General features: G+C 41.2%; 1 protein-coding gene across 12 annotated transcripts; it reads right to left on the reverse strand.

Annotated features, from left to right (window-relative positions):
• Positions 1 to 18,156: 18,156 nt before the first annotated feature.
• On the reverse strand, positions 18,157 to 40,324 carry TMEM196 (transmembrane protein 196). Of its 12 annotated transcripts, none has more exons than XM_078377181.1 (6): positions 40,043 to 40,324; positions 25,297 to 25,353; positions 23,027 to 23,281; positions 21,943 to 22,016; positions 20,591 to 20,669; positions 18,157 to 18,892 (listed from the first exon to the last, which is right to left on the reverse strand). In XM_078377181.1, the coding sequence occupies exons 1-6, from the start codon at positions 40,193 to 40,195 to the stop codon at positions 18,830 to 18,832; spliced, it is 681 nt and encodes a 226-aa protein (XP_078233307.1). In that variant the 5' UTR covers positions 40,196 to 40,324; the 3' UTR covers positions 18,157 to 18,829. The 12 variants fall into 12 exon arrangements, with proteins under 12 accessions (XP_078233307.1, XP_020636998.1, XP_020636988.1 ...); XM_020781339.3 differs by having other exon boundaries at positions 20,591 to 20,672; XM_020781329.3 differs by having other exon boundaries at positions 20,591 to 20,672; positions 40,031 to 40,324.
• Between the last annotated feature and the right edge of the window lie 19,360 nt (positions 40,325 to 59,684).

The raw sequence follows: 59,684 nt of genomic DNA on the forward strand, positions 1-59,684 counted from the left end.
CTGGCTCTATGGCTTGGAAATGGGGATGAGCACCACCCCCTAGAGTCGAACACAACTGGACAAAAATTGTCAAGGAGAACCTTTACCTTTACCTTACTGTACATGGTTGGTGCTGGTGTTCATTTTCTGTAAATGATGGATTATGCTTTGATGGTGGCTATCTGTGTGGAAATTGATCACTGCTTTGAGTCTACAAGAACAGGGATTGGTTTATATTTTGATTTATTTATTTAGGCAATAAAATCCTCAAATAATTTCATTTATGCCTATTGCTTTTCTTGTGCAGAATAATGAACCTAGATTAGATTAGGCATTTTTCATTCTCGAGAGACTGAATGGATAGGGTTGCCCGACCCCTATTTCCTTGGCTTTGAACCACCACACCCCAAATCCCAGAACAGCCTCCCCTCCAGCAGGCAAGCAAGTGCACTCACTTCACTCCTGTCCAGGTTTCCATCCATCCATCCATCGCTCTCGCACCTTCCTCTCTTATTCAGCTCCCAGGCAGAAGCAGCCATCCACAAGCCGGGGATTGATTACCTAGGGCTGTCAGCCCTAAACAATCAAGCCACCTTATCTCCGATCTCTCCGGAGCATTTACAACTGCTGCAACCAAGGAAGTAACAGGGAGAGGTTTGGCTGCAGTGGGTGGGGTGGGGTGGGGTGGGGTGGGGTGGGGTGGGGTGGGGTGGGGTGCGGGTGGAGATACAAAGCCCCACATTTTGAAGTTTTTTAGTTTTGCCTGCCAGATGGAGGACATGCTAGTGGAACAGCGTCTAGTGTGGCTGAGAAGGCCAATTCAAGAGTGACAATCCCTTCCACACTGAAGACAATCTGTCCCCTGTCCAGCTCCCTGATTTTGCTGGTTTCAGGACTGCCTCTTTGCCTCGGCCTGCTGGACAAGGGTCTCTTCAAATTGGGAGAGGCCATGATGTACCGCCTGCTTGCAGGCTGAACGCTCAGATGTCAGGGCTTCCCATCTGTTGAGGTCCACTCCTCAGGCCTTCAGATCCCACTTGCAGATGTCCTTGTATCGTAGTGTAGTCTCCCTCTGGGGCGATTTCCCTGCACTAATTCTCCATACAGGAGATATTTTGGAATCCAACCATCTTCTCACAACATGCCCAAGCCAACATAGACGTCGCTGATTCAGTAATGTATACATGCTAAAAATTCCAGCTCGTTCTAGGACTACTCTATTTGGAACTTTGTCCTGCCAGGTGATACCAAAAAATGTGTCGGAGACAATGATTTGCTTCCTCTCCTGCCATGCACAAAGGGTCCAGGACTCACTGCAGTACAGGAGTGCGCTCAGGACACAGGCTCTATAGACCTGGATCTTGGTATATGCCGTCAGCTTCCTATTGAGCCATACTCTCTTTGTGAATCTTGAGAACATGGTAGCTGCTTTGCCAGTGTGTTTATCCAGCTCAACATCTAGGGAGAGAGTGTCAGAGATAATTGAGGCAAGGTACCAATGTCATGACCAACCTCCAATTCTTGCACGGAGATAGTAATAGAGGGTGGTGAGTCCACGCCCTGGCCCATGACTTGTGTTTTCTTCATGCTGATAGTCCAAAGTCTTGGCAGGTCTTGCTAAAACGATTCATGTGTTGTTGAAGGTCTTCAGCAGAGTGGGCAACAATGGCTGCATCATCGGCGAAGAGGAAGTCCTACATGCATTTCAGCTGGACTTTGGTCTTCGCTCTCAATCTAGAGAGATTAAAGAGCTTCCCATCTGATCTAGTCCAGAGATAGACACCTTCTGTTGCAGCTCCAAAGGCGTGCTTCAGCATGACAGCAAAAAAGATCCCAAACAGGGTTGGCATGAGGACACAGCCTTGTTTCACTCCGCTTCGGATGTCAAAGGGATTAAATTTTTGCACATTTGCTCTTCATTCTTTTTCTCCTGTTTTCTGGAAAACCAGGAATGGATCACTGATGCATGGGGTTGCTAGGCTTTTATTTTAGATAGGGAAGGCACCTGGGAAGCAAGCCTGTCTTAACTCACACCAAGCCTCCCACCATCTTGCATCTGTTCCCTTTATGTCCCCGGCATCTTCTGGGTGGGAGTAGGGGGAAGAGGTCAAGGGACACACCTTTGCTTCCTTTTCTCCTTTTCCCATCTGTTGCACTTCAAAACACCACCTTCCTCCTCCCATTCACCTTATATCCCCTCCAAACAAACATACACTGCCGGTCGATCACAGCCAGATGGCCACTGCATTCAGTGGGGCTGCCATTCTCCAGCTGTTCCAGGTTGTCCTCAGCAGGAGTGAGAATTTTTTCATCCATCAGCAGCTCTTTGCTGTCCTCCGCCATGCTCAGCCTGGCATGAGCATCCTCAACCCGGAACCACACATAAAGAGGGAGACAAAAGGAAGGAGCAAGATTTGATATTATGGGAGGAGATTATAAAAGGGGAGGAAGAAGTGTGGGAACTTAGAATCAAAGTGGGAAAGAAAGAAGGGAACAGGAGAGACAGCGCGGTGCAAACAGACAGAGTGAACGAACAAGCTAACAAGGTCTGTGACCTGCTGAGAGAGTTTCCAAACCTCAAAATGGGAGGAAGATTGCTACCAGAGCCCTCTTCCCTCAGGGGTGAAGGGAGGGTTGGGAAACTATTAGAATGGACAGTTGTGGTTTACCCCTGCAACCAAAGTGGAAGGAGGAAGGTAATCCGTCCCAATCCCACATGCAACACCCCACCCTTGGAGGGGGATTGGGGGAGGCATCTGTGCTGTGGGATGGTGTGTGCAGTGAGGAGTACCCCGATGTGGCAGATGACCGACCGCCCCGATGTGAGGGAAGGAGTATTTTCGACAGAACCAAAGATATTGAGTTTTGGACTGATTCCAGAGTTAAGCAGCTTTGATCCATTTAATATTGTTAATCAAGAAGCAGATGAGAATAAAGCTAAGTTTGTTGAACAGTTCAAATCTCCTCCATCTCTCATTCCCGCCAAAATGAAGGAACCGTCACCAATTTTAGAAGAACCCAATCACAGGGTCTATAAGGTAAGTCAAACTAAGGAACTGATTGGGGTAAGTTAGTTTCATGGCACAGTGAAGATTTTGATCTGCATCTTCTATGCTGTAATACAGTGGTTCTTAACCTTGGGTTACTCTGGTGTTTTTGAACTGCAACTCCCAGAAACCTCAGCCAGCACAGCTGGTGGTGAAGGCTTCTGGGAGTTGCAGTCCCAAAACACCCGAGTAACCCAAGGTTAAGAACCACTGCTCTAATATACCACTGCAGTTTGACATTTTCTCAAAGCCTTGAAAAGGCAAACATCTTGAGTGTGAAGAGCTTTAAGGCTGAGCCATGTGGCAAAGTGGTTAAACTTCAGTACTGCAGCCTAAATTGTGTTCACGGCCTGGGTTCAATCCCAGGTGGCTGGCTCAAGGTTCCCTCAGCCTTTCATCCTTCCGAGGCCAGTAAATTGAGTTCCCAGCTTGCCGGGGGGGGGGAGGAGGAGGCAATGTGTCACCTGCATAATTAAATTGCAAACTGCCCAGAAAGTGCTTTAAGCAATATGGGGCAGTGTGTATAAGCAGCATACTTTGCTTTCAAAATGTTCTAATTTAGTTCTCTAGATTTAGGAAACATCTGGATATTCTGGCTAATGAAAGAGACCACTGTGGGAATGGTGAGAAGTGCCTCAGTAATACTGCTTGGGTTTGGCTCCCTATTAAAGTGCTGGAAATACTGTACATGGATTTTACCAATACAGGGTTTGTTAAAAGTATCAAATAGGTATCGCTTGGTTTGCAGGTCTAGCCGATGCTATTTGGTAGCTTGGTGGAGAATAGCAACATCAGGGTGCAGGAACAAAGAGGCTGGCCAGCTTATTTCAGGACTTGAGGCTGGGAAAAAAACAAAGTGTGTTTGCTTTTTATTATTATTATTCTAAATATATGCTCCTCATATTGCTACCCCTTAGTAGCAAAAATTCTTATCTCCCCTTCCAACCTTCAGTTGGTCTTCCATTCAGATATTCAGTAGGGATTTCCATCTACTGAACTGCTTGTTCTCATCCCAGACCATTTATAAGTCATTTGCCTGTGGGAAGGGGATGGCCTGCTAATCAAAATATTAGAGCTGAAGGTATGAATGCCTTAGACCTCAAGCTACAGGGCTTATGAGAGCAAGAGTAATTGACAATAACATGAAATAACTTAAGGAGGTAATATTTATGACATCTGTTTAAAGTGAAGGAGCACTTTTATGCTGCAATCGTTTGCACTGATGGGACTTATACAAAAATGGTGTAGTTCAGGAAGGAAGCAGCAGGTGGCACAGTTGAGCCTTGAATGTACCTAACTAATGCTCAAAGCAAGATTACTCCAAATTTGGTCAGGTAAGGAAGACGAATATCCCCCATTTAAAATAAAGGGAAACATGCTCCATTTTCTAGCAGAGTTCACTGTTATAGTCTGTTTAGGAAGCAAAGGGTATTGTGGCACCTTAAAATTTGTTATGTCCTATCAAGTCAGAATTGACTTATAGAGACCCTAATAGGGTTTTCAAGGTAAGTGAGGTATTTTAAAGAGTGGCTTTTTTATCACTTCTGTTCCCCCAGTGAGGTTCCGTGCCCGAGCTGGATAATCGGACCTAAGTCTCATGAGTCCTTCTTTGTTATTCGGTCAACTACACCACACTGGGTACCCAACACCACAAAGATGAGCAGGGTTTAATTGGCTTAAGCTTTTGTGGACACATATCATTTCCTTGGATGTAAAGGAAGTATCCTTCATTTGCATGTGTGCTCATAATTGTTTGTTCATGCATGTGGGATGAGAGGCACGAGCAATTTCAGGAATGGCTCTGTCATTGTCCTTCATGCTCTTCCTCCTCTTCCACAGCAGTTTGGGAATATTCAGCCTTCCAGATGTTTTGGGTCATGGCATCCACAACATCTTATCATTGTGAGGTCTGTGGGAGTTGTGGGCCAAATCTTCCGTAAGGTTAAAAGTTGCCCATCTCTATTTTTATTTAGTTAGGTGCTGTCAAGTGGGAACCAACACATAGTGACCCTAATAGGGATTTAAAAATAAGTGAAATATTTAAGGAGTGGTTTTACCAGTGCTACTCCCCCCCCCAGTAAGATTTCAGAGGAGAAGGGGACAACAGAGAATGAGATGGTTGGACAGTGTCATTGAAGCAACCAACATGAATTTGACCCAACTCCAGGAGGCAATGGAAGACAAGAGGGCCTGGCGTGCTCTGGTCCATGGGGTCACAAAGAGTCGGACATGACTAAACTATGACCCCCCCCCCCCGGTAAGGTTTCATGGCCAAGTGGGATTTCCAACCCTGGTCTCCACAGCCCTAGCCAACCAGCTACCTCACACTGGGAATATATCTCCTAGAAGACCATTAAATACTGCACTCTTGAAGAAAGAAAGATCATGTCACTGCATGTCCAGAATGAAATAATCTAATCCATTGGATTTACACGTGGATCATTCATGAGTCACTTTCTTGATGTTAGAATGTTTAATTAGTTTCTTGTTTCTTTTGGCCAAGTCAGCTATTCATGTTTTTGCTTTGAGCCAAAAACAAAGTTTCAGGAGATACAGTGAGTGAGATTATTCCCTTGCATATCTGAGATGAATCATCAGATTTCTGTCTGCTTTACCAGGGTGAGCAATTTTGGATACATTTTTCAAGAAAAGAAAAGTTTCTTCCAAATGAAATCTTGGAACATTCTATATCAATTTTTTTTCTTTTCTCACACATTCAAAAGAAGAGCCTATTGGGAATGTGAGGCAAAAAATGCAGTGTTCCAGGAGACCCTGGAACAGTGGCTCTGGTTTTCTGTAGGATTTTGGCCTGGGAGTCTGGGGTGGATTCATCAAATAAATGTTTACTCAAGTCTTTTGCCATTCATTTTTTCAAATGGCTTGCTCCCGGTTATTTGCCTTCCATTCTTCTGAATAAATCAGGGCACCAGACTTAACCGAACTCTAAAGAATGGTAAATAAGCAAGATTGCACTGAAGGAAGATCAAACATTGGCACAATAATGGCAATATGTGTGGAGAAGTTTGAGTCAAGCAGTCTTACCTCTTAAATGAGCATATTTGCACTTAGCTTAGTCCTCTTCAATTAGCTGAAGTTAATTCGCAATTAAGCTACCTACAGTGTCTCATAAATCATTCAAATCGCAGGATTTGAATCCACAGTAGTTTGAAATAGGTTTGGAATTGTAGAAACTAATATATTGTGAGGAAAGTGGATGCTTTTTTCTGGCTCAAACAACATTTAATCCTTTGATGTTACCTCACCAAATAATAATAATCTTAGAACTGCAGAGCTAGATGGAAGGGACCCTATAGATCATCAAGTCCAGCCCTTGTCAAGGAGGCACAGTGGGGAATCAAACTGCCAATCTCTGGCTCTGCAGCCAGATAACTAAACCACTGAGCTAAATAAAATGCTTGTGGTGTCCACTTAAAAGCTGAGTTTGTGACTAGGCCGAATTTCATAGCTGCTTGTGTTGCAATGGTTCTCTGGGCTGTGATGAAAAAACATGAGGCATGCCAGAGCCAATATTTTGTGAGCTGCCTCCAGACTCCATTTATCTACTACTTCTCTTTTTTTGCTTACAGAGAAATTGAAGTCTCCTAGCTCCCAAAGGAATAGAAGGTCCTGCTGAGAATTCACTTGTGTGCACTTCGATGTTAGATTAATCTCAATGTTGTTGCTCTTCCTTTGCTTCCCACTCAGACTAAGATTTAACTTGGCAGCTCTCTGGATTCTCAGTGAAACAAGTTCGACTGTTTACCATCCCATTCATCCACCCACATATGAAAAATAAAGCAAAATCCAAAGATGTCAAAAGTCAATGTTGTTTTTTTTATTTTTTTTTTCATTTTGCAAAAACAAAACATGAGAAACATGGAATATCTGAGAACTAGGGCAGAAATATAGCCTTAGCCCGAGCCCACAGATTTGCAAAAATGTTAAAGTAAATTCCCTGAAAGCCAAGAGTGGTTGGCCAAGCTAATATTCAGTTGTTTGAGAGGGTGCTCAGATCACATTGTAACTATGGTCTGTTGCTGTAAATGTGGTCTCCATCACAATCTTATGTGTCTCTCCGGATGACAAATAAATTATATTAATTCATTTATTCAAAAATAATGGTCCAGCTGTAATTTCACACTTTTTGGTCCAGTTCTTTTCAGTAGGATGGGCAAATAGGGAGGTCTGAATTGCTCATGTTATGTCTCACTAGTTTCCATGTGGTATCTGGGACAAATGAGTGCCTCAGAGTGCCATCTTGTCTTATCATCTGCTCAAAATCTGCACAAGATTTCTGGGGAAAGTCATCTGTGGACCTAGATTCAGGTGTCACCACTAGAGATGGGCACAAATCAGAAAAATTGTGATTTGTTTTGATTTGTGATTCATCAAGGTTGACAAATCATGAAAACTGAATCTATGAAATTTTCTCTCTTCATTTTTGCCTTTAAACCCCTATACAATGCCCCCCCAGCACCTAGAGACACCAAAATTGCAAAGAAGCTTCCCCTGACTTTCCTCTACAAGCCCTACAAGTTTAGCTAAGTTTGGATTTCACACATCTGAGTTATGCACCCACAAAGAGGGTGATTTTTGATGGATTTTGCAGTTTGTTTTTTTTTTAATTCATGCCAGTCTCTAGTCACCACTAAGCTACCTTTTGCTTCTATTTCTTAATCCTACATCTTAGAAACCTGACTTTGTTTTTGGATTACAGCTCCTGGACTTCCTTGGGCAGCATGGCAACTAACCATGGTGTCTAAAGGAGGGTTGTGAGATTTGTAGTCCAGACTAATATTGGGTCTGTTCTCTGGTAAATCCCATAAATCTGCTTTAACTGGGGCTCACAGCAAAGAACCTGAAGCTTGATCTAGAAAAAATGGAGGTGTCATTTGACACTTTGGGTAGAGATATGCAACCTACATTGGTTAGAGTTTGCAGTTGGCAGGGGGGGCATGCAATCATAGACCCAGCATTGTCTCTGGTATTCAGGTGACAATGTGACTATGAGTGTCTTTTACAACCTGAGCTTGTTCAGCTGTTATAATCTATCTGGAGCAAGTAGAACTAGCCTCAGTTACCCACAAATGAATTATATCCAACATATTGAAAATACTGTAATCATCGCCACATATTGCCATCTTTAAAGACAGTTCAGAAACTGCAGTTACTTCAAATGGTGGCCTCCAAGCTGATTCTAGTAGCAAGATGGTCAGTAAATATATCAGTTTAATTATTAATTAGGGTTGTTCAAATTGGACAGAGCAGGGATATTTGTCCATTTTTCGATCAGCTACAGGGAGGTTCAAGAAGACCCGTTGGGTTGGTTTGCGTACCCTTACAATTGACTAGAGTTTGCTTCAGCTTTTATTTGAAGGGGGAGTAGAAGTACTGAAATTTGGGGGCAGGGGGGATGACTCTTGGTTCCAGTTGCTGAAGCAAAAGTAGGAAACATCCAATACAGTGAGTGTGACAGCTAAAGCCTCAATGAAAGCCATGACCTCCCCCAGAAACGCCAATCACTGAGTTCCTAGGGAGATGGACTTTACATATTCTTGCCCACTTGACCAAACTGTCATTTTGCATCCAGGCATGGCAGAGGGAAGGTACTACATTGCCTACTAGTCTGGCTGTGTTCCTGAATTTTCTTTCTTTTAGCATTGAGTCTGCATTGTGCTTACAGTTGGCTATATCCATTTGTGTGAATAGGGGATGGAATACTGACTTGCTCATGCTAGCTTTGATTGTACTGCTATGGTTTATCTTTCTCTCCCATCCTCTTATCACTTTCTACTTTCTTTTATTTTTCTAATGTCTGATGCTGGCTGATGCAGGGTGTATTCAAGAGAGGGCATGGAGTAGAGCACACAGCTTGCCGGGTTTGGGGAATAGAGTGGAACAAATGAAGCTGGTAGGAGTTTTGCCTTCACAATGAAGGTCCACCACATTCCCAAAATCGATGCTGCTGTCACATCCTTTTTTTAAAAAACCCATTTGCTGTTCTTTTTCAGACACTGAGCCAGAAACATAAATACCTGCCCAAACCTGAGAACAAATTGCTTCAGGCTATCTCCAAACTGGCTCAGGACAGGCTGTTCCTGTTCTGTACAGAAAACATTTGGCTACATATTGGATTGATGGTGCCTGTATACCTCTACCTATAATATCACCTGAAAAACATCTACTTGCAAAGTCTAAAGAGCTGATTTGAAACTTTAAAGCCTTTAGCAATATAAGACCAAGTTACATAGAGAACAGCATAAGTCCATATAAACTTGGTGTAGTGGTTAAACTGCAGTACTGCCATCAAGCCCCTTCATATGACCTGAGTTCAATCCCAATGGGTTCAGGTAGCCAGCTCAAGGTTAAGTAAGCCTTCCATCTTTCAGCGGTTGGTAAAATGAGTACCCAGCTCACTGGGGGGCAAGTTGCTGTTTGTATAATTTTGTTGTAAACATCCTAGAGAATGCTCCAAGTACTATTGGACAGGAGGCTGGACTGGATGAAACCCAAGCCGGAACTAAGATTGCCGGAAGAAATATCAACAACCTCCGATATGCAGATGATACCACTCTGATGGCAGAAAGTGAGGAGGACTTAAAGAACCTTGTAATGAGAGTGAAAGAGGAGAGTGCAAAAAACGGTCTGAAGCTCAACATCATTCTGGTCCCATCACCTCCTGGGAAATAGAAGGGGAGGACATGGAGGCAGTGACAGATTTTATTTTCCTGGGCTCCATGATCACTGCTGATGGAGACAGCAGCCCTGAAATTAAAATACGCCTTCTTCTTGGGAGGAAAGCGATGACAAATCTTGACAGCATCTTAAAAAGCAGAGACATCACCTTGCCAACAAAAGTCCGAATAGTCAAAGCTATGGTTTTTCCTGTAGTGTTGTATGGAAGTGAGAGCTGGACCATAAAGAAAGCAGACCGCCAAAGAATTGATGCCTTTGAATTGTGGTGCTGGAGGAGGCTCTTGAGAATCCCCTGGACTGCAAGGAGAACAAACCCATCAGTTCTAAAGGAAATCAACCCTGAGTGCTCGCTGGAAGGACAGATCCTGAAGCTGAGGCTCCAATACTTTGGCCATCTCATGAGAAGAGAAGAATCCCTGGAAAAGACCTTGATGTTAGGAAAGTGTGACGGCAAGAGGAGAAGGGGACGACCGAGGATGAGATGGCTGGACAGTGTCTGCGAAGCAACCAACATGAATTTGACACAACTCCGGGAGGCAGTGGAAGATAGGAGGGCCTGGCGTGCTCTGGTCCATGGGGTCACGAAGAGTCGGACATGACTAAATGACTAAACACACACACTATTGGACAGTATATAGTTCGAAGCAACAACAACTTGACTGAGCATATAGGCCAACATTTAAGGCATTCCTTTCCAGCCCATTATTAGAAAAGACCTGATTGATGAGTGCCAATTGTTGAATACAGGATTTCTTTGTGGTCCCTTCACAGGTAAGGAATTAGTTCCCTGGGGAATTCCACTGAGCCACCTTTGTTACTAGGTACAGGCGGCTTTGTGTACATTTTTGTTTTCCAGGCTTTTTATGAATAACTCTCCTGTGTCTCTTGTGCAGGTTGCTCCCCTGATGTGTTTCTAATCTTTCTTTTTCATTGTACAAGAGAACCAGGGTGTTGTTGCAGTTTGAATGGACTACAGCTCTGGAGAGTGAACTTCAAATCCTCATTTGGCTGCTCATTGGGTGACCTTGGGCCAGTCACTCTTTCTGAACCTGACCCACTTCACACGGTTATTGTGTGGATAACATAAGGAGGGAAAGCACCATCTATGCTACTTTGAGCTTACTGGAGGAAAGGTGGAATACAAATGCATCAATATAAGTCTCAACAGTCTTTCTTTTACTTCTAATGCATCCATCTTTTTCTTGTTTGCACTGTCGGCAGGGTGTGTTTTTGTGTATGAGGGGGAAAGGCTTCAAATGTATTGAAATAATATCCTATTTCCTGAAATACGTTGCCAAAACACACAGTTGAACCGCACAAACATTCTGCATGTGAAATCTACAAAGCAGATCTCCCAGAGGGCTGCAGTTACTCAGAGTAAGCAAGATTAATAATGAACTAATGTGGTGAGGATGTCTGAGGTCATTATTAACCTATAAATATTGCATTAATAGCTGTTTAAACAATTCTATGACTATTGGAAACAAACTGAAGTGTAGTCTCAGGAGCATTTAAGGTCTCTTTCCCTGAAACAAACCCCACTCTCAAAGAGATTTAGCCACTGGAATTATCTGGTTAAATAAATTATTTTAATGTATTTGAAGAAAGAAATTGAGGGATATTTATAATTCAGTATTGTTTTGCCAGGATATCTTAGAAGTTGCTTAATGGTTTTTCTGTATACGTGCCTGGGCCAACCAATATGTTTTGCTGCTCAGAGGCAGGACAAGATAGCTCCCTGCTCGCACCCCCTTTCTGTCAACAGTGGCTGACTGGACTGACATGGCTGTTCGACAAACTTTTGGCTTTCAGGATACTCTGTCTTCCAACCAATCTAAAGTTGGTTCTTCTGGGAAGATAGGATGAGCCAAAATGGCAGACTGACAAGGAGCCATCTTTTCTTTGAGGACAGTGGTCCATAGTTGAATCATAGGCCTATGCTGAACCCAGGCTTTTTGGATGTAATCAGTAAATTGTGGCCATTATATTTCAACACATTTGTTCTGTATTTTCAATTCTATTCCTGTTCCATTCGTCACCATTTGCTTCTGCTAGGGCTGCAAACATCGCTCTCATCTCTGTCTTTGCCTCCGATCCCCTCTTCCAGGTACCAGTGATGATGATGATGAATACTGACTTACCCTTTCCATGGCTGTCATAATATCAAGTATCAAAAGGTAAGTATGAAACATTTTTAGCCCTTTTAAAACACCATACAAATGTTAAGCAACAGTGGTGTTAAATGTATGTGTTTTAGAAATATCTGAAGGGGTGAGCATCCTAATAAGCAAAATTGCTGACCTAATCTGCTCAATTGGTGCAATTACATGCTGTTACAGAGTTCTGTGAAAGTTTTGTGGTAGACCAACAAAGTCCAATCTGTGAAAACCTCGTGGTGGTGGGTGGAATTGTTGCTCTCTTACATCTCTTGCTGTTAGTTGTTTTGTAATTATCTCTGTTGGTCTCAGTGGAAGTGCAAAATTAATGATCACATATCCTCACACTTGACATACATTTTTGATCTATCTGAAGAGCATGGAAGCTTTGGATGCACCTCTTAATGTCCTTATAGTCAATGAGACAGCAATGTTAAGGTCCCCCCCCCATCTAGGAAAGGCCTCTAATGGTGGATCTTCCCCTCCACATTCTTATTGTCTTATGAGTTGTGAGACAGCCACTTCAAGATGGTTTCACAGGCACAGTCAAATAAAGAGAAAACTGTTTCATAGTTATTTTTATAGGATTTTTTGTAAATATTTTGGATATGACAATTCAGGCAGGGGTCTCAAACATGCGGCCCAGGGGCCATTTGTGGCCCACCGGATGATAGTTTGTGGCCCCCACATTGCCTGCTCCCTGAAGCATCCACACGTCCTCTGCTGTCAAGAGTCAAAAAAAGTCTTGCCTTGCTCACCGGCTCTCCCCCAAGACAGTGCCTGCACCCTCCATCCGGAACTGCAGCCTGCCAGCCAGCCCACCTGTTTGCCACCTGCAGTTCCGGATGGAGGGTGCAAGAGGCGCTGTCTTGGGGGAGAGCCGGTGAGCAAGGCGCGCTGCTGGCCTGTTTCCCCGAGCACCTGAGCCACTGCCGAGCGATGCCTGAGAGTGGAGCTCGCTCCCAGCCCGTCCTCAAAGAGTGCCTCCAACAGCGCCGCCAACAGCATCTGCCGCCGCCGCCACCTCTTCCAGGGAAGTGGCTCTCTGGCTCTCTTTCTCTCTCGGCACCCCCAGCACCAGCCTGGCCAGTGGCCGCCTCAGCGCCTGGTGGTCCTTCCTCCTCCTCTTCATTCTGCTTCAACCGCCTCGGCTCTGGAGGCTGCCTGGGCTCGCCTCACAAAGTTTGCTCCCCTGTCATGGTGGGGGTAGCTGCTGCTGCTGAGCGCATCTTTTTTTGAGGGGGGCCTTCAGAGGAAGGTTGCCAGACCTCCATATGTGTGTGTTTGTGTGCGTGCACACACGCACATCTGTGGGGGGTGCGCCCCATTCTATTTAATTTCACAGGTACTGATGGGGGCCTTTCTCCTTTGGCAAGGCGATTCTGTGAGGGTTTTTTTTTAAAATCTGACACGGCCCAGCCTCACCCAGACTCTGCCTCCAGCGGCCCCCAGGTAATTTGAGTTTGAGACGCCTGGTTCAGAGCATCTGGTTCCTTTAGATAGATTTTAAAAGCAGGAAATTAAAGCTAATATAAATTCATATTTGTGAAGAAATTCACATGTCAATATAATTATGCTTTCAGCAGATAATAACTTGAACCAAAGTTAACACAACCTTTGAATTGAGATTTGGCCGGAATTGTATCTATTCCACTTGCTTAGCTTGACTTTTATTGTGTTCATGCACCATGTTACTAATGTTACTATTTTAAGAAACAGTGTGTTTTTTATCTGCTCTGTGAGCATATAGAAGCTCTACTCTCCCACCCACCCCAAATTTTTCTCCACCCACATGCCTGGCTATCTGTTCTTTGTCTCTTAATACACATAAACTCTGTGTGCATAAACCTCTGGTAACTGTGCTGGATTTTAATGTGAATTAATATACTATAATTACACACTTCGAATTATTCTCATGTTCTTAATTACTATAAGGGTTTGATAACATTGGAAATTCAAATTTAGAATGACTCCGATTTTGGCCGTTGTAACCTTCTTGTAAGAAATATTATACATGTTTCCATGGAATAACATCAAGAGTTTGTGCGTTTACAAAAGGAGTGTATATCTGCCAACTTATGAAATGGCATTTGGAAGTAAAATGCAATCTGTTCTTACAATCCTGTTATAAACATTACAAATAAAATGCTAAAACATGTTATCATGGAAGAAAGAGGCTAAAGAAGTGGGATGATATTTTTCAATAAATGTCTTCTATTTGGCAGGCATACATTTGCCTTGAAACAGGAGAGGCACTCCAATAATCACTACTCATTGATTAGTAAACTGTTATTTCAGATTTGGTAAATCCATGTAAAAACAAGCACCACATTCAATTAAAAGCTCTGTGACATAAAATTACCTCAACTTGCCTTCTAAGAACCGATAGGATAGCAGATATATTTCGCTATCCATAGGTGATGCTCTTTGATGGAGGACCTTCCCCAGTTACCTCCAGGAGTAGCAATACCAACTTAGAAAAGAAAGGGCCTTTTCTCTGGTGACACTCCAACTTTAGGATGTGTACCAGTGAGATATATGGATATATCAACTCTTCTTTTCAGCACCAAATTTAAAAAATCTTAATTTTTTAAGTTTACGCTTCAAATGTTTCTAACTGATACATTCATGTTTGTGGTGAATAGATCCTTTTACAGCCTCTTGCTGTACTGCATTTGATTACTTCTTACTTTACACTGTTGTGGTTGGGGTTTTTCAAATGATGTTATCCACACAGTAAAGGAAAGAGAGAAGAGCACATAAAAAAGGCTTTCAAAACAGCCAAGAACATGTCCCTGTCTATACTGTGTGCACTGGAGAGCTTGGAAAAGTCCATTTCCCCCCGTCTCTTGGCTCCCAAGCCTCAATCAGTGTGGGGTATTCTGGAAGATATAGTCCAAAACGAGAGAAGACCTGTATCAAGCTCTAGTACTGTGTAAGTTCACTGGAAGCAAACCTATAGATTTTTTTTCCAGCTATATATCCTGATTACCTGTGCCTAGTTTGCAGATGGGGGACGTGGTGGCGCTGTGGGCTAAACCGCAGAAGCCTGTGCTGCAGGGTCAGAAGACCAAGCAGTCGTAAGATCGAAGCCACGCAATGGAGTGAGCACCTGTCGCTTGTCCCAGCTCCCGCCAACCTAGCGGTTCGAAAGCATGCAAATGCAAGTAGATAAATAGGGACCACCTCGGTGGGAAGGTAAACAGTGTTCCATGTCTAAAAATCACACTGGCCATGTGACCGCGGAAAGATTGTCTTCGGACAAAACGCTGGCTCTATGGCTTGGAAACGGGGATGAGCGCCGCCCCCTAGAGTCGGACACGACTGGACAAAAATTGTCAAGGGGAACCTTTACCTTTACCTTTACCTATATATCCTGATTACCTGTACCTAGTTTGCAGATAGCATCAGAAGAAGGTATCTTGACAGCTAAGACAGCCGTCTCACATTTTCCTTCTCACTCTCTCGCAACCCAAGCATGCGACCTTTGTGCATTTTCCTGTGATACAGGTGCACCATCTCTCCAGTATTCTGTGTGTCATGCCCTTACACAGTTGTCCGGGGAAGCTATTGTTAAACTCGTATCTCATGCTCTAAAAATAGAAAACTCACCCGGCTGTGATTTTAAAAGCTGTATTACTCAGAACCCAATTATATCTCAACTCTCAATGACCCAACAGTCTAGAGATAGCTTTACTTGGAAAAATCCTGGCCTTAAGGAAGGCTCCTGGTGTGAGCATTAGTCTGTACATGAAGTAATGTGTTGCTTTGTGTCAGCCTTGTCCTGAACTTGACTTCACTACTGTCCAAGGAGTGATGAATATGTATTCAAGGCAGGTCATTGTAAAGCTTTTAGCCATTTCTCTCACACACCAGTTAGTTGCTCATAATCCAAAGGGTTTCCCCCTGCAAAAACATCTGCCCTCATGAAAATACATATCTCACTTCCCATAAATTAGTGGGCATATATATTCTACAGGTTGCTTGAATGTTAATATTGACCAGATGGAGGTTTTCCCCCCAAAACATTTCTGGCACAATTTAGCTTATTTAATTAACTCCTTTGCATGATACATCCAGAACCCAAAAAATGTATAGAGCAATTTCGTTGACTGAGCCACACAATCCTTCAGGTGGATCAAATAGACCCCAGTTCAGCCTCTCCCCAGATTGAGATGCCTTGCAAAACCAAACTACATCAAAGAAATATTACTAAAAATGTACAAAGATGACTCCTTGATCAGACCAAACACTCATCTAGTCTAGCATCCTATTTTTAATAGAGGCCAAGCAGGTGCCTATGGGAAATTTGCAACAAGAACATGAAAACTCCTAGGAATTTCATCCAGTATTCCAAGTGTTAATGAACCATTTTCAATTTCTTTCTTGAAGAGATCAAGCATGACATTCACCTTTTTTCACATCTGTTTCCTACTGAGTCAGTGTTTTGATACACAGCCTAATTGGATGATACAGTTGAAGCAGAGCTCCTTTAACAAGTAAGAAAATGTTTGTTTATCCCAGTATAAGGCATTTTCATTTCCTCATGTTGCAAATTAGCCTGCTTCATTCTGAGTGGCCATCAGTAAGTTTAAATGCAGTCTTCATTTGCAAGGCTGACCACTCAGACATGGAACTTTGATGGAATTGCGTCTTTTGGAGGGAAATATGTTGTCAGCTTCTAACAGCAAACTTTGTGTCTCATACACATTGACTCTAAGCTAACCATGACATCCCCAGATCTTTTCCATGATCAGTCCCTAGAAGCTCTGATTCCAACTGTGTATCCATGGAGAGCACTTTTTGTTCTTTTGAATACCACTTTATATTTACCAACACTGAACTATACTTGAAATTTTAATAACATTGCCACATTTTGGAGAGATTAAGGTCTTCTTGCTATTACCATCCTGAACCGTTTGCTATTATCTATAAACTTATGCATCTTATTTGTTACCCCAATTCTGTATTTTTAAAAAGTTTTAAACCTGTAGCCCCAATAAAGATTGTTGAAGCAAATCTCCCTTTGTGAGAGGTGTCACACTCAAAACACCCACTCCATAATATCATCATCATCTCATCATGACACCCAACCCAGTGGTTTCCTAAATTGATAGCCATCAAAAGCCATTGTAAATATCATGCTCTAACTCCTGAAGGCCACAAAGTAAGTGACACTCTTGGATGGCCCATTCACTTACAAACTACTCAGCCACTTAAATTTGCATTTAGACAGAATGTTACTGTGCAGAAGTCTATGCACTGTTTTTATTTTGAAAATCTAATGCTTTTTAAAGTGGCAGTGGGTTTTTATTTGGTAAGTAAACAAATAACATCAAGAAATGAGAGTAAGAGAGTGTCCAGATTGACAAACAAAATGGGGAATGTTCAGGGTTTGGAATGGTCTGATTTGTACTATAGTGTATTTTGTTGACTGCACAATGTATGAGCCAATGTGAGTCAGCCCGGAGTCCCCCACCACCACCACCAATCCACACTTTTTTCCTTCTGCCGCTGGGATTTCTGCTTGTTTTGGAAACTGAATGAATGTGCATCTATTCAGGCAGTGAGTTCACTTGAGATGATATTGAATGGGCAACAGGAAACTGGCAACAGGAAGCTGGCTCTCCCAGCTTCCTAGTTCAAGGTGAGAAAAGGGGAAGCAAAGGGGCACTTGCAGGTAGATCAGTTTCCGTCAAATGAACATACCTTACCTCCAGGTTATTTTTCAAAATGCTTGGTGCAAGTGCTAGTGCAGAAGGGCACCAGGAGACCAAAGGGGGGAAAAAGAGTAAAGAGATGGTATAGAGCAAGGAAGAAATTGCTGATCAGCTGTTTGTTAAAATAGCTCTTTGCAGCTTGTTAAGGTAGCTCTGATGTAACCATGCCTCTTGCAAATCTGGAGGGCCACAGCAGAGCTACCTTAACAAGCTGGAAACAAGATGAATTGTCAGTTTCCTCCTCTCTCTGCTGAATCCTGTGCATTTGGCTAAAGTGAATTCACTTGGGGAAACCTGATTTCCCAAATACAAACTTACAATAGATTTATTCTCTCTCTCTCTCTCTCTCTCTCTCTCTTTCTTTCTTTCCACATCCTGTCTTTTGATTGAATGAAGAAGTCCTTGGCACTTTCTGAGTCCTATCATGAAATGGTACCAAAGAGGTACAAGCTAACCAGACTGATAAGACTCCTGGATGTATAATCTCTCACAGGGGTTTATGGAACATATCACAAGTTGTTCAAGAATGATAAAATAATAATAATATAAATTATCACATTTTTAGGCTTCATTTTATTTGACATCTTTTATGAACAAATTATGAAATATACTTCACAAATTGATTGTATTTACAGTTTCTTTACAGCAAGGCATTATTCAGGTTTTGACTTATGACATCCTTAAAGCATTCTGTCTTTCAAAACAAAGACATCATTGTTGTTTTTCGGCATGCTCGTAATTCATTCATTCGACTCTGCATACAGCAAAGGCAAGCTTTTCAAGTTTACTTTCTGTTCATGCCATTGAGCAATCCATTATTGAAATCATTTTGATTTTTACATCTGCGGGCTGCTACGTTGTTTTGTGTTGTGTTTTTTCCTTTCCCCAAAAATAATCATAAGGAAAGTCTGAGTGGAGCCTGAAAAGTCAATTTCAAATGTCATCACAGCCATGACTAAATTATTAGACAGAAAAAAGAGAAGATATCAAAGACATGATGATTATTCTGCATTTTCAAAATATGCAATTCAGTATCTTCAAATAATGAGCGAGGGAGACCAAAGCAAACTTCTGGAAGGAGTTAGAGCTGTGCCAGAATTTGTTTTTAGCTGTGAAATTATTGCAGATAAAAGTCATCATGTTTTCAGTGCCTTCGGTTAAAGTTGTTGGCATCAACATTTCACCCCCAAAGCACATCCTGAAGCCAGCTGCATCTGAGATCACAAATTTTTCAATATGCTCTTCCATTATAAATCAAATGCGGTCCTCCATTGCACATGTTGTCTGTCATTTCCTGTAAGATTGAAAACAGTTGTTATCATTTGAAGCAACTTCTTGTCAGTTTCACATGTGGCTATTTTTTGGGTATAGAGAGATGGGCACGAACCTTGGTTTGGTGGGTTGTGCTGGTTCATATGCACAGCACCACAGGTATCACGTGTTCCTTTCCCCTGCCTCCCTGGCTGGATCCCCCACTCACCAGTAGGTGTACACTCCTCTTCTCCTCCCCTTGGGCTGTTCAAGGTTTCATTCCCTGCCCTGCCTCTCTGCCTGATCGCCCACTCAGACAAGGAAACCTCATGCTCCTGCTGGAGACTGATTGAACAGCCAAAGAGGAGGAGGAGGACAGGAGTGCCCTTTGACTGGTCATTGGGCAGGGAGGAGGGCAAAGGGAACATGCAGCACCACACCAGCATGAACCTCAGAACTGAGGATTGTGCCTATCTCTACTAGTACGCATTCAAACAGTGCAGTGTCTATCGTTCCTTCCTGGCCTGGATTAATGTTCCTCTCAAGGGACAATTTCCACCAAAAAAAGTTGGTTCATGGATGAGTGGAGCTCATGCATGGGAGGAGAATGTGGAAATATTCTAACTACAGATCATGGATGACTTAGCTTGATCAACATGTAGATGGACCAACTGCATATACACACATATTATGATGCAATGTAATGAAAGGGGGTTGCTTGAGAGCCCCAGAGGAAGATGTTGTTAAGCAACAGAATGGAAGCCTATTGTGCACAAAACAGCAGAAGCATCTTCTCAAGTGCTGATCTTAGCCATACCCGCATACAAGCCAATTAATTAAATAAATAAATCAGTCTCCTGTGCCCCAAAAACTAATCATGAAGCTTAATTGTCTCAGATGCTTTTCTTGTTTGTTTCCTTACATTTCCAGTGTCAAACAGCTGCCTTGAACTGAACCATTTATATTCTCCTCTTTTGAGATGATGCAAGTTTCCTTGAGATTCCCACGTCCTTCATTGGAATCCCTTAAAATTCTATGGTTCCGATTACTGTCTACTTAGGGCATAGACATGAATCTACTAGTTCTTTAGTACCTTGGTTTTGATGCTGTTTGGATTTTCTTACGAGATTTCACATCTCCTTACAATAGCTATGCTTCTTTCACCTGTTGATGTTTCTGAATAGCAGATAATATGTGAGGAGAAACATATGTGATGAAGTAGGAAGCGGTACCATGCTAAATTTAGAGAGCTTTGTGGTTCCACATGTTTTGAACATCAGCTTCCAAAAACACCATCCAAAGTGATTAATTAAAAAAAATGCTGTGAGCTGTATTTCAGAACCTCTAGAGGCCCAGCAGATTCCTACCCCTGCCCTAAGCAATCTTCTCCTGCAAGTCTCCCCTATCAGTATCTTTCTAATGCCCTAAGGTATGAGCTGGCTGGATAGTTCAGTGACTTAGCCATTTGGCTGCAGAGCCAGAATTTGGGAGTACAGTTCCTCATTGTGCCTCCCAGGAGAACCAGCCTGTGTGGCCTTGGGCAAGCTGCACAATCCCAGGGCTCCCCCAAGAAGAAGGGAATGGTAAATCACTTCTGAGTACTATCTACCTAGAAAATGATCACCATAAGTCAGAATTGACTTGACAGCACACAATTATTATTCAGAAAGATATGGAAGATATATTTTGATTATGAAAGAGATGGCCGTTGACATTCCTCCACCACAATCACTTTTAATACCTTGGTCTCTGCTGGGATTTCCAGATAGGGTGCCAGATAGTGTCGATTGAGGTGGGGGTGGGGTGATGTAGACACCTGTCTGCTGGGAAACAGAGTGAGATGAGTAAACCCACATCCTATTAGCCATTGCTCGTCCAGTGGATGTTGCTATGAAATACAATGTCATCCAGTAAATTAAACCAGAAGATCAGGGATTACCTAAATGGCTATCTTGGTTTATTTTCCCCCTTTTATTACATGAGAATCATGGAGCTTTTCTACACAAGCAAAGAACATGGAAGGTAAGTCCATAGCTAAAAATGTAGAGCTAGTGGTTTCTTCAGTCATTTGTAAGATACAGTGACCAGAATCCTCTTGGGGATATATACCAGCATGAACTGTAACTACAAAAATCACTGTGGGAAATTGCTGCTAATTAACATTAGCATTCCTGGTCACATGCCAGTCATACAACTTGGTTTATGATTAGGAATGTGAGTGATGACTCATGGATTGGGGACAATTCTCTGCCACAGTTTGTGCAAGAATACTTATACTGGCACAAATAAGATTCTAGCTCTACAGCCTACTAGGATTCCGGCTACTATTTTTGCCATGGCTTATAAACACTGTCATCATAACAAGAATCCACAGTAATGTGGAAGTCCTGATTATTCATGTATGCATTTCCTGATTATACTTTGTATCAGTCTCAGATATACTGTTATATTACATGATCAAATTTAAGTTCTGCTGAGATTAGTGAAACAGGAAGGTTGCTATTGCACTCATACTTTACTAGCTGGCTTCTCATGGTCAAACTGGTGGGCCTCTGGGAACAAAATGCTGGACTAGATGGGACTTGTTTATATAAACAAGCACCTAAGAAGCCACCTCATAGCATAGCTGTCAGGGTGTTTATGAATTAAAGATGGCAATGCATTTTTCAATTAGAAAGTGCAATACAGAATTGGATAAGAAATGTGCAACATTTGACTGCTAGTGAATAAATGTTGCAGTTCTTTCCCATTAACAACTCAGATAAATTTATTTGAATTCACACCTAATTAATTATAAACATCCAAAGCCGATTCTTTAACTAAACATTGTTTCTCGTTAAACCATGATGAAGGTGACAAAAGACATTTAAGGGTTGATTAAAAGAGGTGTAAGTCATCCAAAAACATGTTGGATATAAGCAAAGAGGGATAATATGTTAAGTGAAGGGTTTTGAACACAAGGTGGAGTTTTATATTATGGCCAAATACTTCTGGGATGTATTTCAAACCATCCCTCAAGATCAGTATGCATCTCATTTAGAAGCAAGAACTTTCCACAATGTATAAATTGTAGCTCCCTAAAACGAAGCATACCTTGGAGGTAACTCTGGTGTTGGGGGAACCACTGGGCAGCTGGGAAGGTCGGTTATTTCAATACCCCTCATTCTCTAATATAAAAAGCAAAAAGATATGCACATAGATTACTGTACATCCGTATCAAATATACAATGCTCTACCTGCTGTACAAATGTAGATAGTTCTGTTGGTGAACTGTTCTTGAACAGAGTGCAAATGGGGAACTAGATGCTTCAATGTGCTCACTTGATATGAACACCTTGGGCTTTCCAAAATCACACAAGGCTTGGCTAGAAATTGCTCCCTGAGATACATGTTTTGTATGCTCCAGGAGTGCATCTGAGGATAGAGCTGTGCATGAATTCCCTGATTCAGCTCAAAAAAGCTGATTGAGGTTTCCTAGAAGATCTCATTTCAGTCCAGAATGATTTGTGGCCTGCCTGACTGAATCAAGCTGATTGGTTAGCAATCCAGGGTTTGGTTGCAGCAACCCTACAGAGTCCTAGTGAGGACATGCATCTGTACAGTCCCCTGCTTAACATCAGAGTGGTACAATCCAGCAACACATACCTCGGATGAAGCTGCTATATACTTTCTGTCTTTACAAAATACTTAGAATGGGAAATCACTTATACCTCTTAGCACGTGTTAGCAGCTTAATAATATGTGTTTTTATTTATTATTGTTGTAAACCACCCAGAATAATGCATTGCACTAATGAGGCAGTGAGTAAGTAAGTAAGTAAGTAAACAAACAAACAAATATTTTCATGAAGTGATCTGAAGAGAGACAGAGAGAGAGATCTATTAATTAAGCAGCCATTCACCAATGTAGGGAGTGCTAGATTTAGTGGTAAAGCATTTTGAGAGGTTATATAATGGAGCAATGTAGATAATGGAGGCATTTTCTTTAGATGGGTGCACACTGCAAAGTGCATTGCATCTCAAAATAGCTTTGTATGACAGATTGAAGTTTGAATCACACTGAAATATTTCATTTCCTCCTGGTGACTTCATAAAGATGAAAACTGAACTCTGTTTCCTATTGAATATTTTGTTTGGAAGCCATCATGACAAATGGAAGTAAAACATGCCCAACTTACTTTTTCTGCCATTTCATGGGAGTGATGCAGCGAATGTTCTCTTTCTGAAAACATTCTCCTTTGCTCGTAGCTGGCTAGCCGGCAAGTGAGCCATGAAGACAGAGTGCAGCCCCCAATGCCGATGCACGCAAGAGACATGGAGGTAAGGTGCAACGGGTACAGAGTTGAGGTTTTCTTTGTCAGAGCGCGAAGGAACTGAAAATTTAATATTCCTCCAATTAGTCCACCGATACAGCAGGCTGAGAAAAGTATCATCTGGTGGGAGACAAGGGGAAAAATCACATCATCATGGGATTATCTGGTGGAAGAGAAAGATATGATGGTGTATGTGCATTTAAACTGAGAATAAATACGACTCTGCCTTGCACTCATTTTAAACATGTTGACAGAACTCCTTGGAACAGTGTAAGACTTCACAGCCACTACTTAGATGAACTTTTCATATGTGCTGTGCTTTTTCACTATATGTAGAATACTATATTTATATTTTTTTCAATTAAATAAATGAAAGTGATGAACAATGACTTGCCCAAGGCCACACAAAATGGCTGATTCAAACACTAAGGTCCAACAATAATGTAGTCTTTTCCTATGATCGCATGTTAAAGTTGAAGTTTCATGGTTGGAAAAGGATTGCTCATCCGGAAACATGCTTGTGTGAAAAAGCAAGCCTTTCGCATGAGCCCCAAAGGTGATATGGCAGTCCTTTTTAAACTCCCTTCATCTTAGCCAAAAGGCTAAGAAGTGATAAGGAATTTTGACATATCAAAGGGAATTGCATAGTTGAAGGGCCTATGAGCCCAGGGAGCAGCATAGAAAAATTACTTTCTGCAGGGCAATTCCCCAAGGATTGTGGGAAATGTAGTCCAAAAAGGGATATTTTCAAGCTGTTTCCCCAGAAAAAAAAAATCATGGAATGGATTGCCCATCCACCATGAACATTCATCTCCAACTTTGATTGGCTCATATCACACCAGAACACCAGTCTAAGAAACCAATCCAGAACCATTCTCCTCTCAATAGAGAAGAGGAGGGGAACAATAAGAACAGATCAGAAAGGACATATTTCTTCCTTCTCTCCTGCCACTTCTGCCCATGGTGATTTCTTGTTTTGCCATTGTCACCTATGGTTGATCATGTGAATAAATGAAGAAGTTTGTCAGGGAAGCATCAGAGATGTGTTTGTGTTTGTGTTACATGCCACCAAGTTGATAACAACCTATGGTGAACCTAATAGGACTTTTGAGGTAGGTCAAATGTTCAAGGGATGGTTTACCATTGACCCTCTCCCCCAACCCTCAGTGATGTCCTTTAACCAAGCAGATATCTAAACCTACGTCTCCTAAATCATAATCTAGCACTTTATCCACAACACCACACTAGCTCTCTGAGACTTATCAAAATACCTTAAATTTGGGTTGTTTTAACAGTGGATGCAACCAGGGATGGTCTTTCTTACTGCCCGATTTGCTGCTTGATGATCTACCTGTGCGATGATGGATGGATAGAAGATAAAGGGACAAGGGAGGGAAGAAATTCTCCTCCCTGTTTTCTGTCCTAGCTATGTCTCCATTCACTTGTTACTACAACTGCTTTCTCCATCCACATACTTTCTTCTATCCTATATTATAACTACTGTGTGGAAGATGGGTACAGTCCAAGCAATTTCCACCTTTCCACAGAAATGTGTAGCTTTAGCACGCTCACTTTCTGTGTTCAATATGTCCATTTTTTCAATCAAATTCATTAGAATTTGGAAATTACAGAAAATATATATCTAGCAGCACTTTTGAGGTCCACAGTCAGACAACAGTATGCTTTAGACCAGCCATTTTCAGGGGGAGGGCATATCCCTGGGAGGCCTAGGCATATTTGAAGTGGGGCACAGACTGGAAACACTTCTACATAAACCACCTTATAGGATTTGTTATGTGACTTTTAGAACCCTGATTTGGCCTATATTTCTTTCATACTGTGTTTATGGCTGTGGCCAAAAACGTCTGAGAATGGCTGGCTGCTGATTCTCCATGGCTAGTGATCATACTAACTAAGAAATTCTGGGAAATGTACTCCAAGAAAAGCAAAACTCTGTGATGACAATCCTTAAATGAAAACTGTGCAATCAGCCTGATCTGTTTCCTACACTCACCTGCCTTTTGCATCTCCACCTTGGAATGGAGAAACACCTGGCAGTAAAAATTTCAACATATAAGACACATTGGTTTCTATTTCACCTACCAATATATGTAACAAGTATGAAAAAAACTTACGATAAGTCCTGATTTCTTTTTGGCACACAATATTCCGCATACCCCACAAAGCAGAAACTGTAATGAAAAGAAGAGTGTGTTTCATGGTTGATGGCCTAAAACAGTAGTTCAAATCCTACTGTGGAATTAGCAATGTAAACTGTAACACAACAATCATTATTACAATTGTGGCTATATCTGGACTATAAGGTTATTGTTTCAAGAAGCATTTCAGCCAAACCTCTGTATCCTTATAAAAGCATGGAAAGTCTGTTTCTAATTTTGTTCCCAAGGTTAACTGTAGCCTGTTCCTAATTCAAGTTGTATCTATCCCTGACCACATGCAATATTATAAATATTGTTAATACAAAGCACTTTATAGTGTTTCTCTTATTTCTTGTCGAAATAACAGAATAATGCAGTATGTGTTGCCTTCCAAGTTCAGAATTAGAAGAGGCATTCAGTAGCCATAACAATCATGAGTACAGACATAATAATATCAGGAGCTAATCTAAATGTCAATAGATAAACAAACAAACATGCATTTCAAAACCCCAGATATCCTGAACATTTTATTTCAGAAACTTAAGTTCAAAGCCTAAAACTAGAAATTCAGATGTTAATGTGAGAAGATTACAGTCCTAAATAAAATTTTCCTAAGAACAAGTAGCATGAAACAGAAAGAACTTTATTCTAAGCAAACTTGTATAGATTTTGTTGCCAGCCTGGCTTTCTTTCATGTTTTTTTAGAAGCTGAATCAAACAAACCCAAATTTATCTTCTTTCCTCACCAATTTATCATCATAAAGTACTTGCACTGAAAGATTCATGTTGAAAGTGCATTATTTAGAACCAGAAAAATCTAATAGGGTCTCTTTCCACCCTAAATTTAAGGCTTTAGAAGTTTAAGTCAAAATTTTATTACACAGCAACTTCAAAGCAGGGTGGCCTTTCAGAATTTTATTTTCTGCTTTTTGATAATTAGTAAGCCACAAAAGACAGCCCTTTGTTCTTTCTAAGTTTTTAATTTCTCTAGTCTTGATGAAACGGGCTAAATGATTCAACTCCATTCTCTGAGGACTAATTAAGAGTGAGTAGATAATTAAGTCCAGAAACCAGCCCATCTATTAAATCTATAGACTCAATCTAGAATATACATGATCATAGCTATACAACCATTCTCCATAATAAGTTAGCTTATGTTCAAAGCAATGTGCCAGATACAAAATGCATCTAATGTAATAGTTCCTGGCCTCCTCTTTTTCTTCTGTAATTATTCTCATTATCCTTCATCTCCACAGTCTATAATGTAAGCTAGTACTACTGAGCAAGCAAACAGTGAAGAAGGGGCAGAAGGTGTTCCACTCTTTCCTAGTGTATTCAAAATATTTCTTTGTTATCTCACCTGCTCACTTTTTTTGAGGTTAAGGAAGCCAAAGAGGAAAGCCAGGGTATTTTCAGGCCATGGCCGGAAAGACAGATGTGATTGTCTGGTAGCTTGTGTATGATTGCAAAATACAGAAAACTAGACATTATTATTTTTTTCCCAGCAGCCTTTGGTGCATGTTGAAATCTGTTCTCCATGATGATAATTCAGAGTGAGACCCTCCTCTCAGGCACCAACTTAAGAGGGCAGCACTTGCCTTGGGAAAGGCCTTCCTTCCTTCCTTCCTTTACATTTTGGAAAGGGTAAAGACCATCTGCGGTGAGAGAAGGTGCTCTGGTACCCTCTTCCAGCATAGAGAGAGGCCAAAGCTGTGTCTGAAAGTTGATGGAACTGTGGTATGAGTGTCCACAGTGACTACCTGTCAGGGATGAAGTGAGATGGCCACTTGTCTGGTGTGCTTTAATTGTAGATTTCCTGCTTTGGTGGTGGGCTGGACTTTGAGGAAACCAGAAATCCCTTCCAACTCTATAGTTCTGTGATTCATGATGACAATATATCACTGCCACTACTGTAGCCTTGGTGAGTTGAGGGGTTCTACTGAAAACCTCTGTCACAGTAGGTTGGCCATCCTTGTAACAATGGATCTGATGGAGGTTACTGAACTGAAGCACGGTGAGGACAGGGCAGAAGTACTGTTGGGTAATGGTTTATCTGTTTGTCTAAGTGGTGTTCATATTGATTTTGGTAGGGTTGCATTCTCCCTTAAGGATCAAGATCAGAGCCCAGAAAATGAGTTTAGACCCTGTATTAAATAATACTGGATGTGCAGCCAGCCTACAATTTGCATTGCCTTCATTACATTTTGGCTGATATGCCAGCTCCATCATTTCTTGGATACTGATGGACTGGCCACAGTTAAATTAGCATTTGTTAACTGGATCCTCAGAGTTGGCCAGATGACACCTTATTTCAGTCTTTGAAATAAGAATTTGCCAGAATGGAGAAATTCTTTCATATATGAAATTCAGTGATGTAGCTAGATAAGGGAGTATGGACTGTGGGGTTTGGAGGTGGACTAATTTATTCCCATCCCTGCGATTGTTGCCTCTTTGTGAAAAAGAGCCTTTCTCCAAATGATCATTTTTAAATCATGTTCTGTGCCAGTCTCCATCTTCATTGGCTCCCTAACCCCATAACCCATGTAGTATATAAACCAGTGATTAAATGTTTCATACTGTGTGTCTGAGGAAATGGATTGTGATCCACCAAAGCTCACACTGGCTTAAAATAAAATTGTCTATCTTTAAGGTGCCTGTTTTATTTGTATTAATCTTGCTGAAACAGCTTAACCTCTTTGAAATCAAACAGAGGACTTTCCGCTGTAAAGTAGGACATGTGTGTCCCCCCCCCCCGGTCCCACAACTGAAACCTGGCAAATGATAAAAAGAGTCTGAAGAGACCCAGAACCATTCTCTTCCAAGGTATGTGGGACAGTTCCCATCATCTCCAACATGGCCAATGGGTTAGAGGAGGCACTGTTTCCTCTACTCATCCTCCTGTTGTATGTCTAACCAATGTATCTGCAGGACAGCAGATTCGGGAAAGCCGAGAGTAGTAGTAGTAGTAGTAGTAGTAGTAGTAGTAGTAGTAGTAGTAGTAGTAGTAATTAATAATTAATAATTAATAAATAATAAATAATAAATAATAAATAATAAATAATATTTACTACTATTACTATTACTATTACTATTACTATTACTATTACTATTACTACTATTACTACTACTAATACTACTAATACTACTAATACTACTAATACTACTAATACTACTACTACTACTACTACTACTACTACTACTACTAATAATAATAATAATAATAATAATAATAATAATAATAATAATAATAATAATAATAATAATAATAATAATAATAATAATAATAATAATAATGTGCCATGAGAGCACTCAGAAGTGGTTTGTTGTTCCCTTCTTCTGGGGGCATCCTGAGACTGTTCAGCTTGCCCAAAGCCACACAGGCTGGCTCTATTCACAGGAGGCACAGTGGGAAATTGAATTTTCAACCCCTAGCTCTACAGCCAGATGCCTAAATGTCTGAGCTATCCAGCCAGCTGATAGAGTGTAAGTCTACAGTAAAAATTCTGGTGGTATTTAATTGCTATGTAAATTTTACAAGATCTAAGTGCTGAATGGATTAAAACCATCATAATCTTTTATGAACATAAATTCTGAAATGAAGTCCCTTAAACACAGTATTACAAAATCAGTGTTGATCAAATTTCTGAAGTCGTGTTGTGAGGCTCATATTGCATGAACATTTATGTGAGAGCAAAAAAAGGGGGGGGACAACGGCTGTTAAAGACACATTTAGTTTAGATGACTTGACTTTGTGAGCCCACATGGATACCTCACATAAAGATTGTGACACTCCCTCCCCCAATTTCTAGTGATTTGAATCTCACAGCCTCTAATGATCAGCAAGAAACCGAGAAAGCAAGGCGGGAGGGAGCTGTCTTTCCTCTCAGCAAGATTTCTCTGTGTAAAGTTTTTTCCCCTGTGAGAAATCTTGCAGAGAGATCTTGCGGGGTCTCCAGATGCTTTTTGGTGGTTGTTTCTTTTCAGAGGAAATGTGATGTATATACTACACAAAGGTCCCAGGAAAGGACTGAGAGTTGTCTCTTATGCAAAAGAAGAGGTGAAAAAAGCAAGGGAAAATCAATGGGGGAAACACTGGAGGTTTTGGTTTGGTTTTTTTTGGGGGGGCGGGGTGAGGAGCTGGGAAATCTTGCTGGTGCAGGGGGAGGTCTCAGTGAGGAATTTCAGCATGGCAAGATTTGGAAAACTACTGAGCACAAGAAATCTTTTGACTCATCTCCACATCCCTGCCCCCAGCTGATGGATGTTAGTTGCTTCGAAATTCTCCTGTTAAAACAGGAAAATTTAAATCAGTTGTGTGACCCCCAAAAGCAGTGCTTGGGGAGCCCCTAAGGAAGCAATACCACACTGCTGGGTCTGTGGGTGGAATGATGCAGACATATAGGTTGTGTTAGTTGCATGGCATCGTGTCATGAACAAGTGGCTGTCACTGAATTTTCATGGGATTTCATTCAGCTAGTTTCTTTGTTATCAGAGCTGGAGTGAGAAGCAAGTAAATTCAGGGAAGAACAAAAAAAAATCAAAGCAAAAATAAACCATTTGTTCCATTCATTTCATTAATGAGTCATAAGTACTCTACATGCCAATCTGCCAACAATGAATAAATGAAGCTTGTGTACTTGCTGTTACATAAACCAGGAATGGAGAATATCCAGCCAGTGGGCCTGACATTACCTCACAGGAGTTCCATGTCTGGCCCACTTCCTCCCATGTTGCCCTAACCTCTGAGCACTGGTGGACATAAGAGCTTTATTCTGCTTCTACCCATGTTTAAGCAAGCCTTCATAGATCTCAACAGAAACTATTTATAGCCCCATTGCCGTGGTGATGAGAATTAGCAGGTATGAGGACAGGAAGAGCAGGCCCTTCTTTTGATACAACCAAATGTCTGTTCAACTATATTGGGTGATGCATGCTAGCTGTCAAGTGGCCCCATTCTGTCTGCATCATGGCGCTCTTGACTCCTGGACCATCATGATGCTTAGCCTCAAAACCCACTCTCTGCTATTCCTCTTCCCTCTGGAGGTTGGACATCTTCATGGCTAGACTGATTTTGGATGGAGCAGCTCTAAATAATGATGTTATTTCTGAGTGAGGTTTCTGACTATCTTTAAAGCACTTGGGTCCTGCAATATCTGCCCAGACCTTATTGTGGGGATGAGAAATGTACAGTCTGTGGGGCATGCATAGTCCCCCCAGGGCCCCCAGTGTGCCTCCAGCATTCATGTGCCCCCTGATCTTGGCCTCTTTTAAAAAGTTGATTTTAAAAGGCTCCTTGTATCAACTTGGGGCACAAGAGGAAAGTTTAACATATTTCCATTCCCCTTTAACTATTGTAAGCCTAGGGGGAGCTTCCCCCCCCCAAAAAAAAACCCTGGAGGGATGTAGGACTTAACATCTGCTGAAAATGACCACCCTGGAACCCCACCAGAGACAGAGGCTTAATTGACTAGGATGAGGAGGGGGAAAACTTCCTTGTTGATCACACACAGAATATGTATTCTCTTTGCCCATGAGGTTAACTTGGTTCCCTTGTGCTTTTCGTCATTCTGTAAAAATATTCCATTAAGCTTTCATTATGCTGGATATATAAGCATTTGTATGGGAAACCATATTGAGAGGTTTTCATCTGCTCAGCCTTTTTATTTTTTTTATTTTTGCTTTATTATAGCTGATGCTATTTTGGTGGCTCTTAACTGTTCCAAGGAATGCAAATACATTTGAAAGAATGAGATATCGTTTGAAGAGATTGCATAACATAAATTAGAATAAATACACACGTAAATGAGTATACTGTGCCACAAACTCAGATGGCGGTTTGTCTGTGCACGGCTGTGAATCAGGAGGAGAGAAAGGAACAAGGCTTAACATGAACTAAGATCATCCTGGGATGTCAGATCCCAAACCTCTGACAGATCTTTCAAAAATTTCTCCCTTTTTTGGACTATACTGTAGCTTGCAAAATCCATGCTGGTTGGAGCATTCTCAGAATTCTAAACAAAATAAGTCCCCATGCGCTCATCTTTTGAATATAAGAGATCTGTCCTGATTCGGGGCTAATGCAAATCTAAATCCTATGCAAGCGTATCTCTGCTTCCATGTATGGGTAAAAACAGAGTCAGGGATATAGGCATATCCAGATAAGCCCCAAAATGAATGTTGCTCCCTGCCCAAAAGCACTCTAGACTTTGGGGTCTATAGTGCAAAAGTCTGTAACCTTGCTGTCTGAGGATGATGGAAGTTGGGCTCCAACCCATCTGAAGTGCAGTCAGATTGGGGAACACTGGTACAAAGTGTTGCAGAATGACCAAAACCAGCAGTCCTATCACACCCTCAAATTAGAAGAAAAACATTCCTAGACTCAAGGCAGATTTCATCCTTGACATTTCTTTACAAAAACAAGAACTGAAAGAGAGAGAGAGAGAGGGAGGGAGGGAGAGAGAGAGAGATGGGCATTCTAGCATAGTGGTAATGGAAACATTTTATACATGTACTGTTGATGTGACATGTATGTGTTAGACTTGTTAAAAAAAACATCCATGCTTCCTTCTGGTCTGTCTTTGTGTATGTGTACGTGAGTGTGTGTGCGTGCCTTTCTCCATGCCAGTATCTATAGCAGCTATTCTGTACATATGCTGTGATCCTTTTAACAGTGCATGCCTATGTGCGGAATCTACTCCTGTGATTGGTTACACCGTTTCTATGGAGAACCAGCTCATTCCATTTGAGTAGGGGATTTCAAAAACTTGAGCAGCATTTCTATTCACCTCAAGGGACTAATTACAGTGCTTGTTGTCTGAGCATGGCAAGCATTACAAATAGGAAGGCATTGAGAATCCGTGTGCTGGATTCCTGGACCTCAGAGTTTATTGCATTTTGCTGTATTGCCCATGCCAGTTGCCAAGAGGATATATTTACATCTGTACCGAAAATAAAGGAAATGGCTTTATGCACAAGTTTGATTAACTCAGTGATTGATCTTCACAAGGTTTAGATTAAGTACCATGTTTCCCCCAAAATAAGACAGGGTCTTATATTAATCTTTGCTCCAAAAAACGCAGTAGGGCTTATTTTCAGGGGATGTTTTATTTTTTTTCCATGTACAACAATCTACATTGATTCAAATATAGTCATGTCATCTTCTGGTTGCTGCACAATGGTGGAGGGCGGGGTTTCACTTAACTAGGGCTTATTTTGGGGGTAGGGCCTATACAGTATTACAAGCATCCTGAAAAATTATACTAGGGTTTATTTTCTGGTTAGGTCTTATTTTCGGGGAAACAGGGTAAGTCATCCATTTTACATGTTAGTATGCATTGATCTATCTTTTAATCTGTGTTTTCTTAACAGAAGCTATTTTCTTACCCAAAGGGAACGATGCAGAAGTTTGACTCCAGAAGTATCAATCAATAAGGCAGAATTACCCAGAATGTCCTTTAAAATTTATTTTAAATAGGGACCCTATTCTCCAATTTCTCTTTTGAATATTCTCTATTACCTGATTTTCCTCTTAAATATATTATTTAGTCTCAGTCCCGCTCTCAATCCATATATTCTGAGGCACTTTACTGATTCCACTTATGATTCCACATTAAGAATCTACAGATATTCATTATAATCTGACACAATGCTTACTGTTCCACTATGTTCAATGGAGCCTCCTCCAGTCAAAACTCCAGTCCTTAATGGCTATTCCTCATTTTTCCAAAAGAAAAAGATACAGTGGACCCTCTACTTACGGAAATGATCCATATTGGAATGGTGGCTGCAGGTCGAAAAGTCTGTAGGCTGAGTCTCCATTGACCTACAATGCATTGAAAACCTATTAATCCCATAACCGGCCGTTTTTGTTCCATTTTGGTTTTTTTCTGGTCTGTAGGTCGATTCTCTGGCTGCAAGTCGAACCTAAATTTTGCGGCCAGAGAAGTCCGTAACTTGAAAAGTCTGTAAGTCGAGCCGTCTGTAAGGCGAGGGTCTACTGTAGGTCATAGCACAGGGCAAGACTACACAGTGTGCTTGAAGAATAATACACAGTGCAATGTATTTTCGAAGGCTTTCACGGCTGGGATCCAATGGTTGTTGTGGTTTTTTTCCTTTTTTCCTTTTTGTTTGTTTGTTTGTTTGTTTTTGCCTGTTTCGCCGTGTTCTGAAGGTTTTTCTTCCTCCACAGAGACTGGCAAAACATTACGGGGAAAAACCTCCAGAACACAGTCAAATAGTCTGAAAAACCTACAACAACCAATACAAAGTTCACTTGGCTTCAGATGATCTCATCTAGAAGAACTAAGAATTAATATGATGAGAATGAACTAGGGAGGGGGGAGATCTTTGGCTCTTCAAGTATGTTAGACTACAGCACCTGCAACGTTTTACCATACTAATGCTTAGCAGTGGTTTTCCCCTGGCCACTGTAGATAAAAAAAAATCTGGAGGGGTAAAGGTTCCCCATATTTTACCTAGAAGTATTAATTTATGTTATGTTACATGCTGTCAAGTTGGATCTGATTTATGGTAACCCCAACACAGTTTTCAAGGTATGTATTTAAGGAGTGGTTTTATGTTCCACACACACACTCACCCCAGTGTGTTTCTAAAGCCAGTTGGGGATTTGAACCCAGGTCCTAGACCAACACTCTATCTACAGCACACTGGCTTTCTTCAATTCAGTTAATGAACCAATAATTTTATTCCACTTAAGAACTTCCTATTGTTATCAATGGTCTTCACAATGTAGATTACATTCACCCAATAAAAACAAGTATTACATTTATATAATTCCTGGCCTATGTTGGGATGCACAAATTGTAGTTCTCTAGATGTTGGTCTAGAGTTTTGATCACACTTAACCAGGATAACCAATAATGAGTTTTGCTGGGATCTGCAGCCAACAAACTCTGAAGGGTCATAATCTGCTAATCTCTAACCTAGATTCTAGGTCTGAGAAGATTTGTCAAGAGTTTTCTGTGCTATTCTTGCTATCAAGACAAGATCTTCCATGGCTGATGTTCCTGAAAAGCTTCTTGCAGGTTGATGTAGGCCTCCCAGATGTTAGTGGACTGCAGCCCTCATGAGAACTATGTTGGCTACTGGGGCTGATAGAAAATGCATTCCAAGAACATCTGGAGGGCCACATGTTCTCCAGCCCTGCTCAAAGCTACATAACTACATAGAGCAACTCAGGTGACTCCTATTTGATATCAACAGGTTTCTGATTTTAAACGGGAAATGTTTCTAGATCTTATGACTGTAGCCTCTCAAATACAGCATTCTAAAGGCTGGTAATCAGAAAGCACATAAGACCCAAAATTCATACTCTATTTCTGTGTCTTAAGATTTGTAAATCAACCAGATTGCACCACCAGTGTCAGATATTGTGAGCCATCCAGCTGCTTGAAATATTCAGAGATCATGTTAGGATTCACCCTTTATAGAAATTATATTAGTTAACCTGTACTTAGAATGTGTCTGATGTCCAGTGTCATTGCTAAGCAGGGCTTAGCACTGACTATATGCTACATGCTTTGGGTGGATAATTCATGGCTGTCCAGATGTCATAAGGCCACAGCTCTGGTCTACCCTAGCCAGCATTAATACTGGTGAAGAATGGTGGCAGTTATAATGTGATACCTGGAAGGCTGCACATTCACCATCCCTGAAATAAGCAGATCCATTGATCTCATCAGGATTACTACACAACATCAAGAACATGTGAACATGTCTGAACTGTAAAAAGGAAATGATAAAAGTGACTCAGGATCAGAGCTCTGCAGAACAGTAATCTGAATTTAAAAACTGGATCTTTTGCTAATGGAGAAACAGCACTTCACACAGCGATTCCTTCCTACTGTGATTAGTTTATATTGGTCTTAATATAAATCCAATGATGTATTACAGATGCCAGGGTTATAGTCCTGCAATACTTGACACCATCCTCCTCATTTTCAAAACACACGAACATCTCAGTTGTCTTTTGCCCAGATTTTTGATTGTGTTGATTATTGATTATATTTGACAGCATGTTAACTATATTGAGATGATCTTTTAACCTCTAGTGATTCTGAACATGTTCTAAACTCTTGTCTTCTGCTTTATAAATGTTTAGTATGCCTGCTTTATTGTTGAGTTAGATTATGAACTTGATTTTATTAGCCACTAGGAGCATTTTAAAAAAGATTGAAATGCAGCTTGGAAATGCTGAGATCACAACCAATCAATAAAAATTCAGATGACAACCTGGTTGGTTGTCATCTGGGTGGTTGGTGAGACCATACATGTAACCAAGATGAGCGTTATTCCACCCTGATGGAAAGTGGGGTATTTAGAGTTAAGGTTTCCATAGTAACCTTGCCTTTAGCCACTTACATGTGAAACTGGGCTTCCATCAAATTGAAGTAATTTGAAGACAGAAGTGGGTCAAAGGCCTTTAATTACATTTCTGTGTTATGTTACCTTTAGGAAGTGTGTGTACATAAAAGTTTTGCTCTAATGGCTGTACTCTTCAAAAGTTCAAGGTAATTAGTTTTGCCCTTTTCTGCCTTTTTTAAATCCCTGGTACCAGAAATCAACTGTGTTAAAACTAAAGCACTTGGTTTTTTGGATCTATTACGCTGCAATACCACTTTTAGGGACTTAAATTTCATTGAATTCTCTAATGATAATAATGATAATAATGATGATGATGATAATGATAATAATAATAATAATAATAATAATAATAATAATAATAATAATAACAATAACAATAACAATAATAATAATAATAATAATAATAATAATAATAATAATAATAATAATAATAATAATAATAATAATAATAATAATAATAATAATAATAATAATAATAATAATAATAATAATAATAATAATAATAATAATAATAATAAAAAATGTGCTGCCATGTCAATTCTGATGTATGGTGACCCTTTTCAGGGTTTTCCAGGTAGGAAATATTCAGAAGTAGTTTTCCATTCACTTCTTCTGGGGGGCATCTTGGGACTGTACAGTTCACCAAGGGGCCACACAAGCTGCCTCTGCTCACAAGGAGCACAGTGGGGAATCAAATTCCCAACCTCTGGTTGCACATACCAGCCCATTAATGCGATTATCATCTGACCAGTGTCATGTGGAATTGCTGACTGTAGGAATTAGACTTTGCAAAAGCCAGCAAATATGAGACATATTGCTCTATGAACCAGTCTGATTCCTTGCTTTTCTCAGAGATCTGTGGGAAATGTAGTTCTGTGAGTGTGTGGAGAATTCTTTCTGTAACTAGCCCTGAAATATAGGCTTGGACCATTTTTTCTGCCTGAGGGAAAGAGTAGGGTGGACTTTCCCATGCTATGTACAGAAGCCAACTGAACTAGCAGTTGAATCTTATTTCAATATTTCAGCAAGATAAAGCCTTCTAACATATTTGAGGGCAGCAGCCTAGAATAGGGAATGCAGGATTGTTTGGTTCTCCAGAAGAGGACAATATTAGTGAGTTTGGGAGAAATTACAGGCTACTACCTAGCATCTGCCCCCTACTCCCAAGCAGAAGTAGATGGCTCATTTTGCCTAATGGCAGGGCCAGCTCTATTGAAACCCAGATAAAATTATAGTATCCAGGACTCCTCGAGGAGAGATCACAATCATTTGCCCAAGATCCTTTTGACATGATGCTGTTGCCGTGCATCCTATCAAATCCATCTATGCTTGCCCAAGCATTTTCCTCATCACATTTTGATGAAATGTGTTATTGCTTTATCATTGCTTTGCTGTTTTATTAAATGCCTTGAATTTTGTGATTTGTAACAGTGCATTATTATAAACCAATTTAGGATATTTATTATAATCCCATTTATAATTTACAATTGGATTATGCTTATATGCCATCACGTTGCTTCTAGTTTATGGTGATGCAATGAAAACACCCTCCCAAAAGGTGCTATCACCAACAGTCCTTCTCAGATATTGCAATCGAAAGACTGTAGTTCCTTTATTAAGTCAATCCACCTCACATTCAACCTTCCTCTTTTCCTACTGCCTTCTACTTCTCCTAGCACTGATATGTTTTCCACTGAGTTTTTTTCTTCTCATACTATAATCACAATAGCTTCAGTTTAGCTCATTTTTATCAGTATTTCTATACCGCTTAAGCCCAATAATTTAATGTAGCTCAGATAGATAATGAAGCTTAGATATAGGCTGTGAAATTGCACAGTGCAAATCATGATATTTTTCCTAGGCATCCATACATGTGTATGTATTCAGTATGAATATTATCTGCCAGTTGCATTAACAATGATAAAAACAGGATAACCATGATAACAGGATAACTACAAGAAAAGATAACTGCAAAAGACTTGTTTTGCAATAAGAATTAATATAGATGCATGATTCTACCATGGCTTTAATAACACCCTATATGAGGTGGTCCATATTTGATATACAATATTATGCAAAGTGATGTACTCACATTGTTATGCCCAAAGAGAACTGGTGTGTGTGTGGGGGGGACGGAGGAGAATGCAGGAAACTCATTTGAATAAACTTCACCTTAGTAACTACAAGGTTAACACTGAGGACTGCAGATCCTAAAGAGCAGCATTAAGGCTGAAAGAACTGGGTATGTTTAGCCTTGAGAAAAGAAGACTAAGGGGTGATATGATGGCACTTTTCAAATATTTGAAAGGCTGTCATACAAAGGAGGGGCAAGATCTGTTCTCAGTCATCCCAGAGTGCAGGGCACGCAAAAATGGGCTCTAGTTAAAGGAAGCCAGATTTCAGTTGAATATCAGGAAAAACCTCCTAACTGTTAGAGCAGTACGACAGTAGAACCAGTTACCTCCGGAGTTGGTGAGTACTCCAACACCAGAGGCACTCAAGAAAAACTTAGATAATCACCTGGCAGATATGCTTTGATTGTATTCCTGCGTTGAGCAGGGAGTCAGACTTGATGGCCTTGTAGGCCCCTTCCAAATTCAAGTTTCTATTATTCTATGATTACAGTACTAGAAATCAAGTACTAGCAAAACTTTTGTACACAGCTTTTTACCCTGTTGTCAATTACTTGTCAAAGATTTTACTGTTTACCCCAAGTCCTCTAAAAACAAGTCATGCTCTTTTATAGCTTCCTGCACAAAAACAAACATCAAAGTTGTGACTTGTAACTATTATCACCCTGTAAGCACTTCTTCTGCTCAAAGTTAATCACTGCTTAGCTGTTTTCAATTTCCATAGCAAGATCAAACATATAACAAGAGTGCAAAGTAAACATTACAACAAACAAAGGAATGCACGGTAGTTTGGCCTAAATTAGAAGGAATTATGCATGCATACATATATTTGGCATCATCATCATCATTTCTTCATTTTATCTCAGCTGTTCAATGATCTATGAATCTGCATTTTTCCACTTCTGAAGACGTTTTCAGGCAATTCAGATTATGAGACCTAAAAGAAGCTGCTTTTGCTTTCCCTGTTAGTAATCTAAAATTAGTTGGAAAACTTGCCTTGCAGGCTGTGATTTAGCATGAATGCAGATGCAAACTGAAATCCACAGTCAGCATACCCCATTAATTAGAATGGAAAATTCCACTGGCTTTCCATAGTAAGTAGTTTAAACATTGTTGCTGTATATCACAACACTAGATGCAATCTTTAAAAATGCAGTCTTAGCAACACTAGATGCAATCTTTAAAAAAAGCATGCTAAGGCCCTATCTTATCCCATTGGATTAAAAAATATAACTAAATTTAAAATTTCATTAATTTCAATAGGAATCAAACATACTACCTTCCTTTGGATCACATCTTTTATGTGTAGAAAAACTCTACTGATTTTAACATATCAAAGAGTAGACTTTGGATTGGAGAGCCCAGCTTTGCTTGCAATTACACTGGATGCAGGTCTTATGAATTCCCATGGAAAATCACACAGTGTATTTCCAGTAAATAAGCAGTTGAAATGGATGGTGCTTTAAAAAAAAAAGCCATCCTATCTTATTCTGAGCCATTTCACTTGCCTTTATTACAGGGAAATAATCATTGCAAGGAAAGCAACCAATCAAATGTGTAGGAAGGTACAAGCATAAGAAGAGCATATGCTTGAAGTTTGCCCATGTGCTCCAACCCTAATGAAACCCTTCATGGAGAAGAGTTACTTGCACTGCTTTGTTGAGCTCCCAACAAAATGATGTAATGCCTCCGGAACATATGATTACCTTGTTTTTCCCTTCCCAAAGCATGCCTCCCAAGACATGTCCCTGAGTATGACCTGAATCCACCTTTTCCATCTTTGAACCACCATCCGATGCTGGACGTGGGGTGCAGGGGGAAAAAGCGTTTTGCACCCCGTTACAGATTCCAAGACTGACAAACGCCTGGGCCAGTTTTCTGCGGGTACCAATCTCAGTGGGGAGGGAAGTTTTACGCCCGGTGGTTCTTGAAAAGTTCAGGTTCCCTTGCCCCTCAAATCGACCAAGGGATTTGGAAAGAGGGCTAAGAGCAGTCTATATACACCTCGAGCATGCAGCAGATCCATAAAGCACGAAGCATGCAAGCTGGAGAGGGAAGCTTGCGGGGTTGGAAGGAAGGGGTGGAGGGAAGGGGGGCAGCGTGGAAGAACGGGAAGTTAGCGCACGCACGGCGAACACGCACCATCACCATCAAGAGTTAAAGAGAGAGAGTGAAATGGCTTAACGTACACACACCCCGCTCCATACCGGAGAAGAGTCTCCCAGTTGGGTCCCGCGTTCCGCGTTGGCCAGGACCAGGCTGAAGCTCACGGCCCCCACCGTCACGCTGGAGACCCCCAGCCCTATCTCCAGCACAGAGAGCACCAGGAGGCTCCCGATGATCTGGCCGCTGGTGCACATCCTCGCTCGGTCATCGTTCCTCTACCCGATCAGCTCCGGAAGCAACGCATTCGCTTTCTCCCAGACGGGGGGTGCGGGGGTGGGGGAGGGGAGGGACTGGTCTCTTCCCCCCCCCTCCGAGGCAAACTTTCGCCTTTCCCCAGCAACCAGCCAGGCGTCACCTCCACACAACCGAGAGAAGGCCGGCGGGGGCGAGGGTGGCTGGGTGGACTCCAAATCAAACCGAGCTGCTGGCTTGAAGATCACCCCAATCAGAGGTGCTGAGAAGCCCCAGCTTGGATCATCATCTTCGGCTGATCAATGTTTTCAGGCTGGATTTCTCGCGCGCGCGATCCCTACGCATCTCCAGCCAGATCCTCTACCCGCGCCCCCTTCATGCCGCCCGGTTTAGGAGGAACGGCCGACGCGCAGAGCCCCACCAGGGAAACCTCGGCAAGGAGCTGTCCGGGGTGCTGAAGCTGAAGCTTTTCCGAAGGCGCTCCGGCTCCAGACGCTTTCCCTGATCACCCGATTCTCTGAAGAGCCGGTGGTGGCCTCATCGATCTCGTTCGGCCACGCGCGTGTTGGGGTTGTGCGTTTCTCTCCTCCTCCCTCCCCGTCCTTCCCTCTCAACCAACGCTGTAATAACGTCTCTCCCTCTCCCTCGCTGCTCTCCTTGAGGCTGGCGAAGGCGGATTAAATTCAGCACCACGCTCCTCTCGCGCCCGGCTGGTGTCTTCTTCGCCCAGGCAAGCGAGAGTGAGCAAGCAAGCAAGAGGGAGACGCTGACCTTGTCTGATCGCCTCCTTCCCTCTCTTTGGAGTGACCTCGCCAAGAGTTGGCTGGAAAGAGGGGCCGCCCAAAGGGAAAACCCAACCCCACTGAAAAGACTTGTGCACAACCCGCAGAGATAGAAACGGGAGTTCACACCAGCCTCTCTACCACGGGCCCAACACGCACCACGTTGGCACTGAGGCGCCTCCCTGTCTTTATAGATCCTCCATACCAGGTGCAAACTGGAAATTCCTTGAGTCTCTTGGGTGGGAAAAGATGGCACATGGGAGGAAATCGGAGACTATAGACATGCTTTCTGGACCCCTTCGCTTGTTTTGTTCTCGACTTATAACAAATAACTGGAAGCAAGCTTTGGGGTTAAATGAATTCTCCTCTTCCGGTTTATGTCTTGACAATAACAAACATAATGAATGAGAAAACTGTTTTTTTAAAAATAATACTGCCTCTGTTTGGTGTCTGGAGGTCTTTAAAATAAAGGATTAGAAATATTTGAAGAAAATTTGAGAAAGGGGAAACAAGAAAGAAAGAAAAAGAGGAAGGGAGAGAGAGAGAGAGTGAACAAGGGAAGGCAAGACCTGGCAAGGAAGGCCTGTTTTGAGATGTTTCCATGTACACGTGTGGGCTGTGTTGTTTTTTCTCTGCCTAGCAGCTGGAGCCACTTTGCCAAATTGGTAATCCCAGGGTTTGCTGTGGTTCTTCTTTCATAAAATTCTGACTTCCTGGCAAAAATAAAAATAAAAAGAGGGTTAATTCTTTGACACCGAAGGTGCTCAGGTGTTCTCTTCCCAAGAGCTGTTTCATGACCAGGTTGGTGGAGACATGTAGGTAAAGACCAGTATCACTTTTAACTTGGGGGATTCCTCTCCCCAGCAATCATGGTAATTGTTGGGAACAATCATTAGCACTTCCTTGGGGTAAGGGTGGTATTCCTAAAGAAATGATCACAGGACCAACAGGCTTGAGAAGTATTTCTCATCTAACATCACAAACTGGTGTTGAGAGTATGCATGAGATTTTCAGGTGGTTCTTTCTCCCCTATTACAAGTACTGTAACAGAATTCAGCAGGCCTTCTCCCAGCTAGAACCTGTGGTAGGTTTAGCCAAAACAAACAAACAAAAAATCCAAGTTCTCAAAGAAGTTTAAAGATCTTCACCTGTTCCTTGCTAATACTCTTTCTGCAGATGGCTATTAAAGCATGGACATGGGTTGAGCTTTCTAAGCTCCATGGGAACTGCAAAGCATTAGGAACAGTGTTTTCTATGTTCATTAAACTCGATAGATGGCAGGTCTCAAAAAACTATAGTCCCCTAATGCTTTACGGTTCCCATGGAGCTTAGAAAGCACCATCCATGTCTTTTTAATGGCCAGTGCTGCAGGCAGAGCCTTGGCAGAGAACATGTGTGTATTCTGAAACTCCTCTGAGAACCTGGATTTTGTTGTTGTTGTTCAAGCTACCAAAACTCTAGCTGGGGAAATTCCTGATGAATTCTAATAGCTGTAGTGAGGAAAAAATTCCAAAACTCCCATATCTGGTTGAGAGCATCAGTTTCAAAATGTATATAGATACTGTTTTAGCTAATTCAGACCAAGATTGACTTTTTTTGTAAAACAATGTTCTTCCCCCACTATCTGCCACCTTTCTCTCACTGGCATACGATACCTCCTGTGCACGTTTTGCTGAAATTTTTCTTTGCCAGGAAGCAAAAACATACACCTCAGGGCATGATCTGAGTATATGAGGCAATGGCCAAGGTCTGTGTCTGCTCACTACGAGACCACCTTAATGTCCTATGCATGATTTATTGAGTTCCATGATGGTGGCAAGGCGAGTTATAAATGTAATGAAATAAATAGTGGCACGCTTGGTACAGTGAACCCTGGCTCCTGTGATTATTTCTTTAGGTATACCTGCCTGTCCCAAGCTAGCGCTAGCAGTTATTCCCATCAGTGACCATGAAGGCTGGCAAAATGAAGAATATCTTCAAAATCAAGACAGATACTGGACTATATGTACATGTGTCCACTGATCTGATCATTAAAAAGCTGTTGTGTAGAGCAGTGGTCCCCAACTTTGGGCCTCCAGATGTTCTTGGACTGCAATTCCCAGAAGCCTTCACCACCACCTCTGCTGGCCAGGATTTCTGGGAGCTGAAGCCCAAGAACATCTGGAGGCCCAAGGTTGGGGACCACTGGTGTAGAGAATAGTTCAACTTCAGATGGTGCGATAGATTTAGTCGCTACAAATTTTGCCAGGAATCTCATTACAGAAGAACTCATGTTTCTGCAATGTTTGTTGCAATGTTCAGATATTGTGGAATGATGTTGTGTGTTTTGCAACATGGTGGGCTAGCTTCAGTAAGCATGCTGGGACATCTACTGGAGAAAAAAAACAACTTGCTATGTGAACTGGTAGATTTGCCCCTCATTGTTCTAGTACTGAAGGAATAAATGAGGGATGATGGATGTGAGGCAACCTCTGTGGCCCAAGGAGGTTAAATCAAAGCAAAAGGAACAGTAGAAAGGACCACTAGGCTGGTTCTGATGTAGACACGACTTAATCCAGGGATGAGGAACATTTGGTGCTCTAGATCTCCTCACCAACAACTCTCATCAGCTCCACCCAGGGCCACCAAATGGTAAGATGGGCCATAGATCTTCTTATAGCCCTTCTCAAGTTTTAAGCTCTTGAGAAAAGGACCTTCTCTTAGTTCTGCCACTCTCCCAAGCAAGTCTGGTGAGGGCACAAAATAGGCCCTTTGAGGATCTGTTCCCAGTCTATGGAACTCCCTACCAAGGTGACTCTGTGACCTTCTAGATGCTCCATCAGCCCTAGAGCTCATAAATGTTACTTTTTCAGACTAGAACTCCGAGAGGCCTCCAGCAAGCAGAGCTGTCATTCAGAAAAGGTAACATTTCTAAGAACTGACCAGCACTAGCATGAAAGGAGACAGGAGATTTACCCAAATTGGGCTCTGCTGGAAAGGATACCACTATCAAGTTATACCTAGAACTGTTGGAACAAAGGAACACACAATGGCTGACATCCTATTAATTTTAAAGGGAGAAATAAGTACTCACACTTTCACTTTGTTTCCCCCCACTGAAATAAATGGAAATATTGAACTTTGGCTGACACATGTCAATTGCTTCCTTAAAGACAAAGAACTGAAAGTAGTTTGCTATAAAGAGGAACAAGCTCAATTTGTACTGCACAGACACTGTCCCTAGTTTGTATGAGTTTCATACAGCGAAACTATATTGCGTAAAAATTGAATTGCCTCCTTGCTGCTTTTCAGACTGGTGGTTTTGGCTAGTTGCTATTACCACTTTTTTTAAAAAAAATCAAAACATAGCATAAATGCACATGAAAAATTATATTGATTTATAAGGGGGTAGTTTTAAATCACATACGGATGCGATGTGATACAGTACTTCTGTGGCAGGAAGTTTCCTACGATAATCTATGGGTAAAACAGGCTTTGCTATGAAAGTTATTTTCTTTATAAAATATTTTTGAAGCATAAATATGGGAGAAATTAAGCTACAGGGTAGATGTTCCCCCACTTTGCCTCCTTGGTATAGGCTGGACTCTATGATCTAAAGGGTCCCTTCCAGCTCTACAGTTCTAAGATAATTATAAGTTCTTCCTTCTTGTCTCCCAAGCAATGCCTATGCATGAGCCTCCTTGTCAGAGAGGAGCTACAGGTTCTAGCAACCAAATGTAATGAGGAATAATGTTATGGATGAGGAACAATGAGGAATAATGTTATGGATTATTATTATTTTTTCCCAAAATACACAGTCATTAAGTTTCAGGGTGAAGAAAAAAGATTGAAAATATGTGGTCTGCATGGTGATGAGACAACTCAGGCTTGAAAAGTTCCCTTGATTGCAGTGTCCACTAAGAGGGAATCCAGCCAACAGGCACTTCACTGCTTTTCCATCACCTGATAGTACTATAAAGTTATCTGTGTTGATTTCAAAGGAGATGTGGAATAGTCACTAAATAGTTTGATCTTCTGGAGGGTAGCCACGTTAGAAGGAATGGGAGGATTTATCTCACCTTTTGCTCCCATGCTGTAGCCCCCACATCACTTGCATCTTCCAACTTTACCACCGGAGCCAAACTACATATTACAGATTGCATGTTATAAAAAGCAAAAATCATGTTAAAGTTCAAGGCATGATTCCAGCAGACCTTCATGATTGGGCAGTTGAACATGCAAACAAAACCTGTGCTTAGCTTGCAGTGACCAATCACAAAACAAAGCAGAATAATTGACAAATAAGAAGAGATGTGCAACGCTCCTGCTGTGGCAATCAGACATCTTTCAGCACTTAAGGAATTCCTTCTTCTAATGATGCCATATCTACAATGTACAGTTTGACCCTAAGAGGCCCTATAGTCCAAAAGAACTGTACTGTTCTAACTTGCCCTACTAATCCCATCTCCCTTCCCTACCTGCCCACACCTTGCCTTCATAAGCCCATCAGCTCTTTATAATGTTCTGTGACATAACAACAATGGAGGCAAGGTATCAAAAAGGACTTCTATGGGGGGGGGGTCTGAAAGTTAAGAGTTCAGTGCTGCTTGCTGTGCTCCATCCCCATAAGACCAGGAAGCACCTGGCACTGAACAGTGGATCACTTGGAAACACATAAATACAACACAAATTGTGATCCTGAGTACATAACACAAGTATCCTATTTGGGGTGGGGTCAAAGTAAGTAAAAAAGTGTGCTGTTTTTTATGAGTAAGAGTAAGAGAGAGAAGAGAAATGCCCCAGTCAGAAATTCTACATGTAAAGCTGTAATCATAGCTAGCAAACTGCTCCAAACCCTGGGACTCTGGGAGCAACTTCAGTCAGAAACAAAGCCAATAAGCTCAGCTGTTGAAGGCTTAGCTGCTCAGAGCTGGATCAGTATCCTGGCAGAGGCGGATATAAATGAGCAGAGAAGACGAGTGATTATAACGTAGTGAAACTGCTTTGTTTCCCAGCGGATTTGAGATGGGATGTTTCTAAAACATGCTTATGATATTCCGCTTGCTGTTCAAAGAAGACAAACAAGCAGACACGTTGCGATTTTTAAAGGCTCAAACTGGAATCCAGGGTTGCTTGGGGACAAACCCATCAACAGAATCCTATTCACAGTAACCTGGTGGCAAACTCGTAATGGGGTAGTGGTGAGGCACAGTGGCTGAAATCCTGCTGCTTAGTGTAGTAAAGTCATAACTATAGTAGGTCCACCTGAATCAATTGAAGCTGCAGAGGAGTTGGTTCACCAAATCATAATGACTGAGTAAGTTAAACCTAGTACCACACTTACTACACTAAGTAACAGTATTTCAACCAATAGTTTGTTCACTGGCCTGCCCTGTTCTTCCATAAAATAGGGGAGTACTTTTTGTAATGAAAGTTGCACCTGGATGATGCCATATCTACATACCATTAGGCGGAGTGAGGTCTCAGGGCACAAATGAAGGAGAGGCAGCAGTGGTAAACTCCTAGCCATTACTGCTGGCCTTCGCCACTCTTCCCCCTGACAGCTTGTCCTGGACCCCTTAAGTTAGTCCCTGGACACTCTCGCTGTCAGTCTTGAAGTCAGACTAAACTGCAAGTTCGACCAGGTTATATACTTAGACAGAGTTTTGTCTCAGGAAGCATGTCTTGGAGTGGTCGTGAGTGAGACTCAGCTCTTTCAGCTTTGCACTCTTTGTAATATATGTCCTTCTTCCAAATCCTGTGTTTATAAGTGAGCCGTGCAGACGCATGATGAGTAGCCCCATCACTTTTCACTATAGCCTTGCTCATTCTATGAATCAATCCTAGAACATTAGGCTAAAAGCTAGAATGTATGTGGGCATCATTTACGTAACAGACCTCCACAGATCCAACTAGCCTCTTCCCCTGGCAAATTAGTTCATATTTTTCTGATCATTACAATTATTGTTGTGTGCCATAGAAAGGCAGCACAAGTGAGCCAGGTGCACTGGGGGTAGGCAAGGCATGCATTTACCAAAAAAGACAGCCAGGTGACTCATGAGGAGCTGGCTTTATGAAAAGCCAAGCTGCATCAGCTAAACAGAGAGAATGTGACTCATTTCTAATCCCTGCAAGCCAAGATCTCTGGCATTTTGTGGTTTGCAGAGCTCAAAAAAACACGTAATTATTTTTAAAACAATGGTTTGTGGTTAAGAATTCTTAAAGCAAATTTATAAATTCATGTTGTGCAGGAATCCTGGAACTGATGGCAAGCCTATGATTAGGAACTCAGCTGTACGTCACCTCTTGTTTTTGAGGCCTTCACATGCAGGGCTACAGAATACAGATGTTCATTAAATGTTCAGGGTACAGTCTGTTAAGCTGGGTAAATATGAAATGCTGAGTCAAGTATCTCAGAATTCAGAGTTCTTTGGCTCCTCCTAGCTGTTTTATGATGCTGTTGTAAATTGTTTCAGGGTTGGTTCATAAGAGAGGTCATAGAGAAGTATGAATATCAACACCACCAACAATTATGTTTCTTATGCTCTGAGAGAGGAATAGCCAACTGGAAGCCTTCCAGATGTTGCATCTCCCATAGTCCCTCACCACTGGCTACAGTAGCTGGGTTTGATGTGATGTGCAATCCAACAACACCTGGATGGAGACAAGTTGCTCATTTTTTCCCGTTTTATGTAGTGTCTATATGAGGAAGTTTAATTTTGCTTTTTTGGGTAACATGGCAGAGTTGCAGTGGTGTTCCGATGAGCTCAACATTGAGGGATCAAACTAGGATTTGATGTAGGGTGAAAATGTTCATTTCTCATTTTAGAAAACTTAATCCACTACCACCACACCACCATTTTGCCTTCCCAGTTTTTCTGTCCAAATCTGCATTGTGGCAAGGGAAGCTCTTGCTGAACTGGTATGCATATCATCTGGAAATCAGAAATATTTTCTCTGTCCAAGTTGTGGACACTATTTACTGGCCAGAATTCCCAAAACAATTTGACAACCAAGAAGGTCCTAAGCTTTAGAAGCCAGAGTCTCTAGAATGAATCATATGGTTCATGGTCAAATTGAGATTAGTCCATTAATACACATGCACAAGTTAAGGCTCTGTCATTTCTCCTGTACATTTACTTGTGCAAACAGGAACGATAGTCAAGAGCTAGTCTTGTTTTAGTCTACTTTATTGTTTCTCTTAGAATTACATTTTTAATAGAGTGTCTGTGTTTTGTGTAAGATATTAGCCCTCCTGGCCTCAAGGGTGGAATATAGACATGCACCCATAACATTCATGCATGCATGCATATATACAAATATACATAAATTCTAACAACCAACTCACCCCCATTCTTCCTTCCTGAATTAACATTTCATTTTTACTTCTTAAGAAATAAAGGGTGAAAACTATGGAACCAAATAGTTGAACTTAATCTAAGAGAAGTGTGCAGGAACTTAAAGTCTTAATCATAAAAAGGTTGTTTAAAAACCCTGCTTTTGTGGTAGTGCTCACGTGATTCTTGAGGGATCCAGCTGTCCATCAATGGAAGCAGCATGCTATGTTAGATGGGCTTTTGGTCTGTGCTGGCAAAACTATTCTTATGTATCCCCTCTGAAAGCTCTTTCCTTCTGAACTTATTCTCATTGAAACTTGCCCTGCAGGAAAATTATATTGGATGCATGGACTGGAATGACTCTAGTAGACTACTCACATCTCTTTCAATTAAACACATGTGTAACTGGGAGCTATTTTTCTATCTCTGTGATTTCTTGGCCATCTTGGATCTCCTGTAATCCACCTTCTTAATGGGCTATCAAGAATGCTTCAATGAAGACTCTCAAAAATACTTTTAAAGATTTTTTTTAAAAAAATAACAGTGTTTTAACACTGTAATTAATTGTTTGTTACATTCTCTCTGCATGTTTTTTCCTACCTTCTTCTCTCTGACTCTCTCTTTTTAACCAGTGTCTTTTTAATCTTGTAGCCACCAGTGCCAGTCTGTGGAAAAAGCCTTAATGTTAGACAGACAGACAGACAGACAGACAGACAGACAGACAGACAGATCAATCATTGTCAAGTGAAAATCGCCCATTGGAATGGCTGTTTTGCGAATCGCTATAGTGATTGCAAAGTCATTGTTATGCGGATTCATTGTTTAGCAGGGTTGTCGTCTAGCGAGGTACCACTGTAGATAGATAGATAGATGGATAGATGGATAGATGGATAGATGGATAGATAGATAGATAGATAGATAGATAGATAGATAGATAGATAGATAGATAGATAGATAGATAGATAGATAGATAGATAGATAGATAGATAGATAGATAGATAGATAGATATGCCAGGAAAAAATACACATAGTTATTATTTTCCCCAAGTACAGGAAACGTCAAAGAAAAAAACCTTTTCACACAAAGCAGGGGTCTAAATAGAACTCAATGCAAGTTTAATGCTCTACTGAAAGGACAAATTACTGCTTATTTTAAATGGCTGTATGCCAGATCTTTATTTCTTTTGTGAGTTTATTTCCTCTGTAGGTTTGTAATCATGTTTTTCAAATTAATTTTAACTTGCTCATAAAGGCTCATTACCTCTGTGATTTAAATCTTCCATCTAGTATTTAATAGCCCTAAAACCTCTTCTTGATACTTTCTTGGAATCTAGAAGCAATCCGTGGAACAGAAGAGATTTCAAGCTTGTACATTTTTGCTATACCTATCCAACTAAGGCTGGTCATAAAATTAATGAGACTAATTATTCTTAAATCCATTATTATGCCTGTCACTAGGGCTTGGCCATGATAACCAATTTAGCAGGAATGTGCTAGAACCGCGAGTTATTACTTGTTCATACTATAAAGTCCAGATTTCTCCTGACAACCATGTAGGCAGGAGGATTCTGGGAGCTGTAGTCCATTAAACAATCTTTTCCAGACTCTTAGATGTCTCGCATTTTTGGTCTAATACATCTATGTGTTTTTTAAAGAAAAGTTATGAGACTTTTGGATACAGTCTAACAGCAAAGTAGGAACACTTTGAAATCAATGGTTTCTTTACCTTTGTTTCTGCTGAGACTTCCTACAGACTTTTGTCTACTGTAGCACTTCCTTTACAGAAAATATGAAAACAAATATATTTGGACTATGAGATTCCACTGGCTTTCAGTGCAATTCTCCCTTCTACTCTTTCTCTTTTTTCAAGTGAATGCAAGGACAGCTCATAACAGATGGACACCATCTGAGCAATTGCCTAGTCAAGGTGATTTTGCAAGCTCATGTCGATTTGTTCTGCATAATTCATTCATCCTAAATATCCCCATTGCAAATTTCATTTTACATCAATTCATAAAAGAACAAATCTTTCCCCCTGAAAATGTATGGTCCAGCTCTTAAGACATCCTGCAGGTAAAGCTCTGCCTAGGTACATAAATCATTTGTCTCATTTCTACATGCATAAACAAGAAAATGCAACATTTTTCTCCTTACCAATGAGACCATCAGAGACTATGTGTTGATCTAAGTGAGAGAATAATTTTGCATGTCATGTAAATTGTGAAGTTAAATTGTAATAACCTGCCTTATTGAATGGAGTTTTATAGAGCAGAAGCCTTGGATGGGTGGTTTGTATCTTTTTCATCAATCGGACTGTCCCTTTGCACTTATTTTGTGTGTATATGTGTGGGGACTTTTCAAAGGAATAAGAGCCTAGTTTTGTGGAGTAACATTTTGCACAAAAGCCTTTGTGGAAAAACCCCCATGAATTCCCCGTTCTCATGCTGGAGGTGAGAGGTCATGCATAGTATAGTACAGTATAGTATAGGCTGCAACAACCTGAAAGAAGGCATCAGAGCCCATGGAAAGAATCATGTTAACAACATCAAAGATTAGATAGAACTGCCATTTGGCTAGTCCTTCTGATAAGCTCCAACCCTTCCATGAAATTCCTCTGCATTCCAATACAGTACAGTATTACCTAAATTCCATGACTTAAGTAATTTTAATTACTTAATCTTAATGGCCATTAAGGATTATAGATCTCAAAACACCACTCTTGTACCATGAAAATAGACCTAAATGTCGTAAAACCTCAGGTTCTTATATACAACAAGATCTCTGTCCTTTCATTAAAAAAATCTGACATTTAAAAAAGAAAGAGAAACTTTTTAGATGATTATGTTGCAAGAGCACAAAATACAAAGAAAGGAATCAGTTGATCTAACACGGTGGCAAGATTTCAACTAATCTGCATTTTCATATAGATCCTCAGGAAAACGTCTTTTGAAATGCTGCAATCTTGGTTTGAAACAGTATGAAACAAATGGAATCAGACAATGGGAATATTTGAAATGCCTTCTCTTTGTGCTGTATTGAATACATGCCATCAGCCTCTGGTTCAAAATGTCCATTTTTCATGAGAAAGAATATTTTTGTTGAGAATGGTGGAAATGATGCAATGGTGATGATGCTGATAAAGATGGTGGCAATTATGATTATAATTGTGTTTGTTTAATTGTATATTTCAAAGCTGTTTAAGAACATGTGTGTTTTCTGTGCCATTAAGTTGGATCCAATTTATAGAGACCCTAATTGGGCTTTCAAGGTAAGTGAGATATTAAAGGAGTGATTTTATCAGTTCCACTCCCACAATGAGCTTCCATGGCCAAGTGAGGATGCAAACCATGTTCTCCAGATTTCTAGTCTGTCACTGTATCCACTACACCACACTGGGCATCCCAGTTTAAGAATAAAGGTTGCTTTTTATTAGATGTGAATTTTCTCAGTTAATGCTGGGATGGTTGTTTATCACCTGTGTACATTCACAGTACACGATGTGAGGGGATGTTCTCTCACATGGAATCTATAGCTCTAGCTTCGTATCTTATCTGGCAGCCATAACAATCCAGGGGTATATAAAATAGCAACATAGCTTCCATTCAGCAAGCCAGGCTCTTGTCAGTGTGTGACTGGGAGACATCTTTACTGTATTTGCATCATAGTAGAAAGGTGGGATAGAAATCTAAGGCATATGTACTTCAGATTCAAGTAATGGTGATTTGATTTAGACTCAGCTAGAGTATCCTCAATGCAATCAAGATGAGAAAATGCAAAGCCAAGCCTGATGTCACGAAATGTGCCCACAAAGCAACTTCATGATTTATGCAGTGAAAATATTAGAAGAGGTAATTACAGCACTGAACATCTCTCCTCCTCCAGAGGATCAGTAGCACTTTCAGAGCTACAATAACAAAGTATATTTTATATATATGAATTATATATGAGCAAGTGAAGAAAGTGGAAGCCAACACATTTTTCTTGTATACTTCTCTGTTAGTCACTTTTATAAGTGTGTAAGTGTGTATGTGTGTGTGTGTGTACACACATACATATAAATGCATCTCTCTCTTTCTCTCTCTCTCTCTCTCCCTCTCTCTCTGTGTGTGTGTGTGTGTGTTGTCTATATATACTGTATATATTTAATTCCAGTCTCCCAGGAGACTGGGAGACTGGGATTGTATATAGTATATGTAGATAATATACTGCATATATAGACAATATACAGTAAATATACAGTGTTGATGCAGGGAAGCTGAGGGTCAGTTCTCCCTGTTCTGGGAGAGGAGCCAGCCTGTGTGACCTTGGGCAAGCTGCACGGTCCCAGGGCACCCCCAGAAGAAGGGAATGGTAAACCACTCCTGAGTATTCTCTGCCTAGAACACTCTGAAAAGGGTCATTGTAAGTCAGAATTGACATGATGGCATATGATTTAATTAAAATTTTGCATAGAAAAGTATTTGAGAGAAAGAAAGCGCCTTTCCTGTCAGGTAAAGAGTAAAATACCCAGTGAGAGGAAAGGGAGAGAACTGCTATTTCTTTCATTCTCTCCTCCCTTCGACACCTGGTTTCTGTAACTCAAGGCAAGAAATGACGAAATAGCTACTTAGGGAAGGAGTGTTTTTCAGCTGAATGTGCCTCTGTGTCAGCTATTCAGTTTGCCAAGCAGAGGGCAATCCATTTTATTGAAACCACACATAAAGCACAGATGAGAAGGAAGGAAATGAAAAAGAAGATTCCACGGAAGTCAGGTTGCTGCTAATGGAAAAAAAAATTACACTTCTTTATGCCCTGAGCCCTGCATTCTTTCGGATGGTGGCTACTTATTCTCTTGGCAAGGGTCCTTCTATTCAGGAGGAATGCTATGGCTAGCTGTAGTGTCATGAATTAGTCGTACTTATTTCATCCTTGCGTTGCAGCCTGCGAAGGAGATGAAATTGGGAAATGCTTCCATCGTGGCTTCCCTTTTCTTTCCACGTTCAGGACTGTTCCAGACATGCATGTTTCACATTAGTTCTTTAGATTCATGGTGTCAGTTCTCACAGACTTGAGGTCAGCCTTCTGAACCCAGCAGCCTTCTTATGTATTCAAGTCTAGTCACCCCCAGCCTGCCTGTCCATCGGGAAGTCAATACCTCTGAAGGGCATCGGCTTAAGGAAGGATGACCCAGTTTGTCCTGGAACTGAGGAGGTTATTCGTGGAATGGGAGAGTGATGCAATTCAAGTGTTCACAGTGGGGATTTGGGAAGAAAACACACACCCTGCTTTGGCCTTCCAGAAGGGAGATGGGAAGGACAAGACTGGACAAAACCTAAAGTTGAACAAAAACATTAATTACATCTATTTGAAGACTCATCTGCTAAATGCACGCTAAGGTTAGCCAATTATAGACTGTGTGGATTGGTCTCATTTGGCATATTTTAAAGCACAGAGGTGAAAATTTCTGTTCTCCCCACACACACGCTAATAAAGTAGCTCACTATACAGTAGGACTGTAGTATTGGCAGGGTGTTGCTTCCAAGCCCCCCACGGATGATGAAAAATGGAGAAATGTCCAAAGCTATACATATCATGGTCTCTGGCTCCTTCTAGTGACTAGTTCTAGTAAATACACCATAGAAATACACATAAATACATATAAATAAATATATATGTATTTAATATTTTCAGGCAGAGGATAAGTGAATCCATGGATATTCATCCCATGGATAGGGGCATCCTACTGTACTTTGTTTTATTGAAGGCTAAAATTTTGTTTCTGCATTCTCACATCTGCTCACATTTACAATTGTGTGCGCCCATACTTCTCTTTGGTTTTTGATCCCTAATTTTCTTCTTTCTCTTCACCTTGGAGAAAACACTAAAGTTGAGTAAAGTACTATACTGATATTTAGTGAGATAAATATCCATGTAAATTCTACACTTAGTTTTGACAACCAGGAAAGGAAAACATGTGTACAACTGAAAATGTCCATTCTATGTATATTTAATAAAAAGTAAAACTAATATTTCAGCTTTATAAGAACATGACACAGCACAATCCGGTGTATGACTGTTAGTTCCACTGAGTTATATAGGACTTGCTTCCAGATCATGCATATAGCATATACCGTGAATAAGATTAACATGGACAATGTGACTGGACAGTAGAGAGAACAAATGGCTTTTTTCCCACTCCATGGGCCCTTTTTTTCTTTAGAGAAGCACTTGATGATTGAAGTGATTATATCATTGTCAATGGAGATTTTATGAACAATATCTGATATAAATTTTACTAAAACATGCTTATTGTAATCCATAAAAACAATTTCTCACTTGAGTCCAAGGGATCTAATGGTCTAATCCAAAGCATTGTCTAGAAGCATTGCATTGCAATATGGACCACTACTGGAGTCATAAAACATCAAGAAGGATTGTTCCTGTTTGTTTGTTTTATTGATTTTGTTTGTTCTGAAAAAGGTTTTTTTCTTTATCTGCAAACACCCAACCAATAAGTCTCCTTCAACTCAATTGGACTTACCCTTGAGTAGATACTCTTTGCAGTGGGATATATGGATTAGAAAGGGCCCAGGTGAGAGTTGGAGAGTTATTTCAGTAGTCTATGTATTGAGTATGGCTTAAAGCAGAGATTGAAAAAATATTACTCTTTTGGTATACAACTCCCAGAATACAGTGGTGCCCCGCATAGCGACGTTAATCCGTTCCAGGATTAACGTCGCTATCCGGATTCGTCGCTATGCTGGGGGGGAACCCATAGGAACGCATTAAACTCCGTTTAATGCGTTCCTATGGGGCGAAAACTCACCACTATGTGGTGAATCCTCCATCTGGCTGCCATTTTTGCTGCCTGGTAAGTGAGGGCAGGGCGCGAAAACGCTGCACACTGCCATTTTGTAGATGCGGCGGCCATTTTGGAACCGCCGATCAGCTGTTTAAAAAACATTGCAATGCGATAATCAGTAAACGAAACGCTTACCAATCACCGCAATGCGATGTTTAGCCACCTAAAACATCGCAATGTGATCGCATTAGCGATCGCAAAAAACGGGTCGCTATGCGGATTTGTCGTTAAACGGTGCGCTTGTTAAGTGAGGCACCACTGTACCTACTTTTGGGAACTTTAGTCCAAAAAAGTGTTTCCCCATCCCACCTCCCACTTCTGGCTGTGGGCATGTGTTCATGCGTGGTACCAAGTTCAAGTATAGTGATTGTTCCCTTTTGGAGCAACAGGGCCAAACTGGCAGCAGGGATCAGAAGAGTGGCAACCAGAGCTAGAATTCAATTGGTAATCCCAAGCAGAGTAAACCTTCTGAAGAGCAGACCCACTGAATTGATAGGATTTATGCATATGAGTGATTCAATGGGTCTATTGTACAGGGGATTCAGGTTCGTATTACAACTTTTCCATTTCTTTCTGAACACTCCCAACTTGAAGATGGCCATGATTCATGCAATCATCACAACAGACCTGTTTTTGTCGTGTTTTTGGTCATTTAAAAATCGAGTGACACACACATGCTGTTCACATAACATATGACAAGTTTTATTGTGCCTTTTACTACTGCTCTTCTCAGTAGAGAAAGATTTATACAATCTGAAGAGAAACCAGAGTATGATGATTTTTGTGAGAGACTTGTGACTCTTCAGATGTTGTTGAACTCCAACTCCTATCAGCTCCAGCCAGAAAGACAGTTGTTGGAAATGAAAAGAAATGTGGCCAGCAGCCACTAGACAACCAGATCTCCTTTTCCACACACAGCTTTGCCAGTCTGCACACCAAAGTTCTTGTTTCATGAAAAATATTCAGAGTCTGCAAATCAGAGCTAATTTCAATGACAATTCTTCCAAAGAGCTAAACAACTCCCATCTCTGGTCAAAGACCATAACAGAAGAATAAAGAAATAAGACAAAATTAGATTTTGTAAAAATTTGTTATGCCATTTCTCTGGGACCGTAACATTCACAAATGCTCATTGTGACCTTTTCTTTTGCTCTTGATCTTTTGTTATGATTGTTTTTAAATTCTGAGGTGTTATGAATGCTTTACTGTTTTACAAGTCCAGAATCACTGAAATCAAGTAACTAAATAAAACTGTAGAATTAGGAGGCATCCCAAGATCTAGACCAACCTCTTGCCGCTACAGGAGATTCACAACTAAAACATTCCCTACCTCCACCCTCTGTTTAAAAGCCTCATATGAAGAGGCTCCACCACGTTCAGAGATAATCCATTGCACTGCCGCCCACCTTTTACCATTCTTTCTAATGTTTAGCTGGCATCTCCTTTGTTCTTCAAATGCATTGCTTGGATGGATTGGTCCAATCCACTGGAGCACCAGAAAGCAAGCTCTCTCTGTCTTCCATGAGAAAGCCTTTCAGATATATGAGGATAACCATTGCGTCATCTCTAAGTCTCTCTTTATCATTAACTGTTTTAGTCTTGCCATTTTATTTTTGTCAGTTTGTTTTCTAATTTGAAGGTTGTGCTGTTGACTATTCTATAGTTATTAATACTTATTTTAAATAGTTTAATTTTTTTAAAAAAATAAAGTAATATGCATGCAGACATTTAAAAAATCTTGAACTATTTACTGCATTGATCTTTATATATATAAGGTGGTATATCTAGACATGTATACTGTATGTAGATATGTATTTACAAAAGTGAATAGCTAGAGGACTGAAGTCTAGTGTCACAACATATGTATGCTGGCAATGCTAACATGTGACACAACTTTGAAATTTGGTTTGTAGATATAGACTCAAAGATTCAGATTTTCTGTTCACATCAAAGGACAAAGTCTGTCAAATCAAAGCAGTTTCTGTTCCATGAATATCTAACAGCAGGGGGAGAGAGAGGAACACTGTGGTAGCTTTCCATCATGTGCACAATGTGAATACATGTTTTTGGCACCAATGATAAGCAGGTATTCATAACAATTCCCTTGGCTTAGATCCATATCATCATGATGGTGCATTCCAGGGGGGGAAGTCTGCTAGGCTTCCTTCCTTTAAAGAGTGCATGTATTCTCAAAGGCTTTCACGGCCAGGATCCAGTGGTTCTTGTAGTTTTTTGGGGGCTATTTGGCACACACAAAAACCTTCAGAACATGGCCAACAGCCCAAAAAAAAACCTACAAGAACCAGGGTATGAGCATATTTTGCAAAATGAAATAAAAGAGACATTTTGTTGGCTGGGCGATATAATGGCAACAGTTTGCCTTTCCCACTGTTCATACTGAATCCATGCAAGCTGTCATAGCAATGACTTACAATGGTAATGGAGTATTCAACTTAACTTTCACAGAAGGTACACACAAGTGAATAGCTAAAGACTTACAGGCCTTACTCCCAATCATAAACACACTGGTCACAGCCCAGCACTGCTGGAGATGTGATTGCATCCACTGATCTCATTAGACACATTCATAGGCATCCTTCAGTCTCGAGAGACTATGGTAACGTGCTCTGTATGGAGGACTTGGAACAGCGTCTAGTGTTTTGATGCTGTACGCGAAGCTTGAGTGTCCTCTCCAGGGCACGAAGCCTGGGTAAAATAATATGGAAGATAGGCTGTTACCCAAGCAGCAAATTCCTCCCCCTCCATGTCACTGAAATAGTCCAATGGAAAGGCAAGAGACAATACAACTGGTTTCAGCAACATTGCTGAGTTGACAGAACGACAAGAACTGCCCCCGGGACTCCGGCTCCGGATTTTGCCTCGAGGTTAATTCCTGAAGCCTTTTCCATTGGTGGATTTAGCCACAAGGCAGTGGAGGTTTGATGTCAGAGTTTTCCTTCTCCTAGATGGGTTGCCTTCCAGGCCTGAAGGAGTCCCTCCTACCCAGCCTGTTCCCTCATGGCATGGAGGCTCATGGAGGCACCTCAGTGGGGGTTTGAAATTGGAGTTTTCCTTCTCCTAGATGGGCTGCCTTCCTAGGTTAACAAGTCCCACCTACCTGGCCTGCTCGCTCATGGCATGGAGGCCAATGGCGGTGCCTCAGTGGGGGTTTGAAGTAATTTTCCTTTCCTAAGCACAAGCCACTGACAAAGTGCTGGATGAAGCTGCCTTTCATCTTCCATTTCTGATGATGGTGTCATGCCTCCAATTTCATATCTTCTTCAGAGTCATTGTAATTTGTGGTCATTGGTGATCTTCCAGTGGTGGGATTCAAATAAATTAACAACAGGTTCTATGTCCCAATGATAAATAAATAAATAAATAAATAAGTAAATAAATAAGTAAATAAATAAATAAGTCAATATGTAAATATGTAAATATGTAAATAAATATGTAAATAAATATGTAAATAAGTAAGTAAATGCCCAGGACAGTGGGATCTGATGAGGATTTCTTCCACAGTGGTCTCCCTACTGCCTATTATCACAACTACTTCTCACATAATTAAGACATCTGGATAAGTGCATCTGTTTGGGCATACTGCTGCTGTTACCCTCATCATGGGTATGTGCCAAAAACACACACACAAACACACACCTCACAGTGGGTGCTTATGACCAAGTTTGACAGAGAACTGACACATCTCTCCTTCCCTTTACCTCCTATTTTGCCCTATAGCTCACCAGTAAAAATTGCTTCCCTCCCCTTTCCTGCTCCTGAAATTACTGATAGCCCTGTTTGTTGTTACCTGGAGGCAGCCTTTGCGCACCTGTTGTGGAGTTCTTCTCCCCCCCCCCGCTTCCTTCTGGCTTGGAAGGTATGTTCCCTTTTCAGTCTGTTGCCACTCCACCTCACCCCCACCACCTCAATCGGTCCTTCAGTTACTGACTCCTCTGAGGTCTCCTCCTCCTCCATCTTTCCCCTCCACCCCGCACCCACCGCTTCTCCTCGTCAGTCGCTTTGGGGGTGTTGGTGTTGTTGGCGGCGCTGGTAGTGATGATGGCTTCCCTCAGAGCCCTGGCAGCTGCTTCCTCTTCTCATTTTCCACTTTTCCTTCATGCCACAGTTTCACCAAAAACATAAGACTCCCCCCCTCCACTGTCTTCCCCAAATTTCCACCTTCCATTTTCATCTCCTCTGTCCTCCTCTGCTGCCCCTTTTCTCCTTCAGCCCCACACAAGTCCTCAGGGAAGAGTCCTAAAATACAAGCCTTAGTTTTCAAGGAGAGTGCTGTGTAACCCCATGCAGTGCAGGTTTAATCTCTATTCCCTGCTCTGGGGAAACAAGGAAGGTAGTTGTGTGGGAAGAAGGGAAGGAAGAAGAAGGAGAACCTCACTTGCCTTGAAAGGCCCATTAGGGTCATCTTGAATGGCACATAACACACATGTAAAGCGAAGATGAATTTGAGAATAACTCTCAAATTCTCTGACCCCTTCTGAAAAAAAAAGTTCTTACCACAGAGCAACAGTAATAGTAATAATGAAGCTTTTTC

The sequence above is a fragment of the Pogona vitticeps genome, chromosome 6, assembly GCF_051106095.1.
Source record: "Pogona vitticeps strain Pit_001003342236 chromosome 6, PviZW2.1, whole genome shotgun sequence".
Lineage (NCBI taxonomy): Eukaryota > Metazoa > Chordata > Lepidosauria > Squamata > Agamidae > Pogona > Pogona vitticeps.

What these genes read in the sequence shown, in the direction of transcription:
- TMEM196 (XM_020781313.3), bottom strand. Translation starts at nt 40,195, where the DNA reads ATGTGCACCAGCGGCCAGATCATCGGGAGCCTCCTGGTGCTCTCTGTG. An exon ending in CCCATGAAATGGCAGAAAAA is followed by an intron (nt 22,017 to 23,026) that starts GTAAGTTGGGCA and finishes TTTTTATATTAG; the next exon opens with AGAATGAGGGGTATTGAAAT. An exon ending in AAATCCCAGCAGAGACCAAG is followed by an intron (nt 18,893 to 20,590) that starts GTATTAAAAGTG and finishes TCAATCTTACAG; the next exon opens with GAAATGACAGACAACATGTG.